Source organism: Rattus norvegicus, assembly GCF_036323735.1.
Source record: "Rattus norvegicus strain BN/NHsdMcwi chromosome Y unlocalized genomic scaffold, GRCr8 chrY_unlocalized_20, whole genome shotgun sequence".
Lineage (NCBI taxonomy): Eukaryota > Metazoa > Chordata > Mammalia > Rodentia > Muridae > Rattus > Rattus norvegicus.
This window is the reverse complement of record NW_026947379.1, coordinates 45,159-117,247: the sequence shown is the minus strand read 5'-3', so window position 1 is coordinate 117,247 and position 72,089 is coordinate 45,159. Positions and strand designations below refer to the sequence as shown.

Below are 72,089 nucleotides of genomic sequence, written 5' to 3'. Positions count from 1 at the left end.
AATCTTTCTTTCTGCAATCAGTGACCTTTAGCACACTGGTAACAACGCAGACAATAATATAAAGGATTAATCCTGGAATAATAATAATAATAATAATAATAATAATAATAATAATAATGGAATAATGCCCTGGAGGGATCATTGACTAAGGAAATAAATTTTGAGCCGTGTTTTTCATGGGATATTGTATCCATGAAATCAAATTACCTCACACATAAAAATTACTCACGCTGTCAAGGCTTCACAGAGAGAGGTGAGAACTAGAGTGAGGATGTTTAGCTTATGCATGACTAACACACACACTCACACACAAACACACACACACACCACACACCCACACACATGCACACACACACACAAACAAACACACACAAACACAGACATAAACACACATACACACATCTCTGAGGTCTGATTCTTAGAGTGTCCAGGTGCACACCAGGTGTGTAAGGATGAAGTGGACCCAGGAACATGTCGGTCAGCAGAATCTTGGTCTGCCTGCAAGTGAGTTAGGAGTTCCTCCAAGGAATTCAGTGTCGCAGCTCTTTTAGAAGGTATTTGGGGATGGCTGTGTGCATATATTTTACTCAGGGTGGACAAGGTCTACACAAATCTTTCAGAGCAGGAAGAGGTTTTCGGGTGCATTTACATTGATGGAGGCCTCATTTGGTTGACCTTGTTTAATCTCTGTCCCAGCCTCGGTCTGTTGTTCAGGGATTTCCATTTGACATCCTCAGAAACCGACTCCACTTAATGTGCCCCATCCCCACCCCTGAGGTCTTGCTTGCTCGATTTCAAGGGATTGCTGGTTCGGACTCTGCATTCTACATCATATTAAATCCTCAAGAAGGTGGTCCTCTAGATGACATGAATTAAGCAGTTCAGTGAGTTTCTGCATTAACCTGTATGTTCTCTAATTGTGGCCGGTTCTCTCTGCACCGCACTCCTCAGTCGCCCTCATGCATTTGTGGATTGTAGATAGAATAAGATTTATATCACAGCTGATACCATCCTTTGGTAAACACGCACCACGTTTGTGTCTCTAGGTCACAGTTCCCTCTCGTTTTTTTTGTTTTTTTGTTTTTTTTTCATTAGTATTTATAGTTTCATCCATTTTCGCTTAAGCTTCATGATGTCATACCGCTACCAAGGATGTCAAATCCTGCCCCCATGATATGATGTCCCCGACCCAATGATGTCATGCCCCACCCCACCCCATGATGACTTGCCCCACCTCAATCTCACACCCCCCGTCCTTGTAATGTCATTTCCCCGGTCCCTTCCTGGCCAGAATGGTTGTACCTATTCATCAGGTAACATTCTGAATGCTCCCCTGTCACCACACTCCTCCAGGCTTCCACCATTTTCAGTCCCTCCTTCTATCCTCTCTCCTTCTTCTCTGAGAAAGTGGAGGACCCCTCTGGGTGCAACCCTTCCCCTAACACATCAAATCTCTGCAGGACTAGATTCATCGTCTCCCACCAGGTCCTGAAAACGCAGCCCGGGTAGAAGAAAAGGATCCACAGACAGGCAACGGATTTAGTGAACCCAGGTGAGGACCATTGTGCTCCTCTGCCTCTCTCAGTCCTTCCCTCAGCTCTTCACTGTGACTCACTGAGCTCCATCCGGTATTTGGCCGTGCGCCTCTGTTTCTGTGTTAGTCGGCTGCTCGGTGTGGCCGTGCAGAGGACAATAATGCTACCCTCTTGTCTGCAGACCCAAGAAAGTACCATTAATAATGTCAGTGTTTGCCGTCTGCCCATAGAATAAGGATCACATCCGGCCACTTATCCTGTCGCTATTCCCTCATTTCCTCTTCCATCTCTGTCCCTGTGTTTCTTACACAGAGGGCAATTTCTGGGTCAAAATTTTGGGGATGGGTTTCTGTCCTTATCCTTCCACCTTAGGTCTTCCGTGGCTACGGAAAGTGACCATTTCAGTATCCGTATCCCCACTTCTACGAATCTCAACTAAAGTCACCCTCATGGATGCCGGTGTAGCCTCACCCATCACAGATTGCAGGCAAATCATAGATATATCACCCACCCTGGACAGTCACTGATTTCTCTTTATTCTCTTGGCCCTCTGTCCCTCTTGCTCGTCTCTCCCAAGAAATGATTCTCAAATCTCATTTCCCGTCACATCCCCTCAGCCACCCAATCCTTTCCTTCCATCTGCCTCCTCTCATTATTTTATTCCTCCTTCTGAGTGAAAATCAAGAATTTTCTTAGGTCTGTCTTCATGTTTAACCTCTTTGTTTCCGTAGATCGTAGTGTATGAATTCTGTACTTTATGGCTTCTACCCTCTTTTAAGTGACTATGTACATGTTATTTTGGGTCTCAGTTACCTCATTCAGAACAATACTTTCTCATTCCATATACTTCACCGCATCTTCACAATGTCCTTATTTTTCATAGCTGCGTAGTACTCCGTAGTGTAAATGAACCACATTTTCTGTAGCCATTCTTTGGTTGAGGATCATCTGGGTTATTTCTATTTCCTTCTCATTACTATGAAAGCAGTTAGGAACCTTATGTAGCACATGTCCTGCTGTATGGCAGAGGTCTTTTCAGATATAAGGCCAAGAGCAGTATAGCTGGGTCTTTAAGAAGAATATTCCCCATTTTCTCAGAATCCACTAAATAGATATCCAAAGTCATTATTCGGATTTGATCTTCCCCCAGCAAATATTATTTGAATCCTGATATTTATCTGCTTCCTTAAAGGAGTTTTCCCTTGACTAGACCTCTATCATGGATTAAGGAGATCGCATATGAACCTTTTGTCCATTTTAACTGTTCAGTAAATGCTAGAGACTATGACAGGAGACAGAGGGGAAAGTTGATACTGGAGGATTGAGGGTTGGGATAGGTAGAGAGGCAGAAGAGGGTAAGAGAGGTATAATATTATTACTATATAATAATTTAATATACTAACAAAATATATTAATATTAATTATATTGTATCATGATATTAATATATAATAATTTGATATGTTAATACAATTTATCTGTATTTATTATACCAATATAATTTAATATATTAATATGATATATTGATATTTATTATATATTATCATAATATTGATGTATAACAATTTAATGTTAATATACTATATGAATATTAATATATTATCATAATGTTAGTACATAAAATTTAATATATTAATTTATTATAATATTTTTTATATGTATACACACACACACACACACACACACATATATATATATATATATATATATATATATATATATATATATATTGCATGATATGTAACTTCCACAAATTTAACTCCAAGTGGAGCTCGCAAGATAATGGGAAATGCTGAGGGTAGAATTTTTTTTTTCAGTTCAGATTGCTTATATGGTGGATCACTTTGATGGGTTTTCATAGATTGGTCAACTCTTGCAGCCTCAGGAGGAAGCCTATATGATGGCACTGAATGGCGGTTTTGATATGCCCTTGGATATTATTTTTGAGCATTTTACCTAGTATTTTTTCCACCAATGTTCTTAAGGGAAATTGGTCTGAAATTCTTTCTTTGTTGAGTCGTTTGGGATTTAGGTGTCAGGGCAACAGTTGTGTCATGGAATCGGTTTGGCAATTTTCCTCCTGTTTCTGTTTTTTGGAGTAGACTGAGAATTCTTTCAAAATCTAGTAGGAGTCCGCACTCAAACAATCTGGCCCTCGGGCTCTTTCAGTGGGGAAACTTAATTAATGTTTGTGTCTCTTTAGGTGTTGTAGATGTATTTACATAGTTTATCTAATCTGAATTTACCTGTGGTCAGTGTAATCAGTCTACACAGTCATCCACTCCATTCAGAGTTTCTAATTTTGGAGACAGCAGGTTTTTGAAGTGAACTTAACGATACTGTGACTTTCATCAGTGTCCATTGATACGACTCCCTGTACTTTTCTGACTTTGTTATTTGGATGCTGTCTCTCCACCTATTACATTATCTGTCTAAGGGTTTGTCTGTCTGGTTGATTTTCCCACAGAACCAGTTCTTCTTTTTGTTGATCTTTGTATTCTCTTTGTTTCTGATGGATCACTTTCACCCCGAGTCTGATCATTTCTTGCTGTCTCCTCCTTTAATATGTATTTGCTTCTTTTTATTATAGAGATTTAGGGTGTGCTGGGAGGTTGCTAGTTTGGGGGGTCTCCGGTTTCTTTATAAAAGTACCCTGTGCTGCATATGCTTGTTCCTATTAGCACTGCTTTCCTTATGTCCCTTAAGTTTGGAGAAGCTGTGCCTTCATTTTCATTAAATTCTAGGTAAGCTTTTTTTTCAAGTTTTCTCTGAACTGGTGGTTCTTCAGTTGCGAGCTACTGAATTTCAATGAGTTTATATACTTTTTCTTATTTTTGAAGTCCAGTTTTAATCCATGGTAATCTAAGAAGATCCAATTGTTAGCGCAGTCTTTCTGTATCTGTTGTGGCTTATTTAGAGTGGGAGAACATGGTCAGTTTAGGATAAGGTTCCATGAGGTACTGAAAAGAGAGTGTGTAGTTTTGTGTTCGTGTGAACTATTCTGTAGATATCAGTGAGGTCAATTTAATTGAACCCTGTATAAGTTACATCATTTATTTTTTTAAATTTCTGTCTCAATGGCCTGCCCTTTGTGAGAGAGGGGGAGTGATATTCTCCACTATTAATATGTGAGTTTTGATGTGATATTTAAGCTTCAGCAATATTTCTCTCACCAATGTTGCTGCTTTTGTCTTTGGAATATAGACATCCGGAATTGAGATGCCATTTTGGTGGATTTTTCCTCTGATGCATATGAAGTGTCCTTCCCATCACTTTTCATTGCTTTTGGTTGAAAGTCGGATTTGCTGGATGTAAGGATGGCTACACCATCTTGTTTCTTGTGTCCATTTGCTTGGAAAACCTTTTTTAACCCCTTAGTCTGAAGTTGTGTCTATCTCGGTTGCTAGATTGTCTTTCTTGAGTGCAACGGAAGGATGGATCCTGTTTTTAAATCCATTGTGTTAGCCTGTGTCCTTTTGCTGTTGTGTAGAGGCCATTTATGCTTAAAGGTATTAATGAGATGTGATATTTACTTCATGCTATTTTGATGTTACGGGAGCAGTGGGTTTTTTTTGGTTGCATGTGTTTTGGTTTTTGTTTTTTCGATCGGGATGTTTGAATGTGTTTGTGAGTATTAGATCTGTTCTGTAGGGTGCATGGATTTTTGGTTTGCATGTTTTTGTTTTTGTTTTTTTGGGAGCTGTTAGAGTATGCATGTGAATATGAGATCCCTTCTGTAGGTAATGCTGTGCAATTATTAATTTCTAGTGGGAGGCAGGGATGGTTCAATTTCTGAAAATCCATCAATATTATCCACTATATAATGAAACTGAAAGAAAAAAAATCACATGATAATCTCATTAGATGCTGAAAAAGCTTGCAAAAATATTCCAACCCCCCTTCATGTTAAAAGCATGAGAGCGATCAAGGATACCAGTCCTATGCAGAAACATAATAGAAGCAAAGTACAGCAAGTCGGTCCCCAACATCAACCTAAATGGAAAGAAATATAAAGTGATTCCATTAATGTCAAGGAAAATGTAAGGCTGCCTACTCTCCCTATTAAGTATAGTATTTGAAATTCTATCCAGAGTAAAAGCATGGTTCAAATTTGGTTCTGACATGGAGTATGGCAAAGGCCTGTGAAGGAGGAATGGCACAGAGCTTTAGACTCCTGGGGTATGGCCCACTCCTCAGCACAGCCTCGTTGGACCTCGGTAAATCATGAACTCAATGAGGACTTCATGCATTGTGTCGCTCAGTTATTGCACTCATATCTCTCTTAATATAAGAAGTGTATGAAAATCCTCATGGAGCTTCCCACCACTCAGAAGGAAGTGCCATTGGCATTTGGAATAACATAGGTCCAGGTCTTTTAGCAATTGCCTCTGGGGCAGATCAGTGCTTCCATCATTGCCCGAGGAAATGTAGAATGGACAGCGACGACCACCACTCTTTTTTTTTAAAAGATTTAACCATTTATTAAATATAAGTACACTGTAGCTGTCTTCAGATACACCAGAAGAGGGCATCAGATCTCTTTACAGATGGTTGTGAGCCACCTGTGTTTGCTGGGAATTGAACTAAGGACCTCTGGAAGAGTAGTCGGGTGCTCTTAAACGCTGAGCCATCTCTCCAGCCCGACGACCACCACTCTTAAAATGCATTTGGAAAAATAAAATTGTTCGTGAAGCTGGGTAAGATCTTTTCCCTACTTACTCTGATGTAAAAAACAATTTATTGAACAATTTGAAGTTCGGAAAGGCTGGGACCTTTTAAGGTCAGGGAACAAGAACAATGGCGGCATAGGCTAATGGTGTGACTGTCACAAAGGCTGGACTGTTGATGACTGATTTATGACCCAGATTTTACCCTCAGCTTCCTTATAGGATTTAATAAGGATTGCCAATCACAGATGTCCATTCTGATCATTTAAAGCAGAAATGACATTTTTATACAGATGTTTATATTTCTATTTCTCTAAAGATTCTTATAAGAGTACTTTTAAAGATAAATAATACAATATTTAACCATTTCTCTGTAAATTCAAATTGCTTACTTATGAAGTTACGCTGGCCTTGGGAGTAATTTGTTTGCTTTAGGTGTACCATGTAATATTTGTTCTAATATATTATTGGATATCAGTTTTTTTCAGCACTAAGCAAGAGAAGAAAACTAGAACACGATCACATTTTTGTAATACAATATTCAATGAATTAATGGTCTATAGGGAAAATACTGCCTGTTGGGATACAGAGAAAACCTAGAAAATTGAACTGTATGTCACAGAAATGAACTTGTGAATATAAATATTTTCTCGAAGAATCCCCTATACTCCATGTTCCTAAATCTTTTCTACCCATGCTGAGCCCCTGACTAACTTGCACCATTCAGATCATGTAACCACTAATGAAGAAAAGAGAAGTCTCTAGATTTAGAGAGAAGGAGTACAAAAAGGTTTCCACTGTGACACAAGAGACTCTCCTGGAAAAGGCACTCTTGAAACTGGTCAATGTAAGAAAAGCTGTTCAGCAGGTAGGACATGGCAGTTCTCAGTGACATCATTAGGTCCTGCCTGAAAAATCTCTTGTATCATGGAGAGCCCTAGTTTCTTCTATGATGTCACAAGTGTTGTCTTGACAGCAACTTCCTCCAGATAGTCCTTCCATATATCTCTGGTTTACTAATTGGCCTCTAATTCAGAATAAAGAGCCATTTGGGAGGGTGAACAAATAGGATGAAGAGATTAGTGATGAGGAGAATGAAGCTGGCCTTCTGTCTTGGTATAAAACAAAAGAAGAAATACGTGGTTCCTGGCAAATCACCCTGGGCAGATGGCTTTAGTTCTTTTGTTCTCTAGGTTCACCGAGTTCTTGGAGAAGTTGCGGAACATCCTAAAGACCTTTGGGCTGATGGTAAAGTTTTTAGATACCACTTTTCATATTGTGATGGTCCTGGGGTTTGTATGGCTGATGGTAAATGTTTCCCAGAAGAGTGCTAGAGACAGATTGATTTTTAGATGATTTAGATCACATGGAAGTGTTCATATTTGGAAGAGTGTGTAGCATCTTCTGTAGTTGGGGAAGATGGCTGATATTGAGGAGATAAGGAAGTTCCTATCGCCTCCTCTGAAGTTTGCCGAGGTCGAATGCATTCTTTTGCACTAATGGAATCCAAGGAATCCCTTTCCTCAGATGTTGAGGATGGTACAGACACTGGTGTTTGCATATCTTGTTCCCCCACTCCTGGTTCACATATGGTTGGATCCATAATCTTCTCTACAGATGGAGTATGTCCTAGAACATCTTTTGTACATGTGTCACATCCACTAGCCATTTTTAAAATTGTGGCTGTGGGTAGAACTGCTTTTGTAGATGTTTCTTGTCCAACAGTCTATGAGATAGAGTACTACTCAGAGAAACCTGCTCAGTTTTGGGACATTCTAGCATCTCTGACGTATATGTGGATATTTTTGGAGACTCTCCTTTCTGGACAGAACGACCGAGAGTACCCTGAGGAGTTAGGGGATACTTTTTCTTCTCTGCACATTGTATAAATATGGAGTTGCATGGCTCATTGCCTGTGTGTTATGATAAACTTGGCTCTTTTGGGGCTGATGACAAGACAGAATGGTTCTTTTCTGTTGTAGAGGATATTTGGATAATTTTCTGTTGTATGGGGACATTTGAAGAACTGGGGGAGATGGTTAGTGTGCTAGATCATATTTTTTATGTGCAGAAGGCACAAGAGTTCCTTGGGTGGACTCAGAATTTTCTACCATATCTTCTGTGGGTGTAGAACTCTCAAGATCCCCTTCTGAAACTGGCAATTGGCTTTGATTTAATGGTGCACATGCAGAAAGTTCTGTCTCTGCTTGGGCTGGTATGTGTGCTGTAAGGTTCATTTGTGGATTTTTGTCTACATTTTGTCCCCCTTGGACAAGAAGTGATGATTTAAGCCCATTTTAATAGTGTAGGATTTTGAAGGTCCTCTTGGTTTAATAGGGAAGTTCTGAAATCCCCTTTGTCAGCAGAATCAGGTGTCAAACTCATTTTTCACGAAGCAGATTGCATACTTAACATTGTTGGAGATGGGGGACACTTTTGGCTGTCTTTGTGTGTGGACATAGCGCTTTGCCCTGCTTTGGCAGCTGATGACAGTATTAAAGTCTCGTGTGGAGAGGGGGCAGGAGCTAATCCATCTGTGGAATAGGAGAAATCACTGAGATTACCTTTAAGTGAAGAAGTTTTGCAGCCCTATTCTTCTGATGGGGCATGTTGTAACTCCCCTTGACCAGAGCAGTCTTCTCCAACACACTTTGGAGGAGAATTGGACAGACTGGAGACCTGTAGGATACGGAATGAACATTTGAAACTCCTTTGAAAACTCTGTGGGACAGACAGCTGATCACCCAGAAGAGTGGGCAATACTGAGACTTCAGGGAAGGATCGACTGCCACTTCTGCCCATATGTGTCCACATCCCTACCCCAAGAGGAAACTGCATATTGCCTCTGGACACATCAATATAGGAGCAGTAAAGCTGCAGGATGCCTGCAGTCCAAACTGCACCTGGATCTGAACTGGTCCAAACAGCATCCTACACTAAAACCTCGTGTGGGGTGGGGAAGTCTTAGCCATCACTGGGGCAGAAACCGCTGAGAACTCTGCTCACATTTCTGACTCAAGAAAAAAACACCTATCTCCATCTGGGCCTCCTGTGCATGGGAACCTAGGAGCACTAGGGGCAAGACATTTCTGGTTGCAGCTCTCATGGAAAGGTGAAAATAAGCCCAAGGAATGATTTCAGGCCTGAGACAATAGGTGAATCAAACTTTTCTGCTGGATGTGACCTGGCTGGAGGACTCAGGACACACAAAGGCAGAACTCCTCTGGGATCAGACACTATCAGTTTCTAGCTGCCTCCTGAACCTCTCTATTCTCGACCTAGAGCTCCCTGCTCCTAGATGCTCTGGGAGAGAGAGCTGATCACCCTGGACTGTCGACAATACCAAGTGCACAAGGCACAGAGACTGGCACTTCTGCCCACAATTGCTCACATCTCTGGTCCAAGACAAAACTGCATAGTGCCTCTGGACAAAGGAATATAGGAAGAGTCAAAGTGCAGGAGCACCATGTTCCTGACTGTGCCTGGATCTGAACAGATCTGGTCAAACAGCTCCCTACACAAAAATAGCGAGGGTAGGGGAACTAGACTTTCAGAGAAGCCGACACTCCTCGGAAACCAAGGGAGACTACTCTCTGCCCAGATTCCTTACTCAAGAGAAAAACACCTTGTGCCTTCTGTGCCCCCTTCCCCCAGAGAGGGATCTAGGAGAAGTATGAGAATTTCATTCTGGTTCCCGCCCACAGGGACAGATGAAAGTCAATGGACAGGAGCAACTACATGCATGAGAGCAGAATACTCTGTTACCATAACTGGGTAAAAGAAAACAGGAAAAGAGTTCTACAGCAGTCCTGACACATGAGCCTACAGGATTGTCAAGCCACTGTCAGAAAGAGCAAGACAAGCTAACTCCAGAGACAACTTGATGGCTAGTCAGGAACACAAGCAACAGAAATCAAGACTACTTGGGCTCAACAGAACCCAATTCTCCCATCAAAACAAACACTGTATATCTAAACACACCAGAAAAGGAACCTCTAGATTTAAGGTCACATTTTATCATGACGATGGAGGATGTTAAAAAGGACATAAATAACTCCCTTGAGAAAATACAGGACAACAGAAAATACAGAATTAAACAAGTAGAATCCCTGAAAGAGGGAACTCAAAAGTACCTTAAAGATTTACTGGAAAAACAGCAAAACAGAAGAAGGAATAAACAAAACCATCCTGGAGATAAAAAGGAAATAGAAACAATAAAGAAAGCACAAGGAAGACAACCCTGAAATTGGAAAACCTAAGAAAGAGACCAGGAGTCACAGATGTGAGAATCACCAACAGCATAAAAGAGATAGAAGACATAATCTAAGGAGCAGAAGATTCCATAGAAAACATTGACACAACTGTCAAAGATAATGTAAAACGGAAAAGCAGCTAGCCCAAAACATACAGGATATCCAGGACACAATGAGAAGATCAAACCTAAGCTTAACAGGTATAGAAGTGAGTGAAGACTGCCAACATCAAGGGACAGTAATATCTTCATAAAATTTTAGAATGAATCTCCCCTAATCAAAGAAAGAGATGCCCATAAACATACACAGAGCCTTCAGAACTCCAAATAGAGTGGATCAGAAAAGGATATCCTTCCATCACTTAATAGTCAAAACACCAAATCCGAAAAACAAATAAAAATATTAAAAACAGTAAGGGAAAAGGTCAAGTAACATATAAAGGCAAACCTATCAGAATTACACCAGAATTATCACCAGAGGCTATGAAAACAGAATGTCCTGGACAGATTTCATATAGACACTAAGAGAACAAAAATGCCAGCCCAGGCTACTATATCCTGTAAAACACTCAATTAACATAGAAACCAAGATATTTCATGACAAAACCTAATTTACACAATATCTTTCAACATATCCAGTCCTACAAAGGACACTAACGGGCAAACCCCAAAACAAGGAGGCAAGTAAAATCATAGATAAAGCAAGAAATTAATCTTTTCACAACAAAACAAAGAGAAGAGAAGCACACAAACATAAACTAACCTCCAATTATTAAAATAACAGAAAGTGACCATCACTATTCCTTAATATCTCTCAACATCAATGGACTCATTCCCCACTAAAAAGACACACAGGATATGTAATGAGGACCCAGCATTTTGTACTACAGTAAACACACTTCAAAGACAAAGACAGACACTACCTCAGAATAAAAGGCTGGAAAAAAAAACTTTCCAAGCAAATGGTCTGAAGAAGCAAGCTGGAGAAGCCATTCTAATATAATATAAAATTGATTTTCAAGCAAAAGTCATCAAAAAGCATAAGTAAGGACACTTTATATTCATCAAAGGAGAAATACACGAAGATGAACTCAAAATCATAAATATCTATGCTCCAAATACAAGGGCACCTACATTCATAAAAGAAATCTTACTAAAGCTCAAAAAACACATGGCATGGCAAATAATAAGAGTACGAAATTTCAACACTCCATTCTCACCACTGGACAGATTACAGAAAGAGAAATTAAAGAGAGACATACACAGACTAACAGAATGTATAAACCAAATGTACTTAATAGATATTTAGAGAACATTCTATCCAAAACAAAAGGATATACATTCTTCTCACCACCTCATGGCCCTTTCTCCAACAATGATCATATAATCAGTCAAAACGCAAGCCTCATAGGATACAGAAAGTAATAATTCAACGCATCCTATCAGACCACCATGGACTAAGGCTGTTCTTCAATAACAATTAGGAAAGAACACCCACAGATACATGGAAGCTGAACAATGCTCTACTCAATGATAACTTGGTCAAGGAAGAAATTAAAGACTTCTTAGAATTTAATGAAAATGAAGGTAAAATATATCCAAACCTTTGGTACACAATGAAAGCTGTGGTAAAAGGAAAACCCATAACTCTGAGTGCCTACAGAAAGAAAAAGAAGAGAGCATACATCAGCAGTTTGACAGTACGCCTAAAAGCTCTAGAACAAAAAGTCACAAATATGCGCAGGAGTAGTAGAAGTCAGGAAATAACCAAACTCATAGCTGAAATAGGCTAAGTAGAAAAAAGGGGACCATACAAAGAATGAAGAGGACCAAAAGCTGGTTCTTTGAGAAAATCAACAGGATATATTAACCCATAGCCAGACTAACCAGAGGGCACACAGAGTGTGTCCAAACTAACAAAATCAGAAATGGAAAGGGAGACACAACAGCCGAATTAGGGCAAATTAAAAAGTTATCAGATCATCCTAAAAAAGCCAATATTCAACAAAACTTGAAAATCTGGAGAAAAGGGAAAATTTACTAGATGAATGCCAGGTACCAAATCTAAATCTGGAACAGAAAAACCATTTAAACAGCCAATAACTGCTAAAGAAATACAAGCATTCATTAAAAGCCTCCCAACCAAAAAACATCCACGATCAGATGGGTTTAGTGGAGAAATCTATCCAAAATTCATAGAAAATTTCATACAAATACTCTGCAAACTATTCTTCAAAATTAAAACAGATGGAGCACTACCTAATTCCTTTTATGAAGCCACAATTTCTCTTATAACTAAACCACACAAAGACCCAACATAAAAAGAGAACTTCAGACCAATTTCCCTTATGAATAACGATGAAAAAATACTCGATAAAAGTCTTGCAAACCGAGTCCCAGAACATACCAAATATTCATATATCATGTTCAAGTAGGTTTTATCCCAGGCATGTAGGAATGGTTTTGTATACAGAAACCATCAACATAATCCATTATATAATCACGCTCAAAGATAAAAACCCAATGATCCTTTCATTAGATGCTGATAAAGCATTTGACAAAATTCAACACACCTTCCTAATAAAAGTACTGGAAAGTATAGGAATTTAAGGACCATTCCTAAACATATGGAGCAAACCCATAGATAACTTTAAACTAAATGGTGAGAAACATGAAGCAATCCCACTAATTCAGGGACATGACAAGGCTGCCCACTCTCTCACAATTTATTCAATATAGTTCTAGACATCTTACCCAGAGAAAGCAGACAATAAAAGGAGGTCAAAGGGATATAGATTAAAAGGAAGAAGTCAAAAAAGCACTGTTTGTAGATGATATGATAGTATACCTAGTGACCTCAAAAGTACCACCACAGAATTACTAAGCCTGATAAACAATTTCAGCAAAGTGGCTGGGTAAAAAAATAACTCTGCACAAAAGTTAAACAAGCAGAGAAAGAAACTAGGGATATGACACCATTTACAATATACACAAATAATATAAAATATCTCGGGGTTACTTTATCAAGCAAGTAAAATATCTGTATGAGATGAACCTCAAATCTCTGGAGAAACTGAAGAAGATTCCAGAAGATGCAAAGATCTAGCATACTCATGGACTGGCAGGATTAATACACTAAAAATTGCCATTATACCAAAAGCGATCTATAGATTCTTTCCAATCCCCATCAAAATTCCAATCCAATTCTTCATAGAGTTAGACAGAACAAATCATAAATTCATCTGGAATAACAAAAAACTCAGAATAGCTAAAACTGTCCTCAACAATAAAAGGACAATAAAAGGGAATCACTGTCCCTGAACTCAAGCAGTATTACAGAGCAACAGTGTTAAAAACTGTATGGCATTGAGACAGAGGCAGGAAAATAAGCCAGTGGAATAGAATTGAAGACCCAGAAATGAACCCATACACCTATGGTCACTTAATTTTTTGAAAAGAGCCAAAACCATCCAATGGGAAAAAGATAGAATTTTCAGCATGTGGTGCCGGTTCAACTCTGGGTCAATTTGTAGAAGAATGCAGATCCACCCCTTTTACTACCCTGTACAAAGCTTAAATCCAACTGGATCAAGGACCTCCACTTCAAACCAGATACACTCAAACTAATAGAAGAAAAAGTAGGGCAAAATCACAAACACATGGGCACTGAAGAAAATTTCTTGAGCCAAACACCAAAGGCTCATATTCTAAGATCAAAAATCAACAAATGCGATCTCATAAAACAGTAAAGCTTATGTAAGGCAGAGGACACTGTTGTTAGGACAAAATGGCAACCACCAGACTGGAAAAAGATCTTTACCAATCCTACAACTGATAGAGAGCTTATATCCAAAATATACAAAGAACACATGAAGTTAGGCTGCAGGGAGACAAATAACCCTATTGAAAAATGAGGTCTAGAGCAAAACAGAGAATTCAGACGTGAAGAATATCGAATGGCAGAGAAATACATAAAGATATATTCAACATCTATAGTCATAAGGGAAATGCAAATCAAAACAACCTTGAGATTCACCTCACACCAGTCAGAAAGGCTAACATCAAAAACTCATGTGACAGCAAGCTCGGTCCACATGCTGGTGAGGATGTGGAGAAAGAGGAACACCCCTCCATTGTTGGTGGGATTGCAGACTGTACAACCATTCTGGAAATCATTCTGGAGGTTCTTCAGAAAATTGGACATTGAGTAATCTGAAGTCCCAGCTACTCCTCGCTTGGGCATATACCCAAAAGATGCCCAAACATATAACAAAGACACGTGCTCCACTATGTTCATAGCAGCCTTATTTATAATACCCAGAAGCTGAAAAGAACCCAGATGCTCTTCAACAGAGGAATGGATACAGAATATATGGTACATCTGCACAATTTAGAGTCATTAAGAGATATCAAATTAATAACGATGGAGAAAACAAAACATTACTGCCTCTTTATCTGACATATGGATCATATGTATAAGACACAAAATACCTTATTCATCAGAAATAAAGTAATGCAATTAAATATGCTACATATTTGAATAAATGCTTAAAATAATGGCACAGTAATTATCAAAAAATACATGAAAAATACTAAGCCCACAAATCGTTGGTGAAGTAGAAATACAAAAGACACTGTTTGTATAGTGTTGCTGGAACAAAGAACCCTGGTATTTGTTTGTTGCATCTAAAATTTAATATAGCTACTATAGAAATTGATATAAACCTGAAATTATTTGTGATTCAATAGTACCACTAAAGGAATATGTACCTGAAGGAATCTGTCTATTCCAGTTATAATTCCATGAATATCTTTACCTTCTCACTCTTCACAATATCCATGTTACAAAATTGGAAAAATAATTTATATAGTCACTAGCCATTTATTTAACCATCAAAAAAGCAAAATTATATCATTGGCATGGATATTGATGAAAGTAGATATCATTGTGCCAGTTGAAAATTCAGAAGTGTGAAGACAATTATCTAAATCTTATGAAAGTGGACAACTGCTGTTTGTTTGACTGTGAAACCTCTTCTATAGAAGGAAAGTCAGATGTCACGTTATAAACATGGTCACAGTTTTCCGATGGTTCACACTGCCATAGAGAGGATCCAACTATTTCTGTTTTGCTAAATGGCCATGTTTCAAACTGCCTTCCAATTCTTATGGTTTTTGTCCATACATTACTGCTTTTGTGAGCTGTGGTCAGAGAAATGTATAGGTGTACTGTGCAGCAATTACTGTAGATCTGTGTAACAGATATAAGTGCTAAGACAGTGAGAAGAAAGCTGAGCATAAGGATGCGGAAACATTGCAGAAAAAGAGTAGACAGAACTTGAGGAGCGAGAGGATGCAATCATGACATCTAGACATGACCCAGATTTTGGAACTATGGACTCACTGCATCTACAGTCGTATGCACAAGTCCTGTACACAATTAAGACAATGAATTAAGGAAGATCACAGCAGGAAGTACTGTGTGAACCAATCAATTATAAAGAAAATAAAACAGGAAAATATAAAGAACATGAAGCTGGAAAGGAAATGTGTAAAGAGAGTAGAACCAAGTTAAGGATCGGTGTGATCAAGGTACATTGTATACATTTGTGAAGACGAAATAAAAATTCCAGTATAATAAAAAAAGTTCTGAAAATATATTAAGGATTTTTATATCCTATGGAAGTCATTTTCTCCCTAAAAGTAGAAAAGAGTATCCTAACTTTTGTAAGTTGCAGAAAAGTCAGTGAAAAAATGTAGTTACATTAGTTCACTGCATGCTGTCTGCATTATGGAAATATCAATCTGAGGCTCATTAATCTGTACAGTTAACTTATATAACCTGTTCAAATAAGATAAAATGAAACACTGTGTACTGATCCACCAAAATCAAACTGCACACTAGCGATTAAAATACAAACGGAAAAGTGCAATGTTCTTAACCTCAACCATTTTACTCTTTGAAACAGTGAATACATATGAATATAGAAGTTCTAACCTGATACACAGCATCTAGTAAGGGGTCTTTGTGACTTATACGGCAAGCATTTTAGGGTTGCACATTGCCATTAATTATGTCATTCAGTTTTAAAATCCTAGGACAACAAGTTCTAAAATCCATGGGCTTTGGTCCTGACAGCCAGGGATTGCACTCTGTACATGATCACTTTATATTATTTAGCTAAACTCTGAAAGGCAATTTGCTGCCTCACAAAATTAAATTGATTCATTGCTATGGTTATGATAAGGGTTTCTTGTGAGAATAGATATAAATTTCTCATGACAAAAGTTGCTTTCTCTTCTAGTGTTTTGTGGGCTATTGATGAGCTTACAGCTCTTTCTTCCCAAACTAGCACTTACAATAGATTATTTGTAAAGATCGTTTTTGACTTCTTCTTCATCATCTTCACCACCACCACAACCACCACCACCAACAACAACACCACCACTACCACCATCATCAACATCATTATCACCATCCTCATCTAATTTACCTGAAATTGAATTTGGAATTTTGTTAAACCAAAGAATGAAATGAGAAATATTCTGCGTGAAGAAGAGATATTGATGAACAATATCTCCTGTACAGTCATTTCAATGTTTTAAAAACATTGCCAAACTTGCTTCAGATGATTGATTGAAATGCTAGTGACCTTATACATCAGGGTTTGAGAGTCTCTTAGTGAGAGAATGGTCTTTTACAGCAAGGCCTTCTTTATCAGACTTTGATTTAACCCATCTACCAACAAAATTAAATTGTCCCAGAAATATTATAGTGCCTCTCCAGAAACATCTTTTATCCAATAATGCACATCTACTTCTCTTTCTTAATTGTCATGATGATATGGGCTTAGGATACAATATATTCTGATTTATTAATGGTATTTTAGTATTATTTGAACTAATTATGAAAATTTCAAAGGAACACAACTACTCAATTATTTTATTCCATAAAATTTTAATTTGATCTTGAAGAGTTTGATGAAAACTGAAGTATTGAAAATGTATAACTTCCCATTCAAAACTTGTAACATCCATCATGTGAAACTCCCACTGAACCCCAATGGATTAATGTCTCTTAAAGCATGTAAAGACTCTCCTACTGCATTATTGCAACTCTACAGAAGCTTCACTCCCATAGTAGCAGTTCCATATTGGCTGTAAACAAATCACTTTCTATGTTTTGGGAAGTGTTTAAATCATTTTCATAAAGTTTTGATATGAAACCAGTTAGGATTTTGAGAAAAGGGAGCAGACACGCCCTAGAAAGTTTGTTTTTAAAATTCTTTTCTTAAAATTAGACTTTTTCATGAAATATTTTTGGATTATGGTTCCACATCCTTCTATTTCTCCCCCTTTGTCTATACCACTCCTGCCATCTGTATCTACAATCCTTCTGACTCTCACTAGTAAACAAGCATTCATCTAATAAAATAAAATTCTTAATAATAACATGTGATAAAAATAACATAAAAGTTAATGAATTTAGTAGAACAAAACAAGCAGATGGAAAAGAGACAAAAAAAAAAAAGCCACAAGAATCAGATACAGATACAGAGACCCAGACTTCCATTCACACACTCAGGGATTCCCTGGAAACATAAAACCAGGAAAAATATAAACACAAAACATACAGAGTAACAATTAATAAATAAACAAATAACAAAAGGAAGAAGAAATTATGAAGAAAAAGTCCTGACCCATTATGAAATAAGGATCCTCCAAAGATAATGTTTAGTTACCTCAATGCTTTATACGCAGTGTACCCTTAAAATTAGTTTGTGTACACAGTGAGATTCCCTTGGAGAAATGTAAGTTTTCATTCTCAAATGAATACCCATTGGAGATAACTTCTGGTTTAGAAATTAGGTGATGTTCATGGCTTGGCTTCTTTCAAGGGCAAATTAATAGGAAAGGAGATCTGTGGGGTGCTGCCTTCTGAGCATCATGCAGTTGTGACACTCAAGAAGTCACAATCTATCTGAAAAGAACCTATATAATATTGATCCTGCCTATTCAAAGTAACTAAAAACAGTGCTGGAGAATAGAAAATGATGTAGCCACCGAAGTCTTACTTGGGTTAAATGTATAGCTTCATGCCCATGTTCACTGAAATGGTCAGGTTAAACCAGGGTTCATGAAGCAAAATATAAAGATATGCACGTGCTATCAGGGTTCAGTCCAAAGAGAGCATGTTGGGTGGGGAGGATAGGAGATTAAGAGTGTAGAGGGCTTACATACATGGGTTGTGCATGTATGGAATTGTCAAAGAATAACTTGCTTTCTTAAAACTTCTAAATGTAACCACCAAGAAAGTTTGGGAGATATTCTCTCAAGTCTGCTCTATTTGTTTTAAAAATTGGGTTTCATTGTGTAGCTCAAATTACCATAGAATTGCCAGTGTTTTGTCTCCTGCCTCCCCTGCTCTTGTAGCAGGATTACTCAACATTGACAAAATTTTAGAATATATATAAATCTTCTGTTTTTGAAGTTTAATTACATACTGCATTATTCTGCCATTTGTTTTTCAATTAACAATATATCTTGAATCCATGTCCATGGGAAATTTCTTCATGGAATATCATGCATTTAAAAAATGGTAATATACTCATTTGTTTAAATAATCATCTAATTGTGCCATTCAGATTATTTTTTTTTCATTAACTAAAGTTCACTACAGAAAATCAGCATGGACACTGACTCAGGCACTGTACTCAATGGTGATTATTTACATTATTTTTTTTTTATAAATTACAAAACACATTGTTGGAGTGATGTCAAGGCTGTTAAGTAATGTAATACTTTTATAAATACTGACAAATTTCCATCTCAGAAGACTATAATAAATATATGTTGCCATCAATTTTATATGAGAACCCATACTATGCCATTCAAAATTAAATGGTACATATATTTTAAAAAGGTATCAGTCTCTGACTTCTGTCAGTTTTTTATTAGGGGAAGGATTGAAGAAGTTGAAGGGGAGGGCAACTTCTAAAGGAAGACTAGCAGTCGCAACTAATCCGGACCGCGGAGATCTCCCAGACACTGAGCCACCAACCAGGCAGGACACATAAGATGATCGGAGTCCCTGACACATGTATAGCAGAGGACTGCCTGGTCTTGTTAATCCTTGAGTGATTTGAGGCCCCAGGGATTATGGTGCCTGGCAGGGTCTGGGGAGCATCCTCCTCGAGTCAGGGAAGGAAGAGGTGGAATGGGATGAGGAACTGTGGGAGGGGACATGGCACAATGGCAGGAGTGTAAATAAATAAAATAATTTTTAAAATAGTTTCAGTCTTAAATTCAAATGCAAGTTACTTCCTAACATCTACATTGTAATTCAATTGTGAAGTTTAGCGTTTTTGATTACTGAACTGTGTAAGCATTAATCCTTAATTTACTCTTCATACTATCTGCGATTTTCTCCATTCTTATTACTTTGCATCAATTGTGTTTGCATATGTAGAAGGCTTACTATTCATAATTTGTGCAGAAAATACATTCATGAATCTTTTTTTATTTTAATGATCAGTTATGTGTGAATGTCTATGTATAGATTTGTGCACATGAACACAGGCACCTGGGGAGACCAGAAGATGTCAGACCCCCTGGAGCTGCTTTTACAGCTGGTTGCAAGTGGCTTCATTGATGTTGGAAAGTGAACATGTTTGCTCTAAAGAGCAGTAAGTGCTCTTAACCACTACGCTAATGCTACAGCACTTATTCCATAATAAAATCAACCTATTTATCATTTTCTCATGTATTTCAGGGTATCTTGAATTTGAGATATCTTCCCACATTCTAGGTGCAGAGACTACATTGAGGCATTAATTTTTCCAGTTTTCTTTCCTTTATCATAGTAAGATGTGTTGGATTAAATATATTAATATTATCTTTCAAAGTAAATCTTTCAAATTTTTACTTATCGAACCTTGGGTAAGTATTTGTTTCTTTCCTCTGCAATGACTATATTAATTTTACAGTTTGCAGGTCTCTCTTTCTTTACACAATCCATCTCATGTGTTTTTGCTTTCATATAGAATGAATTAAAAGCCTTTTAGATTTCTTTGAATAGTCAATGTACTAAAAAAATGTGTTGATTTTCCTATTTTAAGGCCAATACATTATTTCTTTAAAATGTTCCTAGAGTTTTGTTTTTTTTCTTTTTCTTATTATTATTGTTCTCATTAGTCTCATTATTAATATTTGGTGTAAGCTTTTATGTGTTCTGGTCATGAAGTGAATATAGAAATCTTGCAAACATATATGTAGGTATCAAATTTAGGTAATTGGTTTTTCATGGTATGAAATATTATCTGCTCAACCCTCTCACTGCAACACACTATAACACTTTAAGGTGACATATAGCTACAGGCTCTCTTTATATATACAATGTTTTCATCATTTGGATTTTAATAAATATTTTTGATTATTCTAATATATTTTATTTTTCATGTCTACTTGGTAACTCTAGTATGCTATTTTAATATTTAATTAATAATTTAATCATAATTATTATGCATTTGATACCTAGATAATATTAAATTATCTTAGATACAATTGAATACATGCAATTAATTACCTAAAGCATGAAACTTGATACATAATTTTGTTCATTATTACTAGGCATTTGCATAAAACAGAGAATATTTCATTGTCACAATCCTGATGCCAATTTTACACAGTATCCCAGCTAACAACTATCTGTAACTTTTAATCACTTAAAAGGAGTTAGGATTATATTTTTAAATGATATTTACCCAACATCAAGTAAATAGATTTTATTTTGCTTCAATTAATTAAACATGGTATATCAGGAAAATTGTAATTTCCTTTTTTTAGTTAAGACTAAATTTAACTTTTACATTCTCCTGCCTATCATAAAGTCAATATTCTTTTACAGGAAAATGTGCCAGGCACAGGTCGAATTTCTAGTATAACCTGTTATTACAATCATCAGTTTTGTCACTTTCAAGGGATTGTTCACATCATGCCTGTAAAACACAATGATCAACATGGCAGAATAACCATAAGGGCAGTGCAATGGCATAAATAGCTTGGTGATAGCCAACAGCTCTATAATTTTGCTTAAGTCCTGTTCAATGAACATGGATGGTACTGGTAATTTAGCCACATATATAAGGCTATTGCAGCTGTGACTATGGGGGAGTATATACAGTCCCTTACTTACTTAAGCCAGTATCATACCTAACAACAATCAAAGCCATGTGCCTTATATACAGAATTAATTACAGTCTGTGGAACAAACATCACAGTAAATCTCCCAGCCATTCAAAATGCAGGATAGAAATTCCAAGCCCAGTCTCAATGGCTGTTTCTACAAAATGTCACTTGATTCAAGGCAGAGGAACATTACAGAAGAGGAGGCAAGAAGGTTGTAAGAGACTAAAATTTACTATGAGATGGTGTCTCAAAGTAACACCAGAAATTACACTTATAACAACTCACTAACACAACTGCCTCAACAACAGCTGATGAAGAGAGGGAATGGAGAAGAATGGACTTTTAATTCTCTTTCTGTTTCACCTCCTCCTCCTCTCCCTCCTCCTCCTCCTCCTCCTCTTCCTCCTCCTCCTCCTCCTCCTCCTCCTCCTCCCTCTCCTTCTTCTTCTTCTCTCTCTCTGTCTCTGTCTCTGTCTCTGTCTCTGTCTCTGTCTCTGTCTCTGTCTCTCTCTCTCTCTCTCTCTCTCTCATTGTTGGAGATTTCCTGTTTACATTTCAAATGTTATTCCCTGTCCAGGTTTTCAGGCCATAAGCCCCTTAACCCTTCCCCCTACTCTTCTGTAAGGGAGTTCACATCTCCACCCATGGCCTCCCCACACCTCTCCACATTCCCCTACACTTGGGGTCCAACCTTCATAGAAACAAGAGTTTCTCATTACATTTTTCCCAGCAAGGCCATCCTTTGCTACATATGCAGTTGGAACCATCGGTCTATCCATGTATAGTCTTTCTGTTGTTGTTTCGTCCCTGGAAGCTCTGTTTGGTTGGCAATGTTATTATTATGGGGTTCCAAATCCCTTCAGCTCTTTCAATCCCTTCTCTAATTCCTCCAACAGGGTTCAGGTTCTCGGTTCAGTGGTTTGCTGTTTGCATTTGCCTCTGTATTTGACATATTCTGGCTTTGTCTCTCAGGAGGGATCAATATCCACTCATAGTCAGCCTGCACTTCTTAGCTTCATCCATCTTATCAAGTTTTGGTGTCTGTACATGTATGGGCTACATGTGAGCCAGGCTCTGAATGGCAGGTCCTTCAGTCGCTGTTATAAACTTTGCCTCCTTATACCCTCCCATCGGTATTTTGGTTCCCCTTTTAAAGAAAGAATGAAGCATCTGCATTTTGGTGATCCTTCTTGAGCTTCAGGTGGTCTGTGTATGGCATAATGGGTAATTCAAACTTTTTGGCTAATATCTGCTTATCGATGAATGCACATCCAGTGTGTTTTTCTTTGATTGAGTAACCTCACTCAGAATGATATTTTTTATTTCCTTCTATATGGCTAGAATTTCATGAAGTCATTGTTTTTAAAGCTAAGTAATATTCCATTTTGTAGATGTACCACATTTTTGTATCCATTACTCTGTTGAAGGGCATCTGGGTTCTTTCCAGCTTCTAACTATTTTAAATAAGGCTGCTATGAACAAAAGCAAATATATTTCTCGGTTGTATGTTGGACCATCTTTTGGGTATATGCCCAAGAGAGGTATAGCTGGGTCCTCGGCTCATGGATTGTCCAATTTTCTGAGGAATCTTCAGTCTGATTTTATGAAGGGTTGTACAAGTATACAATCCCACCAACAATGGAGGAGTGTTCCTTTCTTTCCACATCCTCGTCAGCATCTGCTGTCACCTGAGATTTATATCTTAGCCATTCTGACTGGGGTGAGGTGGATTTCAGGTTTGTTTTGATTTCAATATCCCTGATGACTAAGGATGTTGGACATTTATTTAGGTGTTGTTTGCTCATTTGATAACTTCAGCCGAGAATGTTTTGTAACACTGTACCCCATTTTTAATAGGGTATTTTTGCTTTCGAGAGTCTAACTTCTTAAGTTCTTTGTAAATTTTGGATATTAACTACTATCAGATATAGGATTGGTAAAAATCTTTTCCCAATCTGTTGGTTACAGTTTTGTCCAAATGACGGTTTCTTTTGCCTTAAGGAACTTTGCTCTTTTATGAGGTCCTATTTGTCAATTCTTGTTCTTAAAGCATAAGTCATTGGTGTTTTTTTCAGGAAATTTTCTACAGTGTCCATGTATTCAAGACTCTTTCTGACCTTTTCTTCTATTTGTTTGAGGGTATCTTGTTTGATATGTAGGTCCTTGATTCACTTGCACTTTACCTTAGTACATGATCATAAAAACGGTATAGTTTGCATTCTTCTACATGCCGACTTCCAGTTGAATCAGCACTATTTTGGAAAATGCTATGTTTCATCCTTTGAATGGTTTTATCTCCTTTGCCAAATATCAAATGATAGGTGTGTGGGTTCATTTCTGGGTCTTCAATTCTATTCCACTGGTCTATCCACCTATCTCTGTACCAATACCATGCAGTTTTTATCACTATTGCTCTGTGATACTGCTTGAGTTAAGGGGCAATGATTCCCCCAGAAGTTCTTTTATTGTTGAGGATAGTTTTAGCTATCCTGGCTTTTTCTTATTCCAAATGAATTTGCAAATTGCTATTTCTATCTTTATTAAAGAAGTCAGTAGGAATTTTGATGGATATTGCATTGAATGTGTAGATTGCTTTTGGGAAAATGGTCATCTTTACTATATTAATCCTGTCAATCCATGAGCATGGAATCTCCTTCTATCATCTGAGATCTTCCTCAATTTCTTTCTTCAGATACTTGAACTTCCTGTCATACAGATCATTCACTGGCTTGGTTAAACTTACACCAAGATATTTTATATTATTTGGGACTATTGTGCAGTTTGTGATTTCATTTTTTTTCCATTCTCAGCCATTTTATCAATTGAGGAGAGGAAGGCTCCTGGTATGTTTGAGTTAATTTTATACCCTGACACTTTGCTGAAGTTATTTATCAGGTTAAGAAGATTCTGGTGGAACTTTTGGGGTCACTTAAGTATATACTATCATATCATCTGCCAATAGAGATATTTTGGTATCTTACCTTCCAATTTGTATCACTTTTGCTGTCTGGTTTCTCTGGCTATGACATGGAGTCCTGTTTTGAATAAGTAGGGAGAGAGTGGCCAGCCTTGTCTAGTCCCTGATTTTAGTGGGATTGCTTCAAATTTCTTTCCATTTAGTTTGATGTTAGCTACATGTTTGCTGTATATTTCTTACACTATGTTTTGAGATGAGCCTTCAATTCATGATATTTCCAGGACTTTTATCCACACGGGGTGTTGTAGTTTGTCAAATGCTTTCTCACCATCTAATGAAATGACCTTGTGCTCCTTATCTTTGAGTTTGTTTACATGATGGATTATGAATTTTTCTTATTGAACAATCCTTCCATGCCTGTGTTCAAGTCTACTTGATCATTATGTAGTAATTTTTTGATGTGTTCTTAGATTCGGTTTGCAAGAATTTTATTGAGTATTTTTTCATCAATATTCATACGGGAATTTTTTCTGAATTTCTCTTTATGTTCTTAGTCTTTGTTTTGTTTAGGTATAAGAGTAATTGTGGATTCATATAAGGAATGTGGTAGTGCACCAGTTGTTTCAATTTTGTGGAATAGTTTCCATAATTTTAGTATGAGGTCTTCTAAGAAGGTCTGATAGAATTCTGCAATAAACCCATCTTGACCTGGGCTCAGTTTGGTTGGGAAAATTTTAATATCTGTTTTTATTTCTTTAGGAGTTATAGGGTTGTTTAGACAGTTTATTTCTTCCTGATTTAACCTTGCTTCCTGGTATCTGTCTACGAAATTATTCATATCCTCCAGATTTTGCAGTTTTGTTGAATATAGGATTTTATAGTAGAATCTGATGATTTTTTTTATTATTTTCAGATTCTGTTGTTATGTCTCCTTTTTCATTTCTGATTTTGTTAATTTGGGTACAGTCTCTTTGACTTCTGGTTAGTATTGCTAGGGGTTTATCTATCTTATTGTTTTTCCCAAAGAAAAAGCTCCTGATTTTGTTGATTCTTTGTATTGTCCTTTTCATTTCTACTTTGTTGAAATCAGCTCTGAGTTTGATATTTTCCTTCTTTCCACCCCGCTTGGGTTTACTTATTTCTTTTTATTCGAGGGCTTTTACATGTGCTATCAACATCCTGACATATACTCTCTCCTCTTTCTTTTCGCAAACACTCAGAGCTATAAGTTTTTCTCTTATCTCTGCTTTCATTGTGTCACATATGTTTGGGAAGGTTGTATCTTCATTTTCATTAAGTTCTAAGAAGTCTTTAATTTCTTTCTTTATTTCTTCCTTGACCAAATTGTCCTGGAGTAAAGTATTTTGTGGTTAGACTTTCACACATGCTCATGCCCCATGTAGCAGACAAGCATTCCACACCCAATCAACTTAAGTGATTTGGGAAATTAACTTATTCACACAGAAGCAAACTCATGGGTATTACATTTTTTTTCTTAGCCGTGTTTATAAGTGACCAAATGGTGAAGCAGGATGTAAACAAATACTGTTATTTTTCATTGTTGTTTATACTAACATTTTAATTCATGTACAAATCTAAGTGCTCTTTTTCTATTGTGTTTCTCTGTGTCTCTCTCTCTGCATGAATATATAGGCACACATGTGTATGTGGCATACAAGTGTGTGTGTGTGTGTGTGTGTGTATGTAGGTGTGTGTCTTAAAGGGTATTTATGAACATAGGTAACATGTTTATTTATTTACAATTTGGAAATACTGAAACCAACATTTGATTTGTGGATCAACCATGTGCTGACCTACTCACATACCTCTGACATTTCATTATATCAAGCGAATAGAGAGAGAGCCTAAGAGGCTGGTGATATCACCTACTCTACTCTTTTTTTTTCTTTTCTTTTATTTTCGGAGCTGGGGATCGAATCCAGGGCCTTGCCCTTGCTAGGCAAGTGCTCTACAACTGAGCTAAATTCCCAAGCCCTCCTACCCTATTCTTGTCAAGAAAAAGTGGTTTATCTTTTTGCAAGAAAACCCAAACTTCAACAAAGACATATACACTCCACAAAACAGGAAAGGACATCTCATTTGAAGGGAAAAGTTATCAGACTGGGAGAAAAATGACTTTGCCACATTATTTTGAGGAACATGAGAGTGAACTTCAGAAGATATAATGGGAAGGGACAGGCAGAATCCCCAAGGAACCAAAGTAAGCTAAACACTGGAGCTTCTCATTACACCAGAGCTCAGAGATTGGTAAGGATGGTAAACATAATGATAAGAACTTTGCAGCCATACTCAGTCTCCATATAAGGCAACATTGTGAACAAGATGAAAAGTAGTCACCACCACAGTGCTAAGAGCTACATTATCAGTTACATTGTGAAAAACAGAGTGCAACTATACACAGAAGAGAAGGATGATATCTGAAAACAGACAAGTTTGTGCTGGAACTGAACAGTTTTCTATGTCAGGAACCAAGCATGCACACAGCAGATGCCATATGCAAAAGTGAGCAAAGAGGAATGAAATGTTTAGATACTATATGTATAGAAATACATGTAGTTTAGTGGAATTCTAAGATGTTGAGATGAAAGAATAGGAAGGAATTTTTATCAAACCAGGCACCATGTCTTGCTCTTAGAATACTCACATTCATGATACTGAGGGAGAGAAATTAGGAATTTCAGGTTAGCGTGGACTACATTTGAAGACAATATGTCTTTTATTCCTTTTTATTTATTTAAATCAATAGTCCGATTTAGAGAATGTCATGAACAATATTAAAAAAAACAGAAAATTTATGCCTATGCAGTGATAAACTGCTAAGAGAACATGTTCTACAAAGAGACAGGAACTATTATGTTAGAAATACCAGCTGTCATATTGAAGGTTGTGGAATGAAGGGGTTTGGTGTTGTTTGGTTGATCTTTCTTCACTTTCATAGCTCATTTACACATCTTAAAAAGCTTCTCTGATGACCTCATTATGATGCAGACATTGAGATGTGCCTTGCCTTTAATTCTATGTATTAAAACCAGTATTCATTTATTAATCAAATGATTATTTGATTTTACTTAATCTTCAAAAATAATGAGTCTTGAAAAACGATAACTTTATTGTGTGGGTTTGAATATTCATAATAGGAATCAGAGAATAATCGGGGCAAAACACACAGATAGGTTGGTTGGAGTGACTATACCTGTGGCAACACAAACGCATAGAAATTACTGGGATGATCTGTTTTTCTTTATGACATTGATAACTAGTTAATGATAAGAATGAGTAAAAAATTGAGATATAGTCAAGGTTTTCTTTCCCTTAATTTGAATGATTGCTTATGCAGCATGTGAAACTAAACTCAGACCCATGGTTAATCTTCTGCCTGAGCTTCATTAGTGCCAGGACTACAAGTTTGCACCATCTTTGTAAATATTTGGACACTTAGCTCAATGCTTAGCACACTTTGGAAAATCCCCTGGTGTTAAGAGAAAAAGTATTAGATATGAAAATCTGTGAGAATAAATCACTTCTAAGCTTTGATTTTTGTGACCTCAGAGAAAGACTTTGACTCTGATGTAACTGAGTGTCTAAAAGTGTTAAAAAATCAATATCTCTCTTCTGCAAGAATCCTTCTAATGGCTTACTGCTCTGTCTTCCAGGAGATGAGTGTCAATTCTGTAAATTGCTCTTTGTGGCAGGAAAAGGGTTTGACTGTCAAATGCTTTGCAATTGCCAAGAACTTTGAGGTTCCCGGAGAATGCTTCCTCCTCTTCACCCTCATTCTTCTCTCATAGCCTTTGCTATCTACACTAGTGCATCTGTACACACCCCCATGTACTTCGTTCTGGTGAACTTATATATCCAGGAAATTGGTTACACTGGCTCTGTCATACCCAAGATATGGAGAGCCTCGTAAGTGAGATATGAGGAATCTCTCAGGAGGGTTGTGACACACAGATGTTTTTCTTCACACTTTTTGGTATAACTGAGTGCTGCCTATTGACAGTCATGGCTTTTGGCCACTGTATGGCCCCACTTCACTTTGTAACCCAAATCAGTCGTGAGGTATGTGTCCATTTGGCCATTATTTCACGGGGAATAGGTTGCATTGTAGGGTTGGGAGAAAACTACTTGAAGCCCAAATCTAATCACCCACAAGGTGTTGATAAATTCTTGGTCATCTTCCATACCACAGTGATATCCCTGCTGTACCCCATCATCTATAACTTAAGAACCAAGAAATGAAGGCAGCACTGAGAAGAACTCTTGGTCCAAAGAAAATTCTGATAATAAATATGCAAATAAGGATCCCAAAGTGCTCTTTCAATAAAGTGCAAAATCTGTGAAAGAAAGAAAAGAAAAACACTGTGCTCTTTCTTGCTGTCTTGAAATTTAAGAAACATAACGTTGTTTTAGCGTGTTCTCTTTATTCAACACCATGTTTAATTGCAAACAATTGTAAAGTATGCTTGCTACTAAATTACTTTAGTAGATCAGTCCAGTACTTAAACGTTTTTATCTGGGTAGAGTTTAAACCACGCTAATGTCTCAGGGTTTTTGAAAATACATTGTACCCATTCTTAGCTATTTGGAATTCTTCCAAAAATTGTTTGTAATTGATCAGAGTTCGTTATGCTACAATTCCATATTCCTCAGTACATGAAAATAATTGCATTGGACTGGAACTGCTAAGTAGTTAACAGGATAGTAAATTGTTAATCTCTGCTTTGTGTATCATTTGGACATTCCATACTTCAGTTCTATTCACCCAAGGTCTATGATTTTGGAACAGGAGTAGTCTTTCCTCCACTTTTTGATTTCTAAAGGGTGGGGGAAAAGAATTTCAGCCAGGTGATTCTCAACATCAATATTATAGTTTCAGATAAGCACACACACTCACAAACACTCACACTCATGCACACACAAAGATGCACACACACACACGCATGAACACACACACACACACACACGTATGCATGCACACATTATACAGTAATTGAAGTGGGTTTACAAGTGACAGAATAAAAATATAAAAGTCAGCTACTGTCCAATAATTAGATTCAGGTTGCTATTCAAGAAAAAAATAAAATAACATGAAATTAGAATCTTGAGTCTTTATGAGTATAATGAAACAAAAAAAATTCCATTTAAAAAAAATTACCATGACACTAAAACTACAGTAATGTTTTAGGCATGAATCACCTAAACAGAAAGACAATAATTATATTATCCTCGGACTCATTGTTCTGAGTCTACTTACATGTAGTAAGGACCATTCAGATCAAAATGTTAGTAAAGAATGACCTCTAAGGATATAGGCACTCCACAGGCTTTGTCTTCATGCGGGTACCGAAAAAATAGAATTGGGGTATTCCCAAAACATGTTACCTATAGATGGGATATGTGCTTCTTTAAAATTCATTTCTATATATACTCACTTTATATCCCAAAATCGGTGCTCCATCTTCATGGGATGTCAACACACATTGCTGGGGGCACCTGTAAAAAGACAAAGGGACACATTTGCTACCTATGTCCTGGGGGCTCAGGTTCAGTCCATGTTCACTCTCTGATTGGTTGTTCAATCTTTGGCAGATCCCAAGAGTCCCCTTGAGTTGACACTATTGGTCTTCCTGTGGAGTCCCTCATATCATCTGGGCCTCAATTCTTCACCAGTTTTTTTTTTTTTCTCAAAAGACTCTCCAAGCTCCCGCTAATGTTTGGTGGTGAATATTTACACTTGTTTCTCTCAGCTGTTGGGTGGAGTCACTGAGAGAACAGTTATGCTAGATTATGTCTGCAAGCATGATGCTGTATCTTTATTAGTGTCAAAGTTTGGTGCTTGCCCATGGGTTAAGTCTCAATCTGTGCTAACCATTCATTGGACATTCCTTCCATGTCTGCTCTATCTATCTTTGTCTCTGAAGGCCTCGTAGGCTGTATTCATTTTAGATTGAATGTTTTGTGGATTAATTTTTGTCCTTGTCACATCACTGGAAGTCATGCCTGGCTTCAGAAGTGGCCAATTAAAGATCTGTATCACCATTGCTAGAGTCACCCAATAGACACCCTGGAGCCTTGCCTTTCCCAGGTCTCTGTAACTTCCTAGAGATGCTCACCCCACACTTGTGATTTCCATTCTCTTTTCCCTGCTTTCCCTATACCTAATTCTTCCAAAGTCTACTTCCTTCCCTCCCTCCCCTCCCATTCAGTTTCCTCCCTCCCTCCATCCTCCTCAATATCTATTCTGCTAAATCCATTTTAAAGTCAATATTTAGGAAAAAAACACTGAGTAAGTATAGGAAGTATTTCATAAGTAATTCTGGTGGATGTTTAGGCAAGATATAAACATATTTAATTTTATAGATGTCAAATTTACTACATATATTTTTAGAAGAGACACTGTTTTATTACTTTCAACATGAAGGAAAAACATTTACATATTCTTTTAAGTTATACAAGAGGATCTATTAAATGAGTTACACACATCACACAACCATAAATTTTAAAGCTCCCTTTATTGGAAGTATTTACACAATGAAAAGTACAAAGGCTTAAACTCATGTGAGTGTACTATGTTTCAAAGTTAAATTTAGATATACAGGTTGATGACAACAGTCATGTCAGACTCAGAGGGGATAAACACATCAGGGAGTCATCCATTATCTTACCTGTCTTCTTTCCTTTATTCCTGATGAAGACTCATCTCATTTTCAGCCCCTACTGTGAGAGATGGATGAGAAAATGCATGAGAATCTACAACCCAGAATCCATCTATAGGAAAGAAGAAAGACAACATCTCCAAATAGTACACACAGTCAAAACTTTCTTGTAGATCTTAACACTTTAAACAAAATGCAAAGAGAAAAGCCATTTCCTAGGATATTACAATATACAGGAAATGGTAGCTGTAGGAAGCATTCTCATGGGATTTTAAACTTCTGCACCTAAGAACATAACTGCCTCCATGAAGGTGAAGATTTATTTCTTTGGCAAGAAAGTCAGTTTGTCTTTTGACGGTTGTGCCATCTGTCCATAACTAGAGCATCAGCCATGCTTTATGAATGTGAACAGATAAACACATACCAGTTTGACTTCTTCAAAGAATTTCAAGAAGAACCTGCAAGAGGATATATGATGTTTCAGAGATGAAATATGGGAATGGAAATTAGCCAGAATAAATATGTCGTTAAAATTTCTGCCTTTATTAATAAATTTTGACTATTCCTGCTATGAATAAAAAGACGGTTATGTAATGTCTACCAATCCCCAAAGCCTGCAACATTGTGGAAAACAGTCTTCTTTCTCCCTAACTTGGTTTTTGGTCACCATACTTTTCATTGCCCATCTAAATTTTCTGTTTATCAAGTAGATCAGAGGACTATGTGAGGGTGCCACTCTCATGTAGAAGACCAAGGAACTTTCTGTACTTGCAGGTATTTGCTCATGGGAGCATGCAAATAAATCTTTCAGTTCCAAGAACAGAAATGTGGCCGTCCAATGGGACCCACATGAAACAAAATCTTTCTTCCTGCAGTCAATGAACATTAGCCCACTGGTAACAATGCAGATAACAGTATAATGGAATAATCCTGTAATAATAATAATAATAATAATAATAATAATAATAATAATAATAGAATAATCCCCTAGAGGGATCACGGAATAAGGAAAGTAAATGTTGAGATTTGTTTTTCAAGTGATATTGTATCCAGGAAAGCAATTTTCAATAGGACAGACTCCTCACACATGAAAATCACTCAACCTATCATGGCTTCACAGAGAGAGTTGAGAACCAGTGTGGTCTTTTAGGACAAGAGAAAGATTCGCCAACCTTGAAAAAGAAAAGCAATCCAGATAGTCTGTGTGAGGAGGGTTAACTTATGCATGACTAACACACGCACATGCACACACATGCACACATGCACACATACACACACAGAGATACAGAGACACACAAAGAGACAAAGACAGTTAAACAAACAGACATACACACAGAGAGACACAGACAGACACAGACAAATACACAGACACAGACACACATACACATACACAAAAACACAGACACACACATGTATGTTGTGGTTTGCCTCGAAGTTCTTTCTGAATTTGTAAAATAAAGACAAGAGTGTGAGATTTGGGTAGAGGGAGGAGTCAGGAGCAAGATGGGAGGAGTCAGGAGAGGGGAGGAGTCAGGAGGAGGATAAAGTAAAGAATAGAGGAGAGAGTCGTTGTGGGAGAAGGAGAAGCTGAAGACCTGGCAAATAAAAGGTGCAAGAGATGAGGGATTTGGGAGCTAGAAATAGTACAGTGTAGAGTGGATCAGCCCAAACTAGACACTAGATTGTTTTCATATTAATTGAGTTGCATTTTCTTTGTACGGGCCAATTCGGGTTGGAGAGAAAATTGCAAGAAAATGGGCCCAACATATACATTAGCACTCAATTAACCTGAGAAAAAAGTTTCCTTCCCTCTCACCCCCAGAATAGGGCTCTGATAGAGATCTAGGCAGGAGTACTGGTGGATTGGGAGTTGATTGGGTATGAGTGGTCTACCGAGAACTGCAGAGAGGCTCCCTGCCCCAAACCCCAGAGCTATAGTCATGGGCATCATCTAGAATCGAGGAAAGGGATAGGAGAACCTAGAGCACAACTGCCTGTGAGGGAGTTTTCTGGTCGGTGCATTGAACAGGATTCCTGAGATCACCACAAAAACAAGCAAAGCCAGAGACATCCCAAAGATGCTCCTCCCTGGGAACAAAGAATCGAGACGAATGCACGTGTTCTGAGGCAGAGGGAGAAAAAGGTACAAAGGGTTTCAGATCAGGTACTACTTTGATGTAAGAGAGATATATAACTTTTTACTACTTAAACATGAGAAACACAATGAATATCTTTTGGGCCTTATGGAATGATATTTTGAATGGTCTGATGGTTGTGAATTTTGAGGAAATAGACACTTTATCATTTACCTGTATTGCAATATTCATTCTTCTGATTTACTATATCTTCTCAAAAGACAGGGGCCTAAATAGCAAATTTCTAGTCTTAAAAAGAAATTACCAGTAATGCTAGAACAGAAATTTCTGAAATTTATAGATGACTCTGAACAACAGAGAGATAAGCTTAAGTCTTGGCAACAGGAGCTAGAAGAGACACTAGAAAAGAGAATTCGACGACTCATAGATCAAATTGAACAGCAGGGAGATAGAGATTGAATGTGGAAGTGAAGTCTAGAGGATAACTTAAAAAAAACTAGCAAATCAAAATAAGGCAGAGGCTGCAATATCAAAATTACAACATAAAGAGAATCTAAGATTATGGAAGCAGGGCTTAGAACAGAAGATACAGGTAATTATGTAACAAAATGAACAACAGAAAGAGAAAATTAAGTCTTGGCAATGTAGCCTAGAAGGAAGACTAGAATTGAAGACACAAGAAATTATAGATCAGAATAAGAGACAGAAAGATGAAAATGAAGGGTTACACAGGAACAAGAAAGGATGTTAGAACCGTGCATACAACAGCTCACAGGTCATACTGAACAGCAGAGAGAAAGTAATGTGGTTTGGAAGCAGGACTTGGAGAATAACTTTTAAAAATTAATCAATCAAAAGATAATGGATAGCAGATTATTAGAAATACAATATAAAGAAAAATAAGGGTGGAAGCAAAGCCTTAAACAGAGAATTCAGGAACTCAAGGAACAGGGGGAAAAACAGAAGGAGAGATATGAAACATGGATACAGACTTTAAGAGAGGAATTTAAAATTACAACTAAAGAAAAAACTCAGGTAGAGACAGAAGATAAAATTAGGGAAAGCCAACCTAAGGTTATTAGGAAACAAACTTTATTCTATCCAGTTAGTGTACAACAAATGCCTCCAGACGATGATCATCCACAGGGTTATGAAGAATTTGAATGGCAACCATGGATGTGTTAGAATTGAGGAAATTTAAGGAAAGCGTAACTAATTTTGGAATGCATTCACCATTTGCAAAACAAATCTTGATTTCTTGGCCTACTAAAAATAGAGTAATCCCCCAAGGCTGGAAAGATATGGTAAGAGCAATACTAGAGCCTGCTGAAAATTTACAATGGATTTCGTGGTGGAGAGAAGAAGTGAGGGATATAGCACGACAAAATAGAGCCAGGGGCAAAGACATTTCCAAAGATCAACTGCTTGGTGAAGGCCGCTTTGCTGAAGTAGAGGTGCAGGCTGTATATGATGAAGAAACTCTGGCATGGTGTCGATTGTCAGCCTTAAAGCACTGGGACAAAGTCGCAGAAACAGGGAAAAGCCTTGAAATATTCACTCAAATCATACAAGGTCCTAAAGAAATCTTCCCTGACTTTTTACAAAGGTTTACCTCAGCTGTGGAAAGGAGTGTTATCAGCTTCAGTGGCAAGAAAGGTGATAATTGAGTCTTTAGCCTTTGAAAATGCAAATACCCAATGCAGGGAAATAATCAGACCACTGAAGGCTAGGTCCACTTCAGTAGATGAGTGGATTAGATATACAGCTGATGTCTGATCTTGTTTTCCTGATACCACTGTGATAGGAGAATCTGCCACTGGACAGCTAGAGATGACCCAAGATTTCAAATGTTTTAATTGTGGTGAGCAGGGTCATCTCAGATATTACTGCAAAAAAAAAAAAAAAAAAAAACAAAAACAAAGTCCAAAAGGGGGAGTATGCCTCCTTGAATGTGTCGAAGATATGGCAATGGTGGACATTTGACTAAGGAATGTAGAGCAATAACAGACAAACGGGGCCGCATCCTGACAAAAAACTCCCAGGGGGGCCTCTCACAGGCCCCATGCCAGGCAGGGAGAGTTCTCTTCCTCAGAACAATTAAACAGCACAACCTCAAAAATAGATGTTCTGGGACCAGAGGAGGCTGAGGGAAGTCTTATGGACAATTCCAAAAGCCTCAAAGGGAGCGAATAACGAATATCTTGGCAAACGTCTACAGAGGACCAAAGGCTAAAAATAAAAATACTGGTAAACAATATTGAAATTCAAGGAATGGTTGACACTGGAGCAGATGTTACCATCATCTCTCCAAAATCTTGTCCCACTAGTTGGCCATTTCACGGAGTTGATATGCAGTTTCAAGGTGTTGGCACTTTATCCCAAATAAAACAAAGCACCAGGTGGCTTAAATATATAGGATCAGAAGGTCAGGTAGGAAAATTAAGGCCATACGTGGCTGGTATAGCCATTTACTTATGGGTAAGACATCTACTACAGCAGTGGAAGACTCAAATTGATATCCCCTCAGTTTCAGGGTTTGGCCCTGAAATTCATCTGGCTCCTAATAAAAATTTTAAATCACTCAGGGAATGTTATCAAGGACAGTTAGAGATGGTCCAAGCTATCCATAAGCAAGATACATCAGAGGCTGGCAATTTAGTGCTACCCCAAGGAGCCACTGCTGTTAAGACACCAACAGCCTTGCCACTAAGGTGGCTGACTGATCAACCCATCTGGTTTGATCAGTGGTCTATGACAAAAGAAAAACTACAGGCATTAGAACAGCTTGTCCAGGAGCAGCTGGAGGTTCAGCATATAGAGTAGTCCACCAGCCCTTGGAATTTTCCAATATTTGTCATTAAAAAAAAAGGTCTGGGAAATGGAGTGTGTTGACAGATCTCAGAACAATTAACAAGATTATTCAGCTGATGGGTTCCCCGCATCCTAGGACACAACTGCCTTCTTTGTTGCCTAAGGAGTGGCCTATTATAGTGATTGACTTAAAAGGTTGTTTTTTCACTATTCCTCTACATGAAGGCAAGAAGGAATGGTTTGCTTTTTCAGTGCCTATCCTCAATAGAAGTCGCCCCATAAAAAGATATCATGGCAAGTCCTGCCACAATGAATGCTAAATAACCCTTCCCTGTGTCAATATTTTATAAAAGCCATTGGAGATGATTCTTAATCAATTTCCCCAATCTATTATTTATCATTACATGGATGACATTTTATTGTCTGATTCAGATTTAAATATCCTGGAAAGAATGTTTGATGAAGTGAAAAAAACCTTACCATGCTGGGGATTGCGAATCATCCCTGAGAAAATACAAAGAGGGGATTCTATTAATTATCTAGGGTATAAAATAAGTCTACAAAGAATTAGGCCACAAAAGGTACAAATCAAAATATATCAATTAAGGACACTTAATGGTTTTCAGAAACTACTGGGAGATATTAACTGTTTGAGGCCTGTGATTGGCTTGACCACTCAAGAGTTAAGCAATTTATTTCAAACCTTACAAGGCGATAAAGATTTAAATAGCCCAAGGAAACTATCAGCTGAGGCTGAGAAAGAGGTAGCTTTGGTAGAAAGGAAATTGCAGGACACACATCTAGATCGTATTGATCCAAAGATGGCCTGCATCTTAGTCATCTTACATTCAACTCATTCTCCTACAGGAATTCTCATGCAGAGGGAAGATTATATCTTAGAATGGATATTTTTAGCACATAAACAGAGAAAGAAACTGACAACCTACATTGAGAATGTCTCTGAATTGATACTTAAAGGAAAATTGAGACTTCGACAATTAGTTGGAATTGATCGGGCTGAAATTGTGGTACCATTTACTAATGCAGAAATTGCCTCTTTATGGGTACAAAATGAACGTTGGCAAAGAGCATGCATTAACTTCTTGGGAGAGATTAACCACAGATACCCTAAAAGCAAGCGACTTCAGTTCATAAAAAAAACTAACTGGATCCTCCCTCGTATAATAAAGGCAATTCCAATATCTGGAGCCCCTACATTTTACACTGATGCCAGTAAGTCAGGAAAGGCAGGATATAAATCAGAAAATGAAAGCAAGATGACTGAGAGTCCCTATAAGTCAGTTCAACATTCTGAATTGTATACAATACTCATGGTGTTGTTAGATATTCAAGAGCCTCTTAATATAGTAACTGACTCTCAATATACAGACAAGGTTGTTTTACACATGCTGAAATTATTCAGGATTATTCTGAATTGACATCACTATTTATTCAGCTACAACAAAAGATCAGAAATAGGAGTTACCCACTATATATAACACACATAAGATCCCATACAGATCTGCCCGGCCCTCTGGCGCAAGGTAATAAGGAAATTGACCAGCTACTGATAGGAAGTGTACTAGAGGCTTCAGAATTCCATAAAAACCACCACGTTAATAGCAAAGGCTTTAAGAAAGAATCCTCTATCATTTGGCAACAAGCCAAGGAAATTGTGAGGCAATGACCTACTTGCTTGTTATATAACCAAACTCCATAGCCTACAGGAACTCAGCCTAAGGGCTTAATGAAATTTGGCAAATGGATGTTCTCCATTTTACAGAGTTTGGTAAGTTGAAATACATACACCATACTAAAGATACATATTCAGGATTTCAATGGGCAACTGCCTTAGCGTCAGAAGAGACTGATTCTGTAATTATACATTTATTAGAAATTATGGCTACAATGGAAATACCCATACAAATTAAAACGGACAATGTTCCAGCATATATCTCTAACAGGATTAAGTGCTTCTTTGAATATTATAATACAAAACATGTTACAGGTATACCACACAATCCTACAGGAAAAGCGATTGTGGAGATATCTAATGGAAGTCTAAAGGAGATTCTTAAAAGGCAAAAAAGGGGCAACAAAAACTCCCAGAGATAGGCGACATAGTGCTTTATTAATATTAAATTTTTTAAATGCTGATGAAGAAAACAACACAGCTGCTGAAAGACATTGGATTGTGGAAAAGACTACTGAACTAAACCAGCCGGCTTATATTAAGGATATTCTGACATCAGAATGGAAAATGGGAAATGTGTTATGCTGGGGAAGGGTTTATGCCTATGTTTCTACAGGAGAAGAAAAGCTGTGGGTTACTTCCAAGGTGATAAAGATAAGACATGACAAGGGGAGACCTCCTGAAGTCCTTGGAAACACAGAAGAAAAGGGAGACTAAGACAATCAACAAATAGGTGATTATATATATATATATATATATATATATTATATATATATATAATATATATATATTTAGGTCTCCGTTTATAAACTGGCTGAGACTAAAATATCTATAAACAACCAGTAACATTTTGAGTACGAATTTCTCATAACTTGTTATTACATGCATCCTGTAAAATGGCATGTATTACAAAATTATGTTATGGATTGATTATATGATCAAACTAACCTGAAGAAAGGCAGTCACCTTTCTTTGTTGATCTTTATTATCTAAGATGTGCACCCTGCTTACTCCATGTGAATACACTTACAGAACTATATGATGCTTGTAAAGTTTTGTGTGCTGCAGGATGAAAGAAGAGAAAGACAGCCCTGAAATGATCCACACTCAGGGATGCTGAGATTCCGGGACCTTCCAGTTCAACTTTGTGTTTGATTCTCCCTCAATTACACTGAAGCAGCTTCATTTAAAGGCTTGCTTTCAGAACTTTTCCAGAATGGCCAGCTTACTTATCCAGCCCTTCAGACTGTCATAAGCAAGATGTCAGCTAAGCGTTGAACTTTCTCAGCACAGAATGACTGGCAGGGAAATCCCAGCTAGATCTACTTCGATAAAGCCAACTATTCCTAATTCCCCTTGGGCCCCAGAAGGGAATTCTTTACCCCAATTCAGCTGGAAGCAGACGAGGAAGATCATCATCCCAGTTCCTTATGTTGGGGTGGATGGTTCTGGTTATTCTAAGAACAGTGGATATGTTTTCTTTTAAGGGATACTATACAAATGTAGCTTTGGGCAGGGGGAATTAGAGAATTTAAACTCAGGGATTGCTACCATTCCTTTCCTCTTTTCTATCCTTCTTAGATTAAAAAAAAAGGGGGGGTGATATAGTAACACATAGAAGCTAGAGAAATTGACAAACAGGGATATATTAGCAAACTTACTCTTAAACAAAATTTTACAGCTATATTTTACATTGATATAAATGTTTGTAATTGATACAAAGTTGAAGCTACAATCTTTTCATTGGTATAGAATCCATTTTACCTAAATGCGAGGCTTTCATTGGTATATTTTCTTATTGATTTATAATTGAGATTAATATTGCTACTTTAACATAAGCATTGTGCCTTCACTATGCATCTAAGAATACAAGTCTTAGACCCAGTCCTATAACTGCTATTATACATTATTTTTAGTTGATTAACCAGTACCAGCTAAAGACCAGATTGCAAAGTCATGGTTCTGAGTCAGTTTAGATGAGTTTTGGAAATACTTCGATTTGAGAGGGAAAACGGTAGTCTATGCTTAACAGTTCAGATACGCCTATGTAGATAGGAACTCTTCAAGGGTGTCAGAAGTCCACAGAATAACCTGTTTATGGACATTTCTTCATCTAGATCATTTGATTAGAGACCTGTCTTCCCCTGACAGGACCCCTTAGACTCGAAGAAGAAATAGAACGTCAATTGAGTTGCTCAAATCGTGGTGACACAGCCACTGAGCAAATTGCTTCAATTCATCTACAGACAAAACACAGTCCAGAAAAGGACAAATTATGCAGAATAGTCGACTGATAATCTCTGCCGAGGCAGAGTGATCAGCCCTTCAATATCTGCATTACAAAGGTCTGTCTGATAATCCTGTGCCAGAGGCAGAAGACTGGTGCTCCAACATATTAAGGAATAGGGGGACTTTCCAGGTGATCAGCAGTCTCTATAAATTGTCTAAGCTTGGAAGCCATGTTTTGTGCTTCCCATATTTTCAGGTAATATTAATCATTTTGGATTTCTGATGTAGTTGGAGACTGGATGTCTCATAGACAACCCAAGCGATTTAGTATTGAGAAAGATGATAAATCTGTTAGGGTGTTTTTCAGGTGGCAAAGGATCTAGAACCAGGATATAGTCAGGTATAGTTTTTAAAATAGATTACATGGTTAATGAACAAAATTGATGGACTGGTTAATGAGTGTATTGTTGGTTTTATAAATTGCATAATGGTAATAATACTTAGTTCACATATGTATAGAGAGAAGGTTTTTTAACTGGACAAAAAGGGGGAAATGTTGTGGTTTGCCTTGGAGTTCTCTCTGAATTTGTAAAATAAAGGCAAGAGCTCGAGATTTGGGCAGAGGGAGGAGTCGGGAGCAAGAGGGGAGGAGTCAGGAGAGGGGAATGATACAGGAGGGGGAAGAGTCAGGAGGGAGTGGAGTAAGGGGAGGAGAAAGGAAAGAATCTAGTAGAGAGTTGTCATGGGAGATGGAGAAGCTGGAAACCTGGCAAGTAAAATTTGCAAGGGATGAGGGATTTGGGAGCTAGGAATAGGACAGTGAAGGGTGGATCTGCGCAATCTAGACGCTAGATTGTTTTCATATTAATTGAGTTGCGTTTTCTTTGTACTGGCTAATTCGGGTTGGAGAGGAAACTGTAATAAACTGCAACAATTAAGTACACTGCTATTACAGTTTTTGCTTTTGTCTCTTTTATCATTTTCTGGGGACAATGATTTACAGTAGATGATCTTGTGTTCTTTCCACTGCCTCCTCAATTAGATTCTGTGAGTAAAGATGTAGTAACTGCAGTGCAGTTGTATTTGGGTGTTGGTGGCTATAACTATCTGAGGTTAAATAAAAGGAGAGATTCTCAATCATTCTAATGCTGCAACCCTTGCACCATCCTTGACTGGACTATGTTATTTATACTCAGTGGGAGAGGAAGTGGCTAGCACTTCAGACGTTTGATGTATCAAGGTGATTGTATGTCCGTAGGGTATTCTACCCTTTCGCAAGATGGTGGAGGAAATGTAGAATGCAGAAAATGCTCCTAACACTCAAGACACTGGAAACTCCAAGAAGTTTAGAGGTCTGGTGGGGTGGGTAGGGTTTATTCACTTTGGGATGTTGAACTGTCCAAGGAATAGAACAGAAGGGGAATAAAATCTGGAGTGTAAAAATAAATAAATAAGTAAATAAATAAATAAACAAATAAATAAATAAATAAGTATTTTTAAAAAAGAATATATGAAAGGAGAACTCCAAGAGGGGGAAGCAACTCTGATGTAAAGTGAATAAATCAATACATACATGTATACATACATACATACATACATACATACATACATATATGCATCTATTACTTATTTAGCTAGTTCGTTAAAAAATGAATGAAAAATGAAAAACATCATCACGTTGGAAGGGAGTGGGATTCCCAGAGTGCAAACTATCCTGAGACCACAATGGAGACCACCATTCTGCTCACATTCCTAGCCCAAGAATTACCTTCCTGGAGCCCACTGGACAAAGCAACCTATGAGCAGTCCAGGACAGGATCTGTCTGGTTTCTGCCTGTGCCAATAGCTGACACTCTGACACAGGTCTCTATCACACACATATCCCACTGGGGAAAAAAAAAAAAACAGTCTCCCGAGTGCCCACAGGCAGACTTCAAGAGTCTCAAGCCACTGTCATAGACAGCAAGACAAGCTAACACCACAGATAAAACGATGGCGAGAGGCAAGGTTAAGAAAGTAACAAGCAGAATCCCAGGACACTTGTTATAATCAGAACCAAGTTCCCTCACCAGAGCAAGTCCTGGATGGGGGTCAGCAAACTTTGAAAGCAAGACTTTTATTTAAAATCACAGTTCATGGTGATATTAGAGGACTTTAAGGACCGTAAAGAAATACAGACAACACAGGAAAACAAGTAGAAGCCCATTAAAAGGAAACACAATAATTCCTTAAAGAATTAGAGGAAAACACAATGAAACAGGTGAAGGAAATGGACAAAATAATCCAGGCCCTAAAAATGGAAATAGAAACAATAAAAAGGAACAAAGGGAGACAACCCTAGAGATATAAAACCTAGGGAAGAGATGAAGAGTCAGAAACACAAGCAATACCAAAGAATACTAAGGATTGAAGAGTAAATGTCAGGGTCAGAAGACACCATAGAAAACATTGAAACAACCATCAAAGATAATGTGAAACACAATAGGCTCCTAACCCCAAACATCCAGTCAATCTGAGGTAAAACGACAGGATCAAACCTAAGGATAGTAAGTATAAAAGAGACGGAAGATTATCACGTTAAAGGGCCAAAAAATATATTCAGCAAAATTATGGAAGAAAACTTCCAGAACCTAAAGTAAGAAATGGCCCGTAAATACTAAAAAAATATACAGAACTCCAAATAGATTGGAGAAGAAAAGAAAGTCCTCCTCTCACATAATAGTCAAAACACCAAATACAGAAAGCAAAGAACAAATATTAAAAGCAGTAAGAGAAAGGTTAAAGGACAATATAAAGGCAGAACTATCAGAATGGCACCGGACTTCGTGCCAGAGAAAATGAAAGCCAAAGATCCTGTACATATGTGACAAAAAACACTGAGAGAAAGCAAATGCCAAATCAATCTACTGTATTCAGCAAAACTCTTAAAAAGAATAGATGGAAAAACAAAGACATTGCATGAAGAAACAAAATTTACACAATACAGTACTACAATGGACAGTAGATGGAAAACTCGAAGACAAGGTGAGAAAATAAACCCAAAACCTCAGGAAAGTAATTTCGACTAACCCAAAAGAAGATTGCCACACAAACATAACTCCAGCTCTAACAACAAAAATAATGGGAAACAACAATCATTGCTCCCTAATATCTCTCAACCTTAATGGACTCAATTCCCCAAAGAAAAGACATAGTCTAACAGCAGAAACGATATGTAAAGAGGACCCAACAATTTGCTGAATACAGGAAATATTTCTTGGTGGGAAAGACAGACACTACTTCAGAGTGAATGGATTGAAAACAACTTTCCAATGAAATGGTTCAAAGAAAGAAGTTGCAGTAGTCATTCTAAGATCAAATAATATTAACTATCAACTAAAAGATATCAGTAAATATTAGGAAGGACATTTTATATTCATCAAAGGAAAAATCCACCACCATGAATTCTCAGTCCCCCATATCTATGCTCCAAATGCAAGGCTTCCTATATTCATAAAAGAAACCTTACTAAAAATGAAAGAACACATTGCATCTCTCACGATAATAGTAAGAGATTTCCACCACACACTCTCATCAATGGACAAATCATGGAAACAGAAACAAAGACATATAGAGAAACTAAAAAAAGTCTTGCACCAGGGGTTGTGGATTTAGCTCAGTGGTAGAGCGCTTGCCTAGCATGCGCCAGGCTCTGGGTTTGGTTCCCAGCTCCGAAAAAAAGAAAGTCATGAACCAAATGGATTTAACAAATATTTATAGAACATTTAATCCTAAAACAAACATACACACACACACACACACACACAAACACACACACACACACACACACACACACACACACACACACACACATTCTTCTTAGGACCTCATGGTAGCTTCTCCAAATTTCACCCTATATTCAGTCACAAAAGAGGCCTCAACAGATACAAGAAGATTAAAAAATCCCATGCATCTTATCAGATCACCACAGACTAAGGTTGGTTTTAAATAAGAAAAATAATTACAGAAAGCCCACACATACATGGAAGTTGAACAAAATTTTGCTCAATGACAACTTGGTCACAGAAGAAATAATGAAATAAATTAAAGTTTTTTTAGCATTTAATAAAAATGAAGGCACAAAATTATGGTACACAATCAAAGCAGTGCTAAGATGAAATCTAAAAGCTCTGACTGGCTCCAAAAAAATTTGGAGAGAGCATATATTAGCAATTGGACAGCACACCTAAAATCTCTAGAACAGAACAAAAGCAAATACAATATAAGGCAGGAAATAATCAAACTCAGGGCTGAAATCAAACAATTAGAAACAAAAAGGACCATACAAAGAATCATCAAAAGCAAGAACTGATTTCTTTCTTTGAAAAATTCAACAAGATAGATAAACCCTTGGCCAGACTCAGCAGAGGGCACTGAGTAACATAATCCAAAGTAACAAAATCAGAAACAAAAAGGAGACATAACCACTGATACTGAGGAAATTCAAAAAATCATCAGATCCTACTTCAAAATCCTATATTCAACAAAACTGGAAAATCTGGAGAAAATGGACAACTTTCTACACAAATACAAGTTACCAAAGTTAAATCAGGATAATTTAACCTGTGTAAACAATCCCATAACTCCTAAAGAAATAGAAGCAGTTACTAAACGTCTTCCAATTAAAAAAATGCCCAGGACCAGATGGGTTTAGTGCAGAATAGAAAAAGACTTTCATAGAACCCTAACAGCAATACTGTCTAAACTATTCCACAAAACAGACACAGAAACAGAAAGGAACACTTCCCAAATCCTTCTTTATAGCCACAATTATGACTATAAATAAACCATATAAAAATTGCAACAAAGAAAGACAGCTTCTGAAAAAAGATCCCTTATGAATATTGAGGAGAAAATATTCTACAAAGTTCTCACAAACTGAATCCAAGAACACACCAAAACAACCCTTATGGCATGATCCAGTATCTTCATCTCAAGAGTGCAAGGATGGCTAAATACATGGAAACCTAACAAAGAAATCCATTATATGAAAAAAAAAAAAACCTCAAAGAATAAAACCCCATGATCATCTCATCAAATGCTGAGAGCATTTGACAATATTCTTCACGACATCATGTCAAAAGTCTAGGAAAGAACTGCAATTCAAGTTCTATAGCTAAACATAGTAAAAGCAATATACAGCAAACATGTAGCCAACATTAAACAAAATGGAAAGTGACTTGAAGCAATCCCACTAAAATCAAGTAATAGGCAAGGCTACACAGTCTCTCCCTACTAATTCAATACACTCCTTGAAGTCCTAGCCAGAGCAATCAGACCAAAAAAGGAGGTCAGAGGGATAGAAATTGGAAATGAAGAAGTCAAAATATCACTATTTTCAGATCACATGATAGCATAACTAAATGACTTGAAAAGTTCAACCAGACAACTACTAAGCCTGATCAACAAATTCAGCCAAATGATTTGAAATAAAATTAACTCAAACAAATCAGTAGCCTTCATCTATCAAAGGATAAAGAGTCTGAGAAATAAGTTAGAAAAATGCCACCCTTCACAGTAGCCACAAATAATGTAAAAACCACAGTGTGACTCTGAACAAGCAAACAAAGAATCTGTGTTACAAGAATTTCAAATATCTGAAAGAAGGAAATTTAAGAAGGTCTCAAAAAATGGAAAGATCTCCCATGCAAATGGACTTGGAGGTTTAATATTGAAAAGTGGCTACTTGCCAAAAGCAATCTCCAGATTCAATGAAATCCACATCAAAATTTTACCTCAGCTCTTAATAGAGTCAGAAAGAGCAATTTGCAAATTCATTTGAAAAAACAAATGAGGAGAGCAAAAATTATCCACAACAATAAAAGAACTCCTGGGGGAATAGCCATTTCTGACCTCAAGTCGTAGTTCAGAGCAGTGGTGATAAAAATTGTCCGATATCAGTACAAGGACAGGCAGTACGATCAATGGAAAAGTATTGAGAAACAGAAATAAACCCACACTCCTATACTCACTTGGCCTTTAACAAAGAAGTTAAATCCATCCAATGACAAAAAAAAAAAATAGCATTTTCAACAAATGGTTCAACTGGAAGTCAAGAATGCAAATTGAGCCATTCTTATCCCCCTGTACATAGCTCAGGTTGAAGTGGATCAAGGAACTGTATTTAAAATCTTGATATACTTGAATTAATAGAAGAGAATATGGGGAAGAGGTTTGAACACGTGGGCACTGGAGAAAATTTTCTGAACAAAACACCAATGGCTTATGCTTTATGATCAAGAATCGACAAATGGGATCTTATAAAACTGCAAACCTTCTGTAAGGCAAAGGACACTATTGTTTGGACAAAACAACAACCAAGAGATTGGGAAAAGATCTTTACCTATCCTACAACATATAGAGTGCTTATATCCAAAATATACAAAGAACTCAAGAAGTTAGACCACAGGGAGACAAATGACCATATTAAAAATAGGTTTCAGTGCTAAACAAAGAATTCATAGCTGAGGAATGCCTTATGGCTGAGAAAAACCTAAAGAAATGTTCAACATCTTTAGTCATGAGGGAAATGCAAATCAAAACAACCCTTAGATTTCACCTCACACCAGTAAGAATGGCTAAGATCAAAACTCAGGTGACAGCAGATGCTGGCGAGGATGTGGAGAAAGAGGAAACCTCCTCCATTGTTGGTGGGTTTGCAGACTGGTACAACCATTCTGGAAATCAGTCTTGAGGTTCCTCAGAAAGTTGGACATTATACTACTTGAGGACCAAGCTATACCTCTCTTGGGCATGTAACCAAAAGATGCCCCAACATATAACAAAGAAACATGCTCCGCTATGTTCATAGCAGCATTATTTATAATAGTCAAGATGTGGAAAGAAACCAGATGACCTTCAACAGAACCATGCATACAGAAAATGTGGTACATCTGCACAATGGAATATTATTCAGCTATCAAAAACAAGAACTTTATGACATCCATAGGCAAATGGATGGAACTCAAAAATATCCTGAGTGAGGTAACCCAATCACAGAAAAACACACATGGTATGCACTCATTGATAAGTGGATATTAGCCCAAATGCCTGAATTGGCCTAGACGCACAGAAGACATGAAACTCAATAAGGATGATCAAAATGTGAATACTTCACTCCTTCTTTAAAAGGGGAACAAGAATACCCTTGGCAGGAAATAGGGAGGCAAAATTTAGAACAAATGTAGAAGGAACGTATATTCGGAGCCTGTCCCACATGTGTCCCAAAGATACACAGCCACCCAATTAGACAAGATGGATGAAGCAAAGAAGTGCAGGCTGACAGGAACTGGATGTTGAGCTCTCCTGAGAGACACACCAAGAGTACAGCAAATACATAGGCGAATGCCAGCAGCAAACAACTGAATTGAGAACAGGAACGTTTAAGGAATCGGAGGAAGATCTGGAAGAGATTGAAGGAACTGGAGACCTCATATGAACACCAATGCCAACCAAGCAGAGCTTCCAGGGACTAAGCCACTTCCCAAAGACTATACATGATTAACCCTGGACTCTGACCTCATAGGTATCAATGAATAGTCTAGTAAGATCACCAGTGGAATGGGAAGCCCTTGGTCCTGCTAAGACTGAACCCCCAGTATATGTGATAGTTGGGGGGAGTGTGGAAATGTGGGAGGATGTGGAAGGGAACACCCATATAGAAGGGGAGGGTGAGGCGTTAGGGGGATGTTGGCTCAGAAACTGGGAAGGGGAATAATAATCGAAATGTAAATAAGAAAATATTCATGTTAATAAAGATTAAAAAAAAAGATTTAATGCCAGTAATGAAATAGACTTGCTAGCAAGACACAGTAAGCAGGATAAGAGCAAAAACATATTTCTTCGATGTCATTATATAGGCTTCCAATAGGAAGAATTGCCCACATTTTAGCTGGAATAAATACCTGGATTCAGGGAGTGTTTTTATATTTAAAAAAATTCTTACTAGAACTAGATCTTCTCACTTTGAATGAAAGTGGAAGTCCCTCAAAGGTATGCCCATTATTTTGTGGTTTTAGATAATTCCAGTTGTAGTCAAGTACGCAACAAAAAAATAGCCATCACGACTCTACTTCTTGTCAACCTGAAGCAACATCATATTTCCTTATGCTGTGAATAATTTATAAATGAAAATAATATCCAGATGATAATGTTGCTTTGATAAAATAGAATGATCCTACATACAAATGGAAATGCAATATACATTTAACCAAATCATAGATATACTGATGTGATATAATCATCAATTCTGCAATCTCAAACACGTTACATATTTAGAATCATTGGAAATGTATTCTACGGCACATTTATTTAGTATCTCAAATTTGAAATGAATATGAAAACCATTGGTATTGTCTTAATTGGTATTATATTGCATGATAAAGAAATTGATGAAAGAAAACAAAAAAAAATCTACTGAAAAACTTTGTTAACAAAATACAAAAAATTAACAAAAATTGAAATTATTGATTTCAATTATTAATCATTTTTCTACAACTTGTTATTGTTATAAAGACAACCATGTGTAAATACCTTCTTCACTACCCTGTCTTATTTCTTCACCCATAAGAAGCACCTCATTAGAAAACAATCTAAATTCCTGATGGATTTGCACCCTTTGTCATTCCACATGGGTTTAGCTATTTTCTTTTTACATTGAGTATGTGGGTAAAGATTTCTCCATCTTTTCCCACATGCATCTGTCTCCGGTTTCTACCTCTTGTCCTGAAAAGTTTTATGGGAGAGCACACAACACTTTTCTAGAAAATGAGAGTCAAAATGGCCTAGCTGACTGCATGTTCTATACTCTTGTTAAACTGCATTCTTGTTTCCCCCTGCATCAGTCAAACCAGGATGTTTTTTTTTTTTTTGTATGCTTTGTATTTAAAATGAAATCTGGTGATTTGCATTTAGAGTTAGTCTATTGAAAATGTTTCCCTTCAAGTCTTGGTCATATTGAAAGGTCTTTCTATTTTTACCCTACAATATTATGAAGACACAGCATCATCTATTTGAAATCCTAACCAGTTTGAGCACCTTATACATTTCATCATGGACTTTGACCCTGATGTGTGGAGATTTCTGCCAAGAGTGCAACCTGAGGCATTCAACCGGGAACCAAGCAAAGATCTCAACTCAGCAGTTGAGGCCCCTGTGATACCCTGGTCTAAATTTCCTATAGAAATTGCCAACTATTTAGTCACTTCCAGAAGCAATACTGGGTATGGCACCTTCTGTTTGAACTCATAGTGAAGGTAAATTTTTGCTGCTGGTAAAATACATTAAAGTTTTAGTGAGATGTCACCAAATGGCCCTTTACCCATGTGTATGAGTGTGTTGTAGCCACCATTAATTTGTCTCTTATATTCATTTATTTGTTCTAGTGTTGTCTATCTCTGTCCTCCTGATGATTCTGTTATTTGTCATTGTGAATTGAGAATTATGGTTTAAATATAATAAGCAGCTCACTCCTTTGCCATATTATCTTTACTATTTCCTGAAGACCTATAAAGACAAGGAATTGTGTTTAGATTCTATATGTTAGAATGTTTTGTTTTGTTTTGTTTTGACGTCGAATGGTTGAGTGCAGGGACATAAAACCACTGGAAAAGAGGAGAAGTATTGCTGGGTGTCATAAGCACTCCTGGACATTCTCATTAGTTTCCTTACATAGATGTGTCCTTAGGTGGATAATGACAGGTTCCTCTCTGGCTTGCACCTGTTTCCTTAAAATTATATCTGTGAAAACTTTATAAATAATCTCCACCCAGGATATAACAGGGACCAAACAACTATCCCAAGGTTACACAGAGATTGACCTATGATCCTTGCCATCTATGTAGAAGAGGATGGACTTGTCAGGCATCATTGCGAGGAGAGGTCCTTTGTCCTGTCAAGACTCAATATCTCATAGTAGGAGTATGTCAGGGAATGGAGGTGGGAAGGAGTGGGTGCATAGGTGTATAAGGAGCACCCTCATAGAAACAGGGGAAGGGGGATACGATAGTTGGTTCCAGAAGGTGAAATGGGGAAAGGGAAGAACAATTAAAATTTAAATAAAGATACATAAATTATATCAGTTTTGCAGTAATCAAGCCTCAAGTGAAAAAACATTAAAAAATCTACACATCTATTAAGATGAGGAAGAACTAACCTATCCTCCTTCTCTTTAGGATTGGTGCCTTCATGCTGTGCCTCAGCCATGCCCAAGTACCCTTTCCTCTTCTTCTCCTGAAGTGTCTCTTGCATACCTACAGTTGATCCAACTATGCTCTTTGTGGCCTCAACACACGAATATGGCTTAAATCTGTGCAGTTCCTGCAATTATTTCCTCCAGTTTGCCTCTGATCTTTTTCATTTAGGAACAAAAGATCTGAGTAAGGAGGCCCTATCCTGAGTTATCATATGTATTTCCTTCAGGACAAGTGACCAATACTACTAGAGAACACAGAAACGTTCTTTCTCTGAGAAAACTCAGACACTCATCTCTATCTTAGAAAATGTTTTTTATGTTCATCAGCACAATGACAATGATTGCCAACAATTACTGGCCGCCCTGTTCATATCAGAAGAGAGGGACTGAAAATTGTTGGAAAATAAAAATGTGGTACTGCATCCATATATGGATCTCTGACTGATAACAAGAATTGTATTGAGAGTCATTTTCCATTCCTCACACCTCCCTTAGGATTCTGACCTTGACCAAGGTACTGTGGTGCTGGTCATCTATTTCCAGACTTTCTGGCTGGGCTCGATGCAGCAGCTCAGAAGACAGAAAACCTGCAAAAAATAAGTGAGTTCAGACATGGTACATCAGAAAAACATTCTTTTCTAGTATACTTTTATGGACTTATCATTTAGCTACACCAATAGTTCCAGAGGCCCTGGGCATAGGCAGATGTTCAAAAGTGCTTTTGTCACTCAGTTGGCACCAGATATTTGATGTAAAAACATTAGAGAGATGTGCAGGTATTGGTGAGTCTCAGTGTTTAGTGGTAGCTTAAAATGAGTGGGAAATAGAGATTTGACTGAGAGCCAGAGGACAAGAGACTTACCAAGGCCAATAGTGGCAATCCTAACAGTAAATCTGGAAGAAAACATGTTTTGTGAAACAAACAAGAAAAGGGCCAGAAGACTACCAAACAACCATTGGAGAAAGACAATCATGCCTCATGCAAATAAGGTGTACATTGAAAAAATATGTCCTGTAACTTGAAGTAAAAGGAAAATTGAGTACAACAGTTAGAAGAGTAATGGGGCCCAGGCTACTACACTCCAGGAGTCTGCAGTAAAATTTAAGATTGTGGAAAAACAATTGAGTTCTTACAGGTCACTGGATTGATATTCAGTCCTCAATAATCTCCTAAGACAATTACCTGATCAGAAGATAACATTCAAAGTAGCAAAAGGAAAACTCCCTTATTGTCTCTGAAGCAGCAAACATTCCATTAACGTTTGCAAGGGGATAATAACTCAACTGTTATTGATCATGTCAGATTGTCTCCACTTCTTCCTGTTCCCTTCTGGCATGAGATCTCTTGCATAAAATGAAAGCAACCATCATCTTTTCTAACAATGAGACACAGTTAGACTTCCAGACACTAACAAAGAAAACATTGTTTCTGTTTACCCAAAGAATATCACCTTTGTGAAAGTCCTGCTCCTTATAAAAAAGATAGTTGGACTATCTTTCAGATTTGTAGTAAGAATCCTAGGTGTATTGACAGAAACTATCCTCCCAGGCCTGGTCCTAAAACAAAATCCCATAATTGTTCTACAAACCCATTCATTTGTGCTTATGCAGATTAAATAATCCACAGTCCAGATGCAAAGGGAGAGTTACAGACTATAATCCCCAGCTGACAAATGTGGGCATCCTAATATCCTTCCAGTCTCACTGGAGGATGTTGTCATTTCCTGAGAAGAAACTGGGAACATTAATTATATAAACAATCCGAGATCTGAGGTACTTGTGTTAGAGTGTAGAGGCTACTTACCCTACAGTTCCTATCTCATATACACTCAGAAATCTGAATCCTCCAGGGAAAATATGTAGACAGACTGTCTTGTACTTGAAAGATGTATTCTTCAGGTTCCATTTGGCAGAGGAGGTAAAATTCAATTCTGAATGACAGTTACAGAGGGATGTAAAAATGGGCAAATAATTTAGACCCTATTCAGCCAAGGACTTCAAATTTCTCCAGTCGGGATAGTGGCTGGCCTCAGAAGTTTCCCAGGTTGACACTCTTACAAGATATAGATAATGTTCTCCTCTCTCATGTAACTCAAGATAATTGAAAAAGGGAAACTGAGACACTGGTCCAAGAGTTATAATCACTGAGCTAGGGTGAGCTGGAAAGTTCACCTTTTTATATGAAGAGGACACCAAGCTTGGCAAAAATCTGGGGGAGGCAAAAGAAACCTGTATCAGAGAATGGTTGCTGTTATCCCACTGGTCCCATCTCCAAAGATTACGAGACAGGTTTGAGATATTCTTGGTGTGGGTGGGGATTGCTCTGCCTGGATACCAGGGTTTTGGAGAAATAGCAAAGCCCCAATAGCCCATAACACATGAGGGTACTAGGACGAATCTGCGTGGAGACAGAAGGTATGGAGTTTGAAACTTGATAGTTTGTTTTGGTTACACCCCAACATTGCAAGGTTCCTCAGAATGTTTTTATCTGTTTTTCCATGAAACAGATGAAAAGGCACTGTTTGAAGGATTTAAAAAACACTTTATGGCTGTGAAAACACCTTGTAGTGCACCTGTCCATACAACTGGATCCTGTAGCCTCAGAATGGATCACTTGTCTAAAGGCTATGTTAGCTGCCCCTATTCTTTGAAAGAAGCAGAGAAGCTAAATCTGGGTCAGCATTTTATGCTCCTATCATCCCAGAGAGTTGAAGCCTTTCTACAAGGAACACCACAACCTGGCTTCTATTTTTTTTTTCATCTTTATTAACTTGAGTATTTCTTATTTCCATTTCAATTGTTATTCCCCTTCCCGGTTTCTGGGCTAACATCCTCCTAACCCTTCCCCCTCTCTTTCGATATTTGTTTTCCCCTCCCCATCCTACCCCCATTACCAACCTCCCCGCAACAATCCTGTACACTGGGGGTTCAGCCTTGGCAGGACCAAGGGCTTCTTCCCCTTCAACTGGTGCCCTTACTAGGCTATTCATTGCTACCTATGAGGTCAGAGTCCAGGGTCAGTCCTTGCATAGTCTTTGGGTAGTGGCTTAGTCCCTGTAAGCACTGGTTGCTTGGCATTGTTGTTCATTTGGGGTCTCATGCCCCTTCAAGCTCTTCCAGTTCTTTCTCTGATTCCTTCAATGGGGGTCCTCTTCTCAGGGCAGTGGTTTGCTGCTGGCATTCGCCTATGTATTTGCTGTATTCTGGCTGTGTCTCTCAGGAGAGATCTACATCCAGTTACGGTTGGCCTGCACTTCTTTGCTGCTTCATTCATCTTATCTAGTTTGGTGGCTGTTTGAGTATGGGCTACATGTGGGGCAGGCTCTGAATGGGTGCTCCTTCTGCTCCTGTTCTAAGCTTTGCCTCTCTATTCCCTTCCAAGTGTATTCTTGTGAAGCTGGCTTCTATATGTCCCTTTTGCATACTAACAGATACTATTACTGTACCATCCTTGAGTGTAGTTGGAAAAACACTCTTGACATAAATCCTGTTACCCTGTTGTGTGCTGTAGACCCTCAGATGATCTTCCCTGACTCTCGTGAGGTAACAACAATGGTCCATTTTATGTGGAAAGACCTAATGAACTACTGCCAAACACCGTCCCATGAAAGACACTAATGCAATAATCAACACAGTTGGCAGTATTTTCATTAGACAAGGAGTGAGATACCAAGGAGCTTCAACAGTTACTGTAACTGAAATTATTTTCACTCAAGACTTAGAGCCAAGTACGTAGGCCCAGAGAACACTACTGATTCATCAGTCTGACTCAGGAGGTCAAATGTGGAAAAGGGAAGCCTGTCATTTTGTACATGGACAGACGTTATGCTTTCGATACTAAAAATGTCTATGGTATAATATGGATACCAAAATTGTCCTCGTTGCTGAGGAAAGGACATTTAGAACATAGAGAAAGTCATGACTCTCCAAGAGGATATTTGGATTCCCCTATGATTTGCTAGGTTTCACTGCTATGGATATCAAAGAGATGTCTGCCTTGAGACTAAAAGTAACAAGATCACTAACCTAGATGCCAAACAAGTGTCCTTAAGTCCTTAAGTCCAGTGATCCTACTGAACTTCTGGTGACATAACTAACACACCGCTACCTGAGACTTCACAGTATAAAAATGATGTGAGTATGCAAAAGCATTAGCTGGATACCTTTAAGCCACAGGTTGATACTGAAAAACAGAAGGAAAGATCATTCTTTCAGAAACAATTTGCAGTTTTCTGGTAACTCAGCTTTACCAGACTACTTGACTTGGTTCTACATAACTCTATGAATTGCCAGCACCAATATATGTTATACCTACCTACATTGGACAGCATGGCAGGATATGTTTAAGCCAGATGTCAGGTTTATACTTATATAAATAACAAGACAGAGTTCATTAGAAAGAAGAATCTCATATGACTGGCCAACACTATGATGAATTATGGGAACCTGACTTTACTGGCATATAGACTGCTAGGATAGGAAAAAAGTATGTGATTTTTTTATTGATACTTTTTCTGGGTGAGTAGAAGCTTCTCCAAAAGACAGAAACTGGTGAAAGATAAACCAAAAAGTTCTGCTAGGAACTTTTCCCCTAATTTTCCCTCTCACTAGGAATGCTATCATGGAATTGCCCAGCTTTTATAGCTTTTATAGCCAAAACCTCTGAATTAATAGTCAAAGTTTTATAAATAGTGTGCAATCTTTATGGTGCATATATAACTCAGAATAACTGGCAGGTGGACACAATGAAAAAGACATTAAGAAAAAAATCCTATGGAAACTCCCAGTACATTCCAGGGAAGTATCTCAAGACTGTTATTTTTTTTTTATTGGGCCTGCTGCATTCCTTAAAGGAGGGATTCATCCATATAATATTATGTTTAAAATACACCCCACATTGCTTCCAATGTGCAGAGATTAGCAGTTGGAAGAACTGTTCAACCATTTCATTCTTCAAATCTTACTCCTCCAGTTTTCCATAAAATCTATTCTTTGTCCTATCAGAGAATGGCACTGAACCTCTAAATCCACTAACAATATCCCATTGTTCCAGCCAAGTGGTAGTGATGCTGCATGTGTCAGGAAATATGTGAAATATGTGGTCCTGTGTACACAGGAAGGCAAATATTAGAGAACTGATATCTAATAGAACTACAGGACCGAATTCTATAGTTCATGTTGTCCTTTGTTTTACTGATGTCTATTTATCATTTAAAGTAGGCAGAAATTATTCTTACTGTTGCATTAGCTCTATTCCTGGGCCCCTTTGTTGCCACAATCATTGCAAAAAGTGGAATTGGAAATCAGAACTTTTGAGTACACATACAGCAATATATATAAAGTCTACTATCAAGAAATGTAAAATAGGAAAATTAAATACAATATTGATTCAATTAAAGGTTGTTTGACATATAATGGCCTTAGGGAGACAGAGAAAACCTACCACATTAACTGTATATCACACTGTTAGATCTGGGAATAGAATTATTCTCCAGAAGAATTTTCTCCACTACACACTCCTAGATCTTTTCTACACATGCCAAGACCCTGACTAACTTTCTCCATTCAGAGCTTGTAACCACTAATGAAGCAAAGAGAAGTCTCTAGCTTTAGAGAGATGTAGTACATAAAGGTTTCCACTGTGTCACAGGAGACACTCCTGGAAAGGGCACCCTTGAATCTGGTCAAAGTAAGGAAAGCTGTTTATCAGGTAGGCCATGACAGTTCTCAGTGACATTAGGTACTCCCTGAAAAATCTATTGTAACCTGGAGAGCCCAAGCTTCTGTGATGTCACAAGTGTTGTTGTGACAGCAACTACCTCTTAGATATTCCTTCAGTAACTCTAGGGTTTATGAACTGTCCCCTAATTCAGAGTAAACTGTCATTTGGGAGTGATAACAAGAGGATAAAGACATCACAGATGGGGAGAAGGAAGCTGGACTTCTGTCTTGATATAAAAAAAGGAGGAAATATATCATCCATGGGAAAGCTCAGTGAGTCCTGGATAGGAGTTGAGGGGGTTTGCTGACGAGATAGCCTTGAACTGAGCCTTCCACATATGGGAATCAGGAGCTGCGAGCCTCCAAGCAGCATCTGGACGTTCCTGCTTGTTATGGTTCCTGGAAGTCAGAGATTTTATATCATTAATATATTCATTCCAAAAACCAGGTGTTGGGGACGGCAAAGTTGCTTTCCTGAGAGGTCATGGATTTTACTCTTTTTGCCAAGAAGAAAATGGTCCTAAGGAAAAGGAAAAGACCAATATTGTGTCCTCAGCTCAGAGTAAACTCCATGCATTGGATTCCTATGGTGCAGTTTGTGTCTGACACTGGTATCTGCGAGAGAGAAGTGCTACCAAGTTGAGACTTCATCATCAGAGTCTTTTCACTAGTATTACTCTGAGTACCATTCCCTGACAGTTACCCTTTATATGTCTGAGTCAATAGGTGAGATTAGCTGACAGTTTTCTTTTCTTTAATTTCTTTCTTTTTTTTATCTTTTAGCAATTTTTATTTCTTTTACAAACGGATATTTCTATATTTACATTTCAAATGTTATTTCCTTTCCCAGTTTTCTGTCCATAAGAGGCCTAACTGGTACCCTTACCCTTCTTCTATATCCCCTCTTACTGCACATTCATATTCCCTTCAACTGGGAGTCAAACCTACTTTGGACCCGGAACTTCTCCTTCCATTAATGCCCATCGAGGCCATCCTCTGCTACATATGCAGGTGGAGCCATAGGTCTATCCATGTACAGTCCTTGAATATTGCCTTAGTAACAGAAAGCTCTGGTTCATTCCCATTGCTATTCTTATGGGGATTAAAGCCCCTTCAGATCTTGCAATCCTTTCTCAAAATCTAACAACAAGAGATCCATTTTCAGTTCAGATTGCCACTAGCAGTCACTTCTGTATTTGACATGCTCTAGCTGTGTGTCTCAGGAAGTATCTGTATCCGGATATTGGCAGCCTGCCCTTCTTAGCTTCAGCAATCTTATCTAGTATTGCTGACTGATTATATATATATGGAATGCTCTTAATGGGATTCCTTCAGTTTCTACTCTAAATTCATAGATATTTTTGTTCCCCCTTTTAAAAAGTAGCAAAGCATGAACATCTTGGGTGTCCTTCTTAGCCTTCCAGTTGTCTGTTGTCTGCATCTTGGGTAATTTGATCTTTTGTGCCAATATCCACTTTTGGTGATTTCATACCATGTATGTTTTTCTGTAACTGGGTTACCTCAGTCAGTATTATATTTTCTAGTTCAAACCATTTGTCTATGAATTTCTTGAAATCATTGGTTTTGGTAACTGAATAGTACAAAATTGGGCAGATGTACCACATTCTCTGTATCCATTCCACCGATGAATGCCATTAGGTTTCCTACAAGCTCCTGCTATCATTAATAAGTCTGCTATTGAAGGAGTTAAAATAAAAACATCATAAAAACTACAGAAGAACAGCACATAAGGGGAAAAGACAGAACGGGCCTGAGACATGCCCGGCCAAGCCTAAAAACAAGGTCAAGAGATTGTTCCAGGCACTAGCAGCCACCATCATGGGCCATCCGAATGGGCAAACTGGCTGTTCCTCTATAGTTAATAGTTACCAAACTCCCTGTTCTTCAAATAAAGATAAGACGCTCTCCTACATCGTGAACACTCCAGCCCACACGTACTGCATGCTGATGAGACATTGTACCCATTTCCCTTGCTGATATATAAATCAACCAATCAAGTATAACCACGCTGAATCCCATTGCCTTCCCCTATAAAAAGCCTTAAATTGGGGCTGGGGATTTAGCTCAGTGGTAGAGCGCTTACCTAGGAAGCGCAAGGCCCTGGGTTCAGTCCCCAGCTCCGAAAAAAAAGAACCAAAAAAAAAAAAGCCTTAAATTTTGAGTCTTGGGGTCGACTCCCATGTCTCCTGTGTAAGATACGAGCTATCCCAGAGCTCTGATAATAAATGGACTCATGTGCTTTATATCAAGAGCCGATCTCGATCTCTCACGTTTCTTGGGGAGTACGATCTTGCAATTGGAGTGGGGTCTCCCATAAGGGTGTCCTATACTATGAACATAGTTGACCATGTGTCTTTTTTTAAAGATTTATTAATTTATTATGTATAAGTACACTGTAGCTATGTTCAGAAGAGGGCATCGGGTCTCTTTACAGATGGTTGTGAGCCACAATATGGTTGCTGGGAATTGAACTCAGGACCTCTGGAAGAGTAGTTGGGTGCTCTTAACCACTGAGCCATCTCTCCAGCCCGACCATGTGTCTTTATTGCATGTTGGAGCATGTTTTGGGTATATACCCTGGCTAGGTAAATCTTGGTCCTCAGGTAGTGCAATTTACAACTTTCTGAGGAATCTCCAGAATGATTTTCAGAGTGATTGAACAAGTTTGTAATTCCACCAAGAAAGAAGAAGCTTTCCTCTTTCTTGACATCTTAATCAACATCTGCTGTCTCCTGAGTTTTTTATTCCAGCTATTCTTACATGTGTGAGGTGGAATCTTAGGGTTGTTTTCATTTACATTTCCTTGATGACATACTTAGTCACCATACTTAGATGAACATTTCTTTAAAAGCTTCTCAGATATTTGATTTTCCTCAATTGAGAATTCTTTCATCATTTCTGGAACCCAATTGGAATAGGGTTATTTGTCTCTCTGAAGTTTAATTTCTTTAGTACTTTGTATCTATTGGATTATAGCCCTCTATCAGGTGAAGTATTGGTATAGATCTTTTTTTTCTAATCTGTTGGTTGCTGTTTTGTCCTAATGACAGTGTCCTTTGGCAGGCAGATTTCTATGACATTGAAGAAATGTCAGTTAGTGAAATAGAACAGGGACTGGCTCCTTCCTGAATTCCCTACATGTCCTATACAGTAATTGGGGGAACTAAACAACCATGTACTATCCCTGCAAGGCATGTCTATCTAGAGTCATGGTTCTATAGAGACCTATCAGTGATTCTGGTGATCTTCCCAGCAACTGTATGCTGATGGAATTTGCAGTTTTCATCCTGGTTTCTGTAACTACAGCCTAAGGTGTTGTGAAGCCAAAATACACCATGTGCAGCTGTGAATAGGCCTTAGGAGATTGCCTCCTTGGATTTCTGAGGCATTGCTAAGTTAATGAGAGGAAAACAACACCCTCTGCTCATCAGAGCTCTGGGAATTCTGACACTCTTGCTTTATCTCTATATGAAGCTAGGTCAAAAGATCACCTTTCAGATATGTTCTTGAATATCCTTCAGTGTGCTAGCATTGGACTGCAATGAAATATTATGCAGGAGAGGTGTGGAAACATCTTAACTCTTCCATTAGAGATCAGAGAGATGAGCTATTCACAATCAATTGACAGTGTATGTTTCTGTTCTTTGGCTTTGACCATGCAGATCTACTGTCTCATACTTCATGGTTCATATGTCCAAATGGGTGGAAAGCACCACTCACAATTGTTCCCCATCCTTCATCCTATGGGCTTAGATTTTAGTGCAACCCTCCACATCTTATATGCTAAATCGACTGTCCTAAATTTCTTCAACATGCACATCACTATTATCCCTACACTCCATGTGTTTGTGTGTATGTGTGTGTGTATGTGTGTATGTGTGTGTGTGTGTGTGTGTGTGTGTGTGTTTCTGTGCTTAAATGGTTAATTTGATACAAGTTTACAGAAACCTTGTCACTGAAAAAAGTCTATGTAAGAAAACTATAATCTGTGGATGGGGCAGAAACCAAATGCTCTCCCACAACATGACCTTCTTTAAAGAGTAGTATAATCAGAAATAAGAGATTAAATTTGAAAGTAAAATTTGGAGGTAATACCGTGGCATGTCTGCATTATCATTGTGAACTGTGAGATTGTTCTCTTTGTTCTGTGGGCAGACATGAGGGCTCTGAGGCCAAGTTGCATCCTGTGGATCTGAGAATAAACTGAAGGTGACTGTCAACTTGGTCACATGAAGAAAGTGATAGGAGTGAGAAGACAGTATCAGGCCATTGTGACACTGCCCTCCCAATGGAAACATGGAAATGTTGACAATCACAGAGTGGGAGTCTCATGTCTGAACTTTGACACACAGCTAGGCAAAGTGTAACCTGTCAGTTAGCTTCCCGAGTACCATCTACAATGAAGGGTAGGCTCAGATGAAGTACTGTTTAAGGTAGGTGCTGTTCCTTGTGAGCTGCATCTCAGGGTAAGTGGATGACCATTCAGCCTCTTGTGACATGGCAGATCAGAGTACTGAGAGACAGAGGGGCCAAATCAGTGTTTGTTTTTCTAGACCAACATGACTGCATTATCCAGGCTAAGGATTTGCTCATGGAAGTCTAGTGTTTCACATTGGTATAGGCCAATCTGTGTGAAGTCTCAATAGCACAACTGGCTCCAGGCTTCTTTCTTAGTCAATGGGATTTACAGGCAGTCATTTATACTTTTCTTCTAGATTCACAAATTATTTTCTGGCTTCATATACACAAGGCATAGTATTCTTTCACTCTCTCTCTCTGTGTATGTGTCTTTCTCCGTCTCTCTGTCTCATCTCTCTTTGTCTGTCTTTCTGCCTCTCTGTCCTATTTTTCAGCTTTCCTACAAAGGTCTTTACTAATGATAACATATTTCATGGCAGTTTATGCACTCGATTATCTCATAAAAACCAGTGTGATCTGAACTTGCTGTCTACTGGAGAACAACAATTAAAAATAGATTTGATGTCCAAATCTACTAGATAAGAATTTAACAACTGAGAAGATGTAGAATATTCAACAACTCCCAACAAGCCTAGGGGCCAAGGATCATGTATGGAAGGAAAATTTTCAGAAATCCAAGAAATGCATGCCAGGCTGACCATAGACTGTCTTCTCTTTACAGGGACTTACAGCCTCAGGAGAAAGATAACATGGGACTTTAATAAACATGCATCGTGTAGTAATACCTAGTCTCTTCCCTTACTTTACCTTCCCTGTCTGTATTTTCCTAATGGATGTTGTACATAAATGTAGTAGTGACTGCCTTTCAGGAGTATAGAAGTTGTCATATGTGGCACCCAAATGAAGAATTTGACTTTTCTTCCCTGGCTGGCGCTCCTTACCAATGATCTACTACATCGTTTTCCTATGACTGCTCCTTTGATTTCTGTGTGTGTGAGTGAGTTGTGTTTGTGTGTGTGTGTATCTGTCTCTCTGTCTGTCTGTCTGTCTTTCTGTCTTTGTCTCTGTCCATCTGTTTCTTCCACATGATACCTATATATACTTCAGTTTGACTTCTCATTGCTCATTCCAAGATTGACCCATCATGCTTTCCCTGAGTGTTTGCTATTGATGACTCAAATTACACCTGTGTTAATCAATGCACCTGTATCCAGAACTGTGTGCCACTGATCACATCACAATCAGTCTCATGGCTAAAATAAATAATTTTTGAGGCTCTGAGGGAATTTTTTATCAGAATTTAAATGTTTTCTGTATTTTTTACTCCCCTATCCATACTGTTGTAGTCTGTGGATATTCCCCAAGTCTTTGCTCACTAGTACTTATCTATGTACCTGGCCTACTGGGAAGACATCATCCCAACCCTCCAATATTACTTAGCAGGGGGAATAGATGAAGAATTTGGAAAAATTGGTCATTTAGCTACAGAAGATGTCCCCAGAGATGGATTAACTGTGTCGAATCAACACATCACTGACAAGAATTCTGAACTATGTTCTCAGTTTATTTTCTTCTTTGTCATTTTGAGTGTGCTACCAAAGGAGTGGGGGACCATTTGTGGGCTGTGGTTGAGAACTGAGTCTTCACTATTCATGCATGAAGGTGGTAAAAAATTCAATAGATCAGTGATATCTCTGGGTTAGAAGGGATATTGATAGAAAGTCTTCCTTTGTGTCTCAGGCAAAGATCCTTGAAAGGGCAACTTGGTTTGTTTATTTGGAGAAGATCTTGTTAAAGGGAAGTTATGTGCTGTTGAACTGGACTATCTTCCGGATACTCTAATGTATGCTGGAATTTCCATTGTATTCTCTGTGATGTCACTAGTGTTATGGAAACAGAAACTGCCCTCGTGGCAATTAGTTAATACATATTTGTTTACCTACTCAAATGTTTTTCAGGATGATCAAGCTATTTACAGAGAAAACAGAGAGCATGGAGAGACAAAAGAGAGAGGAGGAAGAAATTAAGATACTTTCTTGTTAAAGAAGTGAAAACATAAATTATCTGGTGCAAAAAGGCGAGTGAGAGCAGTGGGCTGGTTCTGAGGAACTTCCTAGAGGAGGTAGTCTTGGCTCAGGCCTTCTAGGAGTAGGACTTATGACCTGAAGGCTCTGGATCCCTAAAGAAGAGACCCAGTTTCAGGAATATCTGATAAATTTATTGGCAGAGGGTCAGGAATTGTCAAGCATGCATCTTGTCTACTATGCATTCCTTAGTTTCACTCTGAATGAGGAAGAATGCCAAGAAGAGGCACAGCGATAAAAGCTTTGACTCTCAGGGTAGAGTATTGAATTTTATCTTCACAGGATTCCTGGACATGCCATTGGAATTTTATGACAAGGGCTACTCCACTCACATGCATCAAGGTCTCTTACACTTTGTCTTGAACATACATGATTAAGGCTTGGTGGTCCTAAACACTATGGACTACAGGACTTACATGCATCCCATCAGATACGAACTGAAAATATCTTCCATTTATTCATGTCTTGGCCAGATTTTGTTGTTAAGGGCCAGGGCGACTGCAGAAGGCAGTGAGGCACATGTTTAGCGATCACGGTTGCGAGAAAGAAAATAGCTAATAAGTCCAGCTTGAAGAGAGCTTTCCTCATCTTTCAGTGCTTCCAAGTATCTGTAGATTTCCCATTTCATCATGCTTCATTGGGGGACTCAGCATTTTCTCTCCTGTGACTGGGCCATTACTATGCATGTTCCCTTGTGTTTCTCTACACGGTCAGCTGGGAAGTCGTCATCCCAACCTTCCACCATCAGTGAGCTAGTAAATCAGATTAAGAATTTGGAGAAATTGATTACTTAGCTCCAGAAGATGACCTGTGAGTTTGATAAACTCCCAGGAAAGCTGACCCATTGAACCAACAGCATTTGGACAAAAGATAGCCATTATGCCCACTTCTTTGTTGACAGTCCTGACCCCTCTGTGTTAACCTCAGTTTTCTCACACCACAGGAAAATGCAACTGTAATGTCCTCATGTACGAACTAATTTTCTTGTGTGCCACGCAGAGGCAGGCCATGAAGAAAGGATAGGAGTTTAATAAGAAACTATATAATTCTCAGAAAAGCAGAAGCTGTGTTTTGAATAAAAGTCTTGGGATTCGGCAGGTAATGTGTGAGCTCTCATCATGGATTTTAATAGACAGAGATTGCATTTTCTGTCCTCAGAGAAATACAAAAAGCTGATCAGCTACAGAAGCACAGTAACTTAAACTTTGATAAATAAACTTTTATTTATTTATTTTAAAGATTTATTTCATTTGATTTGTATGAGTATTCTGTAACTGTCAGACACGACAGAAGTGGGAGTCAAATGCCATTATGCATGTTTGTATTCCACGATGTTTTTGCTTGGAATTAAACTCATAACCTATGGAAAAGCAGTCAGTTCTCTTAAATGCTGAATCATCTTACCAGCCTAAAATACTTTTGATGGTCATGGTGATTGTATTGATGATGATGATGATGGTGATGATGATGATTGTTATTATTATTATTATTATTAATAATATTAGTATTTTTATTATTATACTGAAACTCTAAATGGATCAAGATTTACCCTCCTCCAATGCTCTTCCCCCTCTCCTGTCTCAGGAACATCCTACAATAAGGAAGACACCATTAGAGCTGCCCATCCTCCCCAGCACTAAAGAAAGAAAAGATTTACTTTGTCTGGGTTATGTAGATTTTCTTGTTGACTGGGCTCATAGCTTCAGACCTGAAGAGAGGTAGACTATGGAAATGGGAGCTCCTTTTGGAGGATTCTGCTTATCTTGGAGTAATTGGTAAATACTGAGGAACCCACATGTTGGTCCACCACCTTATCCCTTGCTGAGAATAAAGTCTCCTGGGAACTGGGTAAGCAGGGTATGCAGGCATGGCTAACAAGTCAATCCAGGTGGGTAAACATTTGTCCATTAGGTATACAGGGGGAGCATTTCATTGACTAAGCTGAATGTATCTACTATCCACTATGTTCTAATTCCATGTAAGGAAAGTTTTGTTGATTTTGTCTATCCTGTGACCCAGCAAGTGTTTTTCACATTCTTTATGCTGTTTCTTCACTGATATGAACCATGTGAGAATGGAGGGAGCAAAGGAAAGCCACAGAAAACAACATTCTACATTTTATAAGATCAAGGCCTTCTCATAAAAAAAAAAAAAAAACTTCTTTGTATCTATGAATTGAGCAATGAGGTAAATTGCTACCAACCTCTGGTCATGCAGCTGATATCTGGTACACTGGTCTATTGACTAAGTATTCCATGGGGGGAAAAAAGCATCAAAAATTAGCATGAGATAAAAAAAGAACTTAAAATGAGTCAGAACTCTGATACCTAGCAGTAATTGGTCCCGATGAGGATCAAAAATTATATGAAGGTTATTATCTTGAGCAAGATTTACTCTCCTGGAATTCTCAGATGTTCATATGTGCTTGAAAATCTGTCACATAAGACTGTATTGACATCATACTCTAGTCCAGAAAGACCATACCCCATAGTATATTATTCTTTCTGCAGTACAGTGTTTCAACTACTTCACATTACACATTTGTATGTGAGGCTGAAATTAATGTTCTACATAGATGAAAGCATTCCCTCAGTCCTTGTCTTAGTAATTTTTTTAAATATAGAAAATGTCTGATAATTCATCAGTTCCACACCTCAACTGAAGTAACTGTTCTTCTGACTGTATTCATAGAGGACATCTGAGTAGTAGTAGACATTTCTAGTCAATGGCGTCTCCCCATGAATCTGTTTGAGCCTGAATAAGAATGCATAGTCATATTTTAGCTAAGGGAATCATGTAGTATCCAAAACATTACAGGATCAGTCTGCTGTAAATATTTTTCTTTCACACAGGTGAAGGAAGGTGCATAAAGGTCCGTATGTCAAAGTTTGTAGATATGACACCATCCAGAGATGAAAATATTTTCATTTACACAGGTGAAGGAAGGTGTATCAAAAGCAGTATATCAAAGGTTGTAGATATTACACCATCCATAGAAGAAAGTATATCAAGAAGAATTGCGTAGGGCTACACAGATTGATCTAAGTATCCCCACACAATTCTAAGCCAGGAGGGACTAGAAATCACTTTACATGGAAATTTAAAATAATCTGATGCTATGGTATGTAGACTGTTAATAGATAATGATAAACCACCTAAAAAGCTCATGCATTTATACAAGATGGTATTCAAAAAATATCCAGAGGCAGTTTGCAACCTATGTTTAGCACAAAGAGATCGATTCCCCACTTTGCAGATTCTGATCAGAACCACTAAGTATTAAGAAAACTATATTAGAACTCAGTTGCATATCATAAGACTGTATAACTAGGTAGTCACAGCAAACATGACATTCGGGAAGCATAGCATGAACTTGCCAAGAATGGAGGGAATGCGTTTAGCTGATGATTTCTGGCCATGAAACTCAAATGTCCAAAATACCAGCTGTATTTTCATTTACAGAACAATAAATACTTAATGAGTTTTAGGACAAAATTTGAATCTAAAGTCTCGAAAAATTATTTATTATTGAGCTCTGATTCCCTGTGGAGATTGGAGGATATTATGAGTTTAATCTGTGACCCAGAGGTATAAGTAAATGGTGCATTTTGATGTGATTAGATATGTTAAAGAGGCATGGAAAACAAAGGAGGCCATGGTATCTTTGAAAAAGTTTGCTTCTCCAACATGTAGAAGGAGTTCTCGTGGACTGACCTAGACACACACACACACACACACACACACACACACACACGCACGCACGCACGCACGCACAGACACACACACACACCCTACAAATAAGTGACTTGCTCTGTGCTGTTGGGGCATGCTGGATTGATCCAAGGTATGAGGTGTACATCCACAAGTAAGTCAAACCCAATGTCAATGAAAGAATTCAGAAATCCTCCTCCTTTCTTGAGAAAGAATTCTGTACATGAGCAATGCTTACATTTTAAAGTTTAAGAGGAATGATTTGAAAACAGTAACAACTGAATCCCACTATGAAAACAACATTTCAGAGATATCTAGAGACACCATTTGGATTTTATGGAACTGTAGATGCTCAGTCCTCAGGATTGTAGGATTGAACCAGGTCATTACGAGTCATAACTCTGTAGGGACAGTAAGAATTTTGACAATTCTTCAATTTGAAAAACCTAAGGAACAGTACTGGCAACAGCTGAATTCAAAAGGGAGAAACTTGTGCTTAGGTAAATCCAGTACCTAAGACTGAGCCGCTGGTTCAAAGCCAAGGAGAAACATTGTATCTAAATAAGGACTTCCTGATGCAGAACTGGTTACTAAAATACATAAAGCTAAGGGCTTCAGGAAATATGCATTAGGAAGACTTTGAATGGTAGAAAATTCATGCTATTAATTTAGTGGTATACTTTGAGAGGACGAATTTTTTAAATCTTGATCTCCTTGGGAGTGAAAATATTTGAGCTGAGTAAATGCTGTAGCCCAGGTAGGAAGGGGAAGTGAGTTTCCATTCAGACATTGGAATTCCCTTCACACTGAACATGAACATGAGAGGGTTTGAAAGAAGTGTTGAAGCACATGAAAAATGGCTGGGCATTCAGGAGTTGTCTCAGAGGGTTAATTCATTCTTGTTCTGAGGGATTTTCAAGTTTATTATTGGAAATCAGTCAAGAGAAATTCAAAACCTAGAAACCAAATTCTGTACATGTCTCATTTTAGCCTTGGAAGTCCTTGACCTGTAAAGGCCCCAAAGAGGCATAGCTAGATTCATCTTTAAAACTCTATTACAATTGGTGACTGACTGCCTTCCCACTATGTTCCAAGGGCAGCCTCAGGGTACGCCTGTTGTGATAAATCTTCAACAAGAGAATGCTGGTTAGCTTAATTACTGTGTTTTGTTTTTGGTTTGAGTTTTGTTTTCATCAGGTATTAGCATTGTTTGATTTGGTTGGAAGTTTTGTCACTCATTCTTTTTTTTTTTTAATTTTTGTTCTTCTTGTGAATTTTCAGTTCGGTTAAGGTCATGCAATTTATATTATGATTGTATCATTTTAGCACTTTTTGAAAAAAGCTAATATATATTTTTCAGAATAAATTGTTTTTTTCAACTGTTAAGAAACTTGTTTTTTTTATGTGTGGTGTAGCCATCTTGTAATCTGATAAACCATATGTGGAGATAGGTCACTGAAACATTCAGGGGCCTTGGGATTGATAATTTGTTCACAACAAGCCAGAGGTAAACATGTTGATTGGACTTTCGATGTAGCTACTATGGCCCACAGTGGATACCAATTTCATGATGGAAAAGATATCCATGATGCATACTTGTAGTCAAATATTTAGGTTCTCCTAAAATATCATACCCTAGGGGTGATCGTATAAAAGAACTAGTGAGAAACTCAATAGTTTTGCTCTAATGATTCTCAGGAAATGAAAACCTTCACCAATGGAGTAAAAATAGAAATCAGGAAAAACAGAACTGTCTGTCTCTGGTTTCACGAAATATAGTCACAGTGGGAACCACTTGGGAGAGATAATGAATTCCTTGTTTCTAAAAACATTTTTTTATACTTAGTTTTTATGTTTTTGCCTTGAATATATATTTGGTGCCTATTTTGAACAGTTGTTTGTGTCAGTTTATTATCACTAACATTATTATTGCTATTATTTCTTTTGTTTTTTATTTTATTTTTTTTTATCTTTACTAACTTGAATATTTCTTATTTACCTTCCCGATTGTTATTCCTCTTCCAGTTTTCTGGGCCAACATCACCCTAACACCTTCCCCTCCCCCTAAATATGGGCTTTTCCTCTCCATCATCCCCCCTCATTAAAACCCTCACTCCAACAAACACGTTCACTGGGGGTTCAGTCTTGGCAGGTCCAAGGGCTTCCCCTTCCACTGGTGCTCTTACTACCTATTCATTTCTACCTATGAGGATGGAGCCCAGGGTCAGTCCATGTATAGTCTTTAGGTAGTGGTTTAGTCCCTGGAAGCTCTGGTTGCTTGGCATTGTTGTACATATGGGATCTCGAGCCTCTTCAAGCTCTTCCAGTTCTTTCTCTGATTCCTTCAATGGGGGTCCCATTCTCAGTTCAGTGGTTTGCTGCTGGCATTCGCCTCTGTATTTGTTGTATTCTGGCTGTGTCTCTCAGGAGAGATCTACTTCCGGGTCCTGTTGGCCTGCACTTCTTTGCTTCATCTATCTTGTCTAATTGGGTGGCTGTATATGTATGGGCCACATATGGGGCACACTCTGAATGAGTGATATTTCTGCCTCTGTTCTAAATTTTGCCTCCCTATTCCTTGCCAAGGGTATTCTTGTTCCCCTATTAAAGAAGGAGAGAAAAATTTGCGTTTAAGATCTGTAAGAACTTCAAGCCTCTGAACAAAGAAATTGAAGAAGACCTCAGAAGGTCGAAAGATCTCCCATGCTCATGGATTGGCAAGATAAATATGGTAAAAATGGCCATTTTACCAAAAGCGTTCTGCAGATTTAATCCAATCCCCATCAAAACACGAATCCAATTCTTCAGAGAGTTTGACAGGACAATTTCCAAATTCATCTGGAATAACGAAAAACCCAAGAAAACAAAAACCTCAACAATATAATGACTTCTTGGGGAATCACTATCCCTGAACTCAAGTAGTATTAGAGAACAATAGTGATAAAACTGCATGGTATTGTTACAGAGACAGAGAGACAGACCAGTTGAATAGAATTGAAGACCCAGATATGAAACCACAAACCTATGGTCCCGTGATTTTTGACAAAGGAGCCAAAACCATCTAATAGAAGATAGCATTTTCATCAAATGGTGCTGGTTCAATGTGAGGTCTGCATGTAGAAGACTGCAGATCAATCCATGCTTATCACCCTATACAAAGCTTAAGTCCAAGGGGATTAAGGACCTCCACATCAAACCAAATGCACTCAAACTAATAGAAAAGAAAGTGGGAAGAATGTCAAACACATGGGCACTGGAGAAAATTTCCTGAAAAAAAAAAATGTCTTATGCTCTAAGATAAAGAATCGGCAAAGGGGATCTCATAAAACTGCAAAGCTTATGTAAGGCAAAGGACACTGTTATTGTTTCTTTTTTACACAATTGTTTTGCCTGATTTACGTGCTATGCACCATATACATGCAATTCCCACTGAAGCCAGTTGAGTGTGAGATTTTCACATAGAATTGGGTTACCCTTTTGGTTCTATGCTTAGCAAATGCTCAAAACGCATGGGCTATGTTTTCAGGACATGTGCATGACTTTTATCCTTTCTTTTGTACTGTATTAGTTGAAATGGATCAAATTCAACCAAAGAGAGAAGTTTTGTGAAACCTACAGGAATACATATATGGTATAGACATGGTCATTCTCTAGTCTGCCAGTCATCCATGAAGGTTATTTGTGGATACAGCATTATACCTAAGGATCCCTAAACTCTCAAGTGTCATCCTTGGTGACAATGTAGATTAGACCCATCAGATGAATTGAAGAATTGAAAAATTCTACTAGTGGTGAACGTGGAAAGGAAATCACATTGATGTATCATAAATGCAGTGCTAAAAGCAAGATTCAGACTAGTCTGTGGGAATACAGACTGCAGCTGAGACAACAGACATTTTGTGGAAAATAATTCAGTTCAAAAATGGGAAGGGAGAAAGGTAGTTGATATTCTTGTAACAGATTTCACAAATTTAAAATGTGTTTCTTCCAGATCAGAGAATGACTGTTGTAAAGCAACTCCTGCAATGAACTTTTGAGACCAAACATCAACCTGAGAATTAATGTGTAAAAGAATTAATCCTGTGTCTCCCCAGACTTTTGCTTTGAAACTATAGTCAAAAGTATCCATTCTATGAACGATATATAGATATATACACATTATTGCAGGATGGAAACAGAGTTTCTTCATTTCTGAGAATGAGTTATTCAGCAGGTGAGTTGGGTCAGAAATAAAGGTAATTATTTCTGACTCTTGATACCTGAAATCCTTCCCTAGTGACCCATGATTGAAAGAAAGAACAAACTTCAGACAACTTGTCTAAGATTTTTATATTGTCCAGTTTATCAAGTCTTGGTCCACAAAAGGAAAGACATCTGGTTTTCCAATTCTTTATCCTGTAATTCTTCTACATGATGGATTCATGCAAATATATTACTGTACATTGACAGATTACTGTTTCTATTTTTATTCTTTTGCCAAGAACTATAGAAAATAATAAGCGCTGTATCAAAGCATCATATGAAAATCATGCTAAGGGAATGTGGCCGTTGGAAATTTGTAATTGAGATGAACCTCTTACAACACAAAAACTGCACTAAAAGGTCTTCTCTAGATTCCTGGTGCAGATATCTATATCAGCCACCAAAACTAGATTAGATTGATGAAGCTAAGAAGTCCCTGATCCCAGGAACTGGATATAGTTCTTTCCTGAGAGACACAGCTAGAGCATATCAAATACAGAAATGAAAGCTATTGGCAAACCAGTAAACTTGGAAAGGGTCTCTTGTTGGTAGATTTTGAGATAGGATTACAAGTGCCGGAGGGACTTTCAACCCCATAAAAAAAAAAAACAAATCCAATGAACCAGAGCTTTCTGGTACTAAACTCATATTCAAAGAATGTACAAGGAGAGAACTATGGTTCAAACTGGATATGTAGCAGAGGATGGCTTTGATGGGCACGAATGGAAAGAGAATTCCTTGGTTTTCCCTTGGTTTGGCACCCTGTTCAAGGGAATGTCAAAGGGATGCAAGGGGGTTTATAGAAGAAGGGGAGGTGGACCGGTTAGGGAACTTTTGTGCAGGAAATTGAGAAAGGAAAAATATTCAAAATGTTATTATAGAAATAACAATCACAAAAGTAATAGTATTTGGTAAAAAGTAAACAAAAATGATAAAAAGAAACTGCCAGTTAATCACTCCTATTGACTCTGAAATCTAGAGAGTCACTGTCAGGGAATGGTAGTCAGAGTAATACTAGTTAAAGACTGAGATGATGAAGACTCAACTAGAAGCACTTCTCTCTCCCACATATCAGTGTCAGACACAAACTGCACTAAAGGGATCATAATCCTGGAGAAGTTTACTCTAAGCTAAGATCAAAATACGTGTCCATCCCTTCTTCCTTAGGATGTTTTTCTTCTTGACAAAAAGAATAAAGGCCATGGGCTCTCAGGAAACAACTGTGCCCTTCCCAACACATGGGTTTTGGAATAAAGAATGAATGATATAAACTCTGTGATTTTCAGGAACCATAAGATCAGGGAAGTCCAGATGTTTGTGAGATGCTTCCATCTCCTGATTCCCATATGTGGAAGGCTCAGATCAAGGCTGTCTCTTCAGGGAACCCACTAAACCCCTACCCATGACTAACTGAGCTCTGCAATGGACCACATATTTCTTCCTTTTTTATACCAATACCGAGGGGCAGCTTCTTTCTCCCCATCTCTGATCTCCTCATCCTCTTTGTTCTCCCTCCCAAATGGCTGTTTACTCTTAATTAAAGGCCAATTAGCAAGCCCTAGAGGTACTGAAGGAATATCTGAGAGGCAGTTGCTGTC

General features: G+C 37.9%; 1 long non-coding RNA gene across 1 annotated transcript; it reads left to right on the top strand.

Annotated features, from left to right (window-relative positions):
- Positions 1 to 56,098: 56,098 nt before the first annotated feature.
- On the top strand, positions 56,099 to 61,236 carry LOC134484636 (uncharacterized). The gene is made up of 2 exons (XR_010062162.1): positions 56,099 to 56,740; positions 61,176 to 61,236. It is a non-coding gene; the product is annotated as an uncharacterized LOC134484636 (long non-coding RNA).
- The last annotated feature ends 10,853 nt before the right edge of the window (positions 61,237 to 72,089 follow it).